The 72,089-nt window shown below is 37.1% G+C and overlaps 4 protein-coding genes and 1 long non-coding RNA gene across 5 annotated transcripts in view; all 5 read right to left on the reverse strand.

Moving 5' to 3' along the window:
* Positions 1-10,970, reverse strand: part of igfn1.4 (immunoglobulin like and fibronectin type III domain containing 1, tandem duplicate 4) — a 14,736-nt gene extending 3,766 nt beyond the window's left edge. The window contains 14 exon segments of the mRNA XM_053315917.1: positions 1-236; positions 389-682; positions 766-907; positions 1,151-1,264; positions 5,707-5,993; positions 6,196-6,468; positions 6,588-6,756; positions 7,038-7,151; positions 7,300-7,487; positions 7,574-7,657; positions 7,923-8,022; positions 8,564-8,703; positions 9,045-9,167; positions 10,925-10,970. The exon segment at positions 1-236 is cut by the window's left edge and continues 67 nt beyond it. Of these exon segments, the coding sequence (XP_053171892.1) occupies positions 1-236; positions 389-682; positions 766-907; positions 1,151-1,264; positions 5,707-5,993; positions 6,196-6,468; positions 6,588-6,756; positions 7,038-7,151; positions 7,300-7,487; positions 7,574-7,657; positions 7,923-8,022; positions 8,564-8,703; positions 9,045-9,167; positions 10,925-10,970 (2,310 nt within the window).
* Positions 10,971-21,341: 10,371 nt separating this feature from the next.
* On the reverse strand, positions 21,342-29,289 carry igfn1.3 (immunoglobulin like and fibronectin type III domain containing 1, tandem duplicate 3). The gene is made up of 23 exons (XM_053315570.1): positions 29,238-29,289; positions 28,945-29,067; positions 28,729-28,865; positions 28,488-28,587; positions 28,355-28,396; positions 28,226-28,271; positions 27,915-28,095; positions 27,632-27,745; positions 27,356-27,518; positions 26,916-27,188; positions 26,455-26,808; positions 26,030-26,154; positions 25,798-25,939; positions 25,381-25,674; positions 24,983-25,279; positions 24,723-24,902; positions 24,463-24,591; positions 24,075-24,383; positions 23,776-23,861; positions 23,476-23,668; positions 22,905-23,201; positions 21,515-21,841; positions 21,342-21,415 (listed from the first exon to the last, which is right to left on the reverse strand). Exons 1-23 carry the CDS (start codon positions 29,287-29,289, stop codon positions 21,411-21,413), a joined length of 3,969 nt encoding a protein of 1,322 aa, XP_053171545.1. The 3' UTR covers positions 21,342-21,410.
* Positions 29,290-32,810: 3,521 nt separating this feature from the next.
* Positions 32,811-45,493, reverse strand: LOC128355554 (immunoglobulin-like and fibronectin type III domain-containing protein 1). The gene is made up of 16 exons (XM_053315846.1): positions 45,369-45,493; positions 45,096-45,209; positions 44,833-45,001; positions 44,297-44,569; positions 39,850-39,974; positions 39,537-39,678; positions 39,059-39,352; positions 38,659-38,955; positions 38,029-38,208; positions 37,768-37,899; positions 37,362-37,670; positions 35,829-35,914; positions 35,551-35,743; positions 35,152-35,448; positions 33,909-34,235; positions 32,811-33,786 (listed from the first exon to the last, which is right to left on the reverse strand). The coding sequence occupies exons 1-16, from the start codon at positions 45,420-45,422 to the stop codon at positions 33,782-33,784; spliced, it is 2,997 nt and encodes a 998-aa protein (XP_053171821.1). The 5' UTR covers positions 45,423-45,493; the 3' UTR covers positions 32,811-33,781.
* Positions 45,494-46,475: 982 nt separating this feature from the next.
* Positions 46,476-48,187, reverse strand: LOC128355325 (immunoglobulin-like and fibronectin type III domain-containing protein 1). Its single transcript, XM_053315571.1, has 5 exons — positions 48,142-48,187; positions 47,276-47,395; positions 46,952-47,094; positions 46,749-46,848; positions 46,476-46,495 (listed from the first exon to the last, which is right to left on the reverse strand). The coding sequence occupies exons 1-5, from the start codon at positions 48,185-48,187 to the stop codon at positions 46,476-46,478; spliced, it is 429 nt and encodes a 142-aa protein (XP_053171546.1).
* Positions 48,188-52,090: 3,903 nt separating this feature from the next.
* LOC128355555 (uncharacterized) lies at positions 52,091-58,362 on the reverse strand. The gene is made up of 3 exons (XR_008321136.1): positions 57,878-58,362; positions 53,077-53,162; positions 52,091-52,127 (listed from the first exon to the last, which is right to left on the reverse strand). It is a non-coding gene; the product is annotated as an uncharacterized LOC128355555 (long non-coding RNA).
* Between the last annotated feature and the right edge of the window lie 13,727 nt (positions 58,363-72,089).

Consider the following 72,089-nt stretch of genomic DNA (forward strand, 5'->3'; position numbering starts at 1 on the left):
AAAGATGCGGTAGTGGTATTTCTTTCCATGAGTCACATTCCTGTCTCTAAAGGTGGTCTTGTCGGCTGAGACATCCCCAAGTTTCGTCCACAGACTGTGCCCTGACTGCAGCCGTTCTATTATGTAGTTGGTTACAGGAGAGCCACCGTCATCTTTAGGAGGGTTCCATTTAATCTCAATTACACTTGAGGTGGTTTCAGTGGTCTCCACCGGACCCTCTGGTGGACTTGGACGATCTGTAAGAAAAACATAGTTACATTTTAAATGAAGTGACACAACTGTGACAAAGGTCTAAGTTTTGTTTATGTTTGAATGCGGATGTAGATGGTATTTGTGTCTCTCATTGTATTTCTCATTTTTCTCATTAGATTTCTCTGTGTTTTCGTACCAAGCACAATAAGCTGAGATGTGGCTTCCACAGACCCAAATGGGTTTTTAAGTTGGATTTTTACTTCTCCCATGTCTGACCGCAGGCAGTCTCTGAGAAGCAGCCGACTGTGATTAGGCTCCCTCACAATCTTAATTCCTCCTCCATCTTTCAATTCAATGCCACTCTTAAACCAGCTGACCGTCAAAGACTCCTGAGGCGTAAAGGGCATCTTGAAAGCAGCGTTCTGGCCCACTCTTACAATCACAGGTTTGGAGAACTTGTGAAGGTCATCTGGGTCAAAGTCAGGTACGTCTAGAAAACACAAGATGTAATTCGATTTAATACAATGGAACTGTTTTCATTTATATTTTACAATAGAAGGGTGTAAATTATACCTCCAACTGTGACTTTTGCTTCCGTACTAAGATTCCCAGATTCAAAACGATGAACTCCAGAGTCGTCATCTTTGCAGCTGTGAATAACCAGCTTGTGAGTGTTTCCATCTTTACTTATGGTGATCCCTCCACCGGACTTTAACTAGCATATCAAAAAATGAAAATGTCATCACATTTCAAGTTACAGCCAAAAAATAAAAAATAAAAAGATAAAACTATCCAAAATGGCAATTCTGTAGCTAGAAGACGATGTTGTATGTTGTCAACATAGTACTTAAAAGTTTCTCTTATTCTTGGCCACAGTTAATCAACATGAAAGTGTCACAAATTTTCAAAATGCTAAATATGCAGCGATTAGTTAATTTAGTTATTTTATAAGCTTTACCGGCTCTCCATCTTTGAACCAAGCGCCTTCGCAGTCTGTGTTCATCGTCACAGTTAATTCAGCCGGCTTTCCACGAAGAGCATTAATATCTGAGAGTCCACAGGTAATTCCAGGCTCTGGGTAACATAAAAACAATGTTAGTTTCCACTTAACAAATTCATGTGGAGCAGATTTCAAAAAAAAAAAAAAAATATATATATATATATATATATATATATATATTACAGTCCATACTTCTTTTTAATAATTAAAATATTGTGGTACAGTAGTTAATCAGTATCAATTATTTGTACTTTACAAAAAAGGAAAATATTGTAATGCATATGAATTATACCACTATGTAAAAACAATAGTTATGAATCGAGAGTATAACCTTACCTTAATCTACTACTACCACCTGTAAGAGTGCATTTTAATAACAAATACTGTACACTGCATGTCTCAAATATTAGACCAATGTGATCTAATATTTGCAAGGAGGTTAAATGACATTAAGTACAGCATAAAAACAAGCAGCAAACGTAAGGCTTCGAAATGTATGTTAATAGAAACTAGATGAGCTTCCAAGATTTTCTATGAAAACATGAAAACCTTTGTACAGTGAGGGTCTATGGCTCAGTATATTAAGCATTTTGTTAAGAATGCATCACATTCTGGCCGTTAAGGACCTCCTGTGTTATTTCATACCTTCACATTAATTGGTTTTCAAAGAAAATCTGTGGTAAATCTACAGGATTAAGATGTTACAGAGAATAACATCATTTGATGAGATATTAAAAAGCAATAAGCTTTTTAATATAGTTATTTGATCAGGCTACTATTCTACTTTTTCAGTATTAGATATCTGGTATACCACCTCCTGCAGCAAGTTGTACATCTTGGCTTGCACCGCCTTTGGCTCCCTGAGCAGAATGGCCTGACAGCAATAACAACAGCAAGTCATTTAAACTTGATTTAGGAAATTATTCCCTCATTTTTATGCTCCACTATTATTTCTCTTACCACTTCCGTCTCCAGCTTCTGCTGTTGACATTTTGTCTGAAATACCAATCAACGATCACAAACAGTGTGAAAACATTTCAGACTGTTGCCGTATTGGCTTATTTTTATGGATAAATAAAATGACATGTTAAACATCATTATTTACAGTATAAAAACAAGCAGCAAACGTAAGGCTTCGAAATGTATGTTAATAGAAACTAGATGAGCTTCCAAGATTTTCTATGAACACATGAAAACCTTTGTACAGTGAGGGTCTATGGCTCAGTATATTAAGCATGTTGTTAAGAATGCATCACATTCTGGCCATTAAGGACCTCCTGTGTTATTTCATACCTTCACATTAATTGGTTTTCAAAGAAAATCTGTGGTAAATCTACAGGATTAAGATGTTACAGAGAATAACATCATTTGATGAGATATTAAAAAGCAATAAGCTTTTTAATATAGTTATTTGATCAGGCTACTATTCTACTTTTTCAGTATTAGATATCTGGTATACCACCTCCTGCAGCAAGTTGTACATCTTGGTTTGCACCGCCTTTGGCTCCCTGAGCAGAATGGCCTGACAGCAATAACAACAGCAAGTAATTTAAACTTGATTTAGGAAATTATTCCCTCATTTTTATGCTCCACTATTATTTCTCTTACCACTTCCATCACAAACAGTGTGAAAACATTTCAGACTGTTGCCGTATTGGCTTATTTTTATGGATGAATAAAATGACATGTTAAACATCATTATTTATCATACCACCATTTTTTAAGGTTCATATATATTCATTGCAGCATTTCAGAAAGCCAAGGGGTCTGTGAAGTGGATGAAGTTCCCATTTCCCCCACTGTAGATTTGCATTTTAAAAGTTTTCTTTTTTAATTTGGTATTACAGATTACTGTAACTACTATCATATGAGTCTCTGCAGTGCCAAAGTGCCAGCTGGAGCACAAAGTTGATGTTTTTGTTTACGTTTCTAGTACCCCAAATGCAGGGCCATTTTGGGATGAATGTTCATGAAAGTCAGCAGGATCATTGCTCTTATCATTCTAGCCTTAATACATACTATTTTTCACCCATGTTCGAACTAGAAGCATTTTGATTTCAATATTTGGATATAGCAATTGGGCTTGGTCATGGCATATCAGCTCAATAGGTCCCCCTAATTATTCATAGCATTTTTGAAGTGCTAGAGATGATCAAAAACTCACAAAACTTTCAACAGGCATTTTATTTTAATATCTGATATGGTATTGGGCTGATATGGTCTTGGGCTTGGGTGTGGCAAAATGGCTTGAGGGTACACCCTTCTAAATTGCAAAGCAACTGAATTTTTATGGAATGCCTGTGGCATGTCATGCTGGTCAATTTAGCTCAAAACATGAAAAAACTCGACTTTACATGGTCCAATCTGCTCCAGATTTCTCATGCTTAAGTCCAGGCCTGAACACACCTGCATGTCAATATTGATTCATAATCATAGTTCCACTCACTGGCAACAGGAAGTCAGCCTTATCTGACAAACATCATCCGATTTACATGAAATTTACATGGTGTGGTCTACACAATGTACTGTACAGTACAGTGAGCTGTACTGTAACACAATCTGTGATTTGGTAACATCTGACATCTTGCCAACAGTTTTTCATGAGACCACAACAGTGGCTGGAATCAATAAGTCATCTAAGTCTATAAATAAAGCTTTATATATGAAACACATGTAACTACTGTTATACTTGTTCACAATTAGCATTTGCACGTATTGACGTGCAGGTGTTGACTAGACCTGGACATTGGACACTCTGAAAAGGTTTTAGCTAAGTAATAATTAAACAGAAATAACGTTTAGAAATAGCTCCACGTATAATTTTAAATGATGTGTGAGGTTTTGTGTTGTTATACTGAGTTTCCAATAGTTTTCTACTTTTTTCACAATAGCAGTGGTGATGGAGGGTGGGATACAAAGCTTGAGGCACCTCCATATTTTCATATTTATATATTCTTAAATTGTCAGTGAGAGAGAAGTTTTTAGTTGGTTGAAACTTTTTTTGAAAAGGCATAGAGAATATTATTCAAAAACGTCTCAAATGTGTCTGGAGGGGAGTGCAAAAATCAACTAACAGAGACCTAACTTGCTTTAGGTAATCTGTGTTGAGATCAAAGCTGTTATTCAATTGTCCAATTAGCCTGATCATGCAACTGCACTGAAGTGATGATAGCATTTACAGCAGGTTTAGGCGATTCATAGACAAATAGACTAACAGGTACAGAAGTACTGGTACTGTATGGTGCTCTAAACAGATTTTTTCTATCAATTATCGGATACATTTCAATAAATAAATAAGGTGTGTATAAGCTTAAGGGAGTAAGTTGAGGAAACATGAAAATCTGAATTCATAAAGTTCTAATTAATAATATTCAACTTATTTTAAGCATTTTTTAATTATGAGACACCAAAACGTAAACATTTAATTAATGAGGAAACTTCAGAATGCAATACATTCATGAGCAATAGCACAGGGAGCTCACTATCTAACAGAAAATAATTAAAATCTATATTGGCTAAATACTAAGAAGCAAAACCTCACCTGAAAGTCAGGAGTTGATGACACAACATAAAAAATAGAATATTTAATGCAGAAGTTCAAAATAAAGGCTATTGAGATAAACAGTGATGACTGAAGGAGGAAAAAAGCTGTTACATTCAGCTTTGTATTCATGTAAGGTGACCACAACCATTCTTGTTTCTTACCAGTACTTTCCACCCCCACCCATTCACCTTACCTGGTCCTGTTTTTGCTCCTGTATCCTTTCCCGCACCTATCATTCAATAAAGCCGATTAGTGGACCATATCAACAACTTATTATAGCATTTATTACGTGCACATTGATGAACATTTTACAAGTATCAGTGGGAAACAAATGAAAAGGTAATGGACTGGATAACAGAATGCAGTTGAATTCAGAGACACTAAGTGCATTGAAACAGTAATGTACTGGTCGTGTTATGGCAAAATCATCTTTTTACTGTAAGTGATACTCTATGGTATAGTTTTTTTTTTAAATTATAAGATGCTATGACCTCTGTCTAAAATACATGAGTTTGGGTTTTGTAATAAATAAATAAAAATCCTGTGTGTGCTTTATCCTGTAAGAATCTGATGTGTCCTTTATCTTATTATAAAAGTCCAGTGTTATTTGGCATCACACTGATTTGAGATGAAGGACTCCTTATCTTTTTTGCACACTTTTTAGATTTTGAACTTGTTCTCCATGCGGTTGAGAATTACAGTGGCAGCAGGGTTCATTGTTAGAAGCTTGTTTGTGCACAGATATAATATTTCTATAAATTACTGAAATAATTGAGTTGATAATTTAAAGTGATTCAACACAGTTGTTGTTTAGTCTATGCAAATGGCCATGGGGGAAAATACTCGAGTCACACACAGTCCCCTGGCAGGAAGTTGTTTTACTTCAGTGCGTTAAAAAGTCACCAGATAACCACATTTGATATCTTGTCTTGCCTTGCCAATATGCCGCCCTTGTTTTGAAATTTAACACAGTTTAATAAGCTTTGTGGTTGGCATTGTTACCTGAGTCAGCTGTTGGTGCTTTGGATTGACCATCAGTTGAAGCTCCTGTTTTGTCTCCTGAATCGGTTGCAGCTGCTGCCTCTGCTGCAGCTGCTTGAGCTTCTTTCGCAGCTTGAATTTGTTCTTTCCTTTCCTCTCTGTCCTTCTCCAGTTTAACTTGTTGCTCTTGGGCAATCTTCGAAAGATCCACCCCAGATCCACCTGCCCTTGTTGTTTTCCTTGCAGATTTCTTTCCCTTTGGTACACTTTTATCAGCTAAATAGAAAGAGGAAGAGATTTGTCGCGGGTTAACACTTGAAAATGCCATTTTATGACATAGAAAGCAATAACTTGTACAAGGAAACCTGTAGCTTTTTATTTCTCATTGTTACCCAATTACCAACTGTTACCTTTATCCGTTACTTTATGATACACTACATTATCAGTTACAGTCTTTTTGAGGAGTGCAATATCTTACCTTCAACAACAAGCCATGCATTGCATGATTTTATTCCTGCACAGGCAGAATAAATTCCTTTGTCTACTATCAAGCAGTCTTTGACCACCAGCCTGTGAATGAGCTTGTCCTCTGACACTTCAATGTCAAATTTATCCCCTTGTTCCAGTGGCAGATTCTTGCCAAACCACAAAATCTTGGAGAAGGGGTTTGATAGGACACACTCAAAAACAGCATCTTCTCTCTCTATTGCCTTTACTTCTTGAATTTTCACCAAGAACTCCACAGGGGGAACTGAAAAATAACAAGTGAATAATTTTAGATTAAATAGTTTGTTACATCTGCATGAACGATAACATTATTGAAAACAGTTAGTGTTAGTAATTAGTTGTATGTTCAAATGTAAAACTTACTTTTAAAGTCAGTGGAAAACATATTCACATCCCCTACATCCACCTGGTACAGTCCAGCATCTTCTGGCAAAAGATCCCTCATGGTGAAAATATACTTTCTCCCTACTTGTTTAAGGCAGTGCTTCATCTCGTCTCCCAACTGCTTTGTGTACGGAATCATTTCACCGTCCTGTGCAGGGAAATATATAATGTAACTTCCTTCAATTGTTCAAATTGTTCTTGCAAAATACAGCTGCAAGATAACAGCAGGGGAAATGTCACTTATTTGAGTAAAAATGGAAAGCATCATTATAGAACTTCATCAAAACATACTCACTCTATAGCATATGCTCCACTATACTGTACTATACACTAAGGGATATAAGGGGAGTCTTTTTGATTTCATTGGACCTTTCATCTTGAAGGATTGCTAGTAGAATTCCAGACATGTAGTCTTGTTTTCACACTAACCTTGTACAGAAAGATTGAGCTGCTGGGGTCAAGAAGATCCATGTCAAGCTCAAAGGATGCAGTACCATCTGCATTGACCTGGATATGTTTCAGGTTTGACAGGTTTTTGACGAACTGTGTCAAAAAAAAATAAAAGTGTCAATATGTGATACCAATCATTTGAACTTATGTTTCTGGAGTGAACTTAAATTGATCCAAGCATGTACAGTTTATACAGAAGAAAGGAACTAAACCATATATGCAAATAACACAAAAGACAAACCGCAGCTTGTTCTTGCTCTCTTTCTATCTTCATTGCATTTAGTGTCTTGAGCATCCAGCGGAAGTTAGTCACTCCAAATTCTGCACAGATACGCTCATAGTCTTTCTTGTCAGCGCTAAGTAAGATCTCCCAAAATCTAGGATCAATCTCTCCATCTTTTTTCTCTTTCTCTTCAGTTTTGGGACGTACTTTACTAGATATAAAATAGATTGTGATTAGTTGAACAATTTTGTAGCTTTTTATAATAAAAAAAGACTATCAACTTATGTAACACAAACCAACCTTTTCCTTTTTAGTACTGTCTTAAAATCAGTGACTTCTGCTTCCTGTTGTTGTTGTGCATTTTTTTTGTAACCAACTGAAAACAGAAGAAGGCATTCAAATAAATAAAACAGTGTAATTAAGCAACATACACAAGGGACTAGTAAAGGATGAGTATTGGAATGAGTGTAATATACTTGTGGGTATGGGATAGTAAAGTATACCAAGTTGAAGTACATTTGGGAATACGCTGGTGTCTTCATGCTATATAAAATTAAATAACTCTGCCTTGGTTTAGTAAAAAGAAATATAATATTACATGCATTCATTTGTTAGAGGCATAGTAAGCAAACCATCCTTACCTGCAATAACATTTAGAACAACAGTTACCATGGCTTGTCCAAATTCATTTGTGGCAAAACACTTATAGGTATCTGCTTGGTCTGGCTTAACATTTGCCATCTGGAATATAAAAAAAACACATTAATTACAAGGAATGGACCTAATGTGTGATGTAGTCAGCTTTGTCAACACTTTAATGTCTACTTTAAATAAGAATAGAAATAGAAACGCATCCCTTTGTGATGTATTGCACATGACCAAACAATAGATTAGAAATACTCTAATTAGAGGCTTTTCCTACTGCTCGATACAGCAGATGGCCTCCTGTGTGACTTTTTTGATTTTACATTATCATCCTCAAACAGCAGTGAGTTGAGGGGATATGGGAGAAGATGTGTTTTGTCATGAAACTGACTATGTTGAGTGTGCCCCTCTCAGGATGAGTATAATCCCCTTTTGCCATCCACACCGAAGAAAAAGTAATCAGCAAAGCAAATACTGATATGGTGGCAGGCAGTATGACCTTGATGTTATCAAATATCTTCTTTCATTTTTTCTCTTTCTTTTGAACTATTTCTTCCTATGTGCTATTTTTATCAGTTCCCTACATCAGCATGTTGCTGTATAGTATCACTAAGATTTGATAGCCCATATCACTTGCCTCAAATGTATGCTCATTGGAGTTGGGATCGTATTTGGACTTGTATCTTGTTGTATCAGACACATCTCCGTTATTTCTGCTCCATTTTACATCCGGCTTTGGGTCTCCTGTGACAATGGCTTTAAAAAAAGCAAATTTGCCTGTAAAAAGAAAAAAAAGAAAAAAGATACAATGTTATTGTTTTGTAAGCACGGTAAATAAATGCAGGAATATTTATTCAAATATTGCTGTGTCATTTAAGTATATTTATTGCATTAAGATCTATTACTTTCATTACAAATTACAAAAACAAATCTAAGTCAGAATGTGTTTAATTGTATCTGACTGATGCAGGAGTCTGTGTGTTGAATGACAGGGCTCTGCTTCCTTTGGTCTTGCACATAATTCATGGATCCATTAATACATTATGCAGAATCATGGAAATACCACCTTGGAATATTTTGTGATGTCAGTGTTTTAATTCTTATGCAATCTGTTTTACCCTCTTGGATGGTCAAAGCAATTGGCTTGCGAGTGAAATCTGGATGGCTCTTTCCCTCTGGCAGTGTTTCAATAAACTGAGTAATCATCACCCCGGGGACCTTAGATCTTTTCTTGATCCCCACTGTCAAGAGTTGAAAATGAAATGTCAGCTACAATATATTTGACACAAAACAATAAAACACAAACATATTTAACCTTCACACTGTTGTTTTGTAAATAAATTGTCATCCAAATAAACCACACTGAAACACATTCTAATACATGAATGTATTAGAATGTTTAATGTTACACTCACTCTATAGAGATATACAGTGGGGTCCAGAAGTCTGGGACCACTTTCCCATCGGACCCCATTGTATGCAATATGTATGTGTGGTTCTGGTGTGGAGACGACACATACAATTGTGTCACACCATCAGGGCATTTACATTTCAATAACGTTTACCTCTTTAACCTTTTTTCTGGAAATCCATGCCTACATTCCATCCTGAGAACAGATATGTAGAAGTGCACCTACATATCTACGTACAATAGATATGTACGCTCATACAGAATATTAATACCAGTGCATACCAGTACGTCATGCTTTTGTGAGCGAGTTGGGTGAAAAAGAAAAGAGCGAGACAGCTGACGATGGGCTTCTCTTTGGTTTTCTAAGCCTACCTTCTTTATCAATGTAATTCTCTGCATCGGGATCTGATGAAAGCAAATGTTAAAGAGCATATACAGCACATGTCAGCATGATATTAGCACCGAATTATGGATTAGACTTAAATAATTGTACTGAGGGACATTAAATATACTAAAACACTTATAGGTTATGAGATTTGGGAGATCCGGCTAAATTACATCGGCACAGGTTAATCAATTTCATATTTTTAAGCATTTTTTTTTTTGTCAATGTCAACAATTGCAACAATATATCACATGTGAGCTGACACTTATAAATGCACAAAAATACATAGTTATATGAAAATATGCAATTCTGTTACCCATGTTAAGGTACACAGGTGTTGTATACCTATAATGTTTATTTGACTCAAACATCAGAATCATCCATTTAATCACACACTTCGGGTAGGTGCCACATTTGTCCTTGCAATGGAATTTTATTTATTTAATGTTTACTTGTATAGGAACAAGTACGTACCATGAACTCACATACTACAACATTTATAGCCTAGCAATGCAATTTCCAGTGGTGTAATTATTTTGCAATGTACAGTATGTCTACCTACTTTATGGCCTCTTTAATAGACTATGTGTGCATGCTGTTGTTTAGTCTAAATATAGTTATTAATGGACAAATTTGCCTTGTACTCTTTGAATAATGTGAGTCTGGTTTTAATTTAATTTCCATGTATAGCCAATTAAAGCCACAGTGTGAAAGCAAAAGCAGAAGTCTGCATGAGTGCATTGTAGCCTTTATAATAGCCATAATTAACCTTTTGAACTGAATCAAAAACATTACACAATTACTGCATTAAATTACATACATTTACTGTTTTCTGTACATTTCTTCACAAATACTCTATATACTATATCAGCTTTCTAGCCTGATGTGATGGATGGTCTGACTTGTGAGTGTATTTGTCAAAGTCTGTCAAGGAGATCAAGTACATATTGAAGACACAAAGAAGACACAATGTATATACATGTAGACACTTGTTTCCTACTGTATTCATCATGGCAAATGTATCACCAGACTTGGTACTACAAATAGTTACATTATTGCATAATAATCATTGGTTTTATGTGGTTACTTGTCACCTCAATGTGGTATAAGATCTGTCAAAGTTTTACAGAAAAATAACAGAAACAAACTATTGAGAAGTAGACATTGTGCAGTTTCGTAAGACCAGATCATATTTTTCTTACCTTGGCCAGTAGCCGTCCCATCCGTCACCTTCGTTCTTTTAAACATCTTGAGTCTTTTTTATTCCTGGTCGGATTCAGCAAGACAACCCAAACTGTAATAGATGATAGAGGGGATTAAAGTATTTGGTGCTGTACTAATCTATCCAAATAGCAGGTGTAGGGAACAACATTTCTCTTATTATTTTCCACAATACAGTTAGGGAGTCATTGTAAATCTGCAGCATTGTTGGAGAAATATCTTTTTTCAATTTTTCAGTTTTGGCATAAGACTGGCTTGATTGCCTCAATTGATGTTGAAAAGGGTTTATTTTTTATGCTAAGAAAAGGTCTGCCAAAACATTACCCTTTGACATTTTTTAACAATAGACTTAAGAAATACAGTAACAGACACAAAACATGATAATCTGTGGCTTCATGCCATGCAGCTGCTTGCTGTATGCTGACAGTTATCACATTCCCCAAAAATATAATCCTCTTAAAATTAGAACTGGAGTGTAGCATTTCATATTAACAACATGACATGATTTAAACTTAAATTACTGGAAGTTTTTAGTTCTCACTTTAAGCTGCAGCATGCTGGCTTGATTTTAAAATGATCACATGCTTAACAAATTAACATTTTTTTTTATGATCTGTTGGTTCCAATCACAGCAGGGTTCCCTGCTAGTACATAGCTATCTTTCATTACACCACATGATTGCTAAACTTAGAATGACAAATGTCACCTCATAAAAATAAACTGATGGAACATGTAATTGTAACAGATTCTGTCTGGCCAGGGCTTAAGTGGATTTGCAGAAATGTTAGTTTGTTTGGGAAGCAAACTACTTGTGCATGTTTATGCCTGGCATAGAGTATATTAACATCACATGACTTAGCTACATCATTTTAAGACTTGCCAAAAACTATTTGCTTCTCTGCAGTGTGTTGCACTATGATTAAGATGCAGTCATGCTGTGTTAAGATGCAGTCACACAAAAGTGGAGTTGTGGAGTCTATACTGGTTGCTTGACAACCTCAAGATTCACCAAAGGCAAAGTTACTGGATCTGGCTGCTATTTGACAAGAATGGAAACAAGGTGCAATATTTTAATTAGTAAGCTTTGGAGATAAGTGGTGTATTTTCTTTTACTTTAGAAACAGCCAGCCTAATTTCCCCTGCTTCCAGTCTTCATGCTGAGCTAACTCTTGGCAAAGAAGTGGTAATTAATTGATGCTTTAGTCATGTTACCCCTAAATTGAACCTGGTCACTCTTTTGCAACCTTATGGAATTTGATCTTTGATTGGGTTTGATAACCAATTGGCAAACTATTTAGCTTATGTTAAGAAAAATCACCATGAGAAGAATCTTTCTCTAATAGAGTAAATCTATTCCCTGTGCGATGAAGACAATTGTGTTAAGATTGTCAAGACCTTTAATGAATGAAGTAAACTTCCCAAGACCAGGTCATAGAGAGGAAGTAGAGAGAAAAAGTCTGTGGGAGATTTTAACTGCAGTAAATTACAGCAAACATCATATTCCCTAAGCCATTCTCTGTTGTATGACTCAAGAATCTGCATCCTAATTATAGTAAATGTTCAAATATTAGTTTTGTAGTAAAGGTTACTGTGACAACAGGAATGGGGTTTGCCTGGAGCTAGAATATATTTTCTGGTACAGATGCAAGAATTCCCTGTTACTCTCTGTACTATTTGTTGTCCTAGGTCTTTTGTTGATTTTGGTGGATGGATATTGATTGTAGGTTGCATCCTCTAACTGTTCTCATAGCCCCATCACCAATACACACACATTGTTTGTAATTGTTATTTGATTTAATTTGATTAAAACAATCCAGAGGGGACATTCTGAAATAAGTATGAGCATGAACCATGGCTGAGAGTAAATGTGGGTGATTCACTGGGAAAATCTGTTTGCTTAAATAAAGGTTATGATATTGTAACCCTATTTCTAGGTCACAAGCAGAGCCCTCTACTCGACTCTATGGGTAATATTCTCCTCCAATCACACACATGCAATTTCCCCCTGAAATTTGGGCAACCTCTGAAATCCCAGTGGGTCAAATGGATGGCCTGTCGCCATGAGCCTAGATATCTACATGACAGTCAGAGCTGTCACAACCACTCTTTGCTGCAGTCTGAAGATTACCTGCTGCAGAGCTGACCGTCTAGGGTCTGATAGAACAGCCCACAGGCTGACTGAATTGAGCATGACTCCCAGATACTTTGCCTGCTGGCATGGCTTAGGGGCACTCTTCTTTCTGTTGGTGGGGATGCGTGTATTAGGTGCAGAATCTAGCCATGTGGAAAATGGCTCATTCTCTGGACCTTCTGTGGGCCTTCCCAGGTCATGCAGTGACTGCAGTGCCACGTCCACGCACCAGGGAGTAACCAAATGGTTGCCTGTTGTACTCGTAAGCTATGCCTTGGAGGGCAAAATACAGGAACTTCCTGTGTTTCAGTAAGACCTTGATATGAAAAAACTTTCTTTCAGGTCGAAGGTGATGAGCCAGTCACCTGGTTAAATCAGTTCCAGCAATCTCCAGATGGTTAGCATGTGGAACATCTTCCGGTTGATTTATTGGTTCAGAAGGCAAAATGGGTTTGAAAACTCCTGTCTTCATGGTAACCAGGCAGACAGAGCTGACACTAAGCAGATATGAAGCATCCTCTTTGTGGTAAATCTATGGGTGCGAGGGATTATTCCTGTGTAAAGGATATAACAACACTCACCACCTCATCATTACCAGGAGAGATGAGCCGCGATGGCTGGTCCGATAAATTACGGAACGAGCGAGTACAGTGAGAGACAGATCTGCTTGTGAGTGTTGCTATATAAGACAGGATGTATTTCCTTCTCATCCCACCACAATCTGCTTCCTGTCTGCTTGCCCAGGGGGGCGCTGTTGAACATAGCCCTTGCTTTCTGCTCTTCAGTTTCCCTGTGCATATGCCAGCTTCTGCAGGAGCCTTTTGGTGCATGGAGAATCAAGTTATTATTCCAGCTGATGGTGCCACCCAGAAAAATCTGCCTGTTTTGGTGTGGAGGAGTGTCCAGTATTGTATTAGCTCCAGCGTCATTCAACATACTCAGATTCTCAGCTGCTGCAGCCAGTTGCGCACCTGGCCGCACTATTTTTTCAAAATATTCCAGCACATACCTATCCTGCACCAGAAGTGGCTGTGACTTCCTGCTCGCTGCCCAACTAGCCGAATAAGGAATCGGGAGGGCTGCAAGGGCCTCGTCTGGGTGGGTACACTGAGCTTGTCTCTAGGTGGCCCTCCACTCTCAGGAAAGAATCAAGTCCCACCACTGGTGACTGAATTGTCAACGGCTCCTTCCAGGATGCTTCAACATACTGTATCACACCAAATCTCCACGACGGGAGGTGTATAAAAGGTTTGGTGAGCAAGATGAGCCTGGCTGTAAAAGCCTTCATAAAGCATTAAAGGTGAACATCTTGGTAGTATATTGGGTGGAGAAAGCCTTACATGCTCTGCTACCTTGGCCTTAACATTCAGGGAATTTGTAGTGAACTGAAGTTGGCGTCGGATTTCTGAAGGTCAGCAATGTTTCAGACACAGACGAGAGGTTGTCATCATTGTCCACTAGTGAAGCCACTTGGAGAGTCTCAGCCAAGGCATTCAGTTGTAGCATCTTCATTTGGCCCACTAGTAAAGCTGTGATCTCTTCATTGCCGCAGAGATCAATATGAGCTCTGGTTTGCTACTGTTGCAGCAGAGTAAGATATCAGCAGCCGAGGCTTCAAAGTGTAACAGTCCTGCTAAATGTTACTAAATTATATGGCTCATTTTTCCCAACTGCTATGTTTTGCATGACTCTGTATTGTGCATGAGCTGCACACACGCGCATCATTTTGGCTGCAGCAGAAGGTCCTGATTTAATTGCAGACCAGGATATAAATACAATACAGCCAATAGCCAAACCCAGCAGTAACTTAAGGTAGGGGAAAGGGCAGATAGACACATCCAACGACTGAAAGGCGGTTTGAATGACCAATTAAATGATTGATTTTAATTACTGTAGAGGTCCAGTCAGTGGTAGGGCTGACAAGCTGGTACCTCATTCCTGGCATGAGGTACCAACATGCACTATTGCAGAACTAAATCTTGGTTACCAGCTAAACACTGCATCTTTATAAGATGGTTTCAAAGACACATTTTATATAGTCATTCCACAAGAAATTTACAAAATAATTTAAAAAATTGTCAATTATTATGACAATGAAAATTAACCATGGGCAAATTAACCTAATTGATTATATAATTTTATATTAGCACTGATAAATTATGCAAAACACACTTGATATGAGCCCAGTGTGGTTAGATAGATTAAACACATTGAACTTGTATCTGGGATATTCTGTGACACATAACCTCATCTCATGTATAGTATTTTGTATAAACCCAACACCACCCAGTATAGGCGCGTGATATTCTAAGATGTTCCTGGTCAACGGCTGATGGAAGATGAGTAAACTGGATTGTCATATGATAGGTCACATGCCACATAAAACTGTGAACATCCCATCTCCAACATCTTAATATGCTCATAAATTACTTTTGACAGGTTGAGTGAGTTGTACTACCGTGCAGCCTGCTCAGTATAGCAAGTTTAATCACTAAGTAACACCTTATTCTGGTGCTTTGAGGCAGAAAAAAGATATGTAGTTGATCTTCATTACACCCCAGCTCTTTACAAATGATAGTTTTAATTAGCACCACACTGCACAAGCTTGGTTTGTCATTACAGCAACTAAATCACTGGCATTATCATGATCATCATTTTGCTTTTCAAAGTGGTACTGTGTAGTAACTGAAATAATTATGCTGAACATGCTTTAATTACAATTGTGGTGAGTGAGCTCTTCCTATGACTACAAATTGCATTTGATTAAACTAGTTTTGTTTCTTGTTTTTTTCTGTTGTTTTTTTTTTTAATCACGTGATTTGCTCTGAAAAGCTGCTTGTCAGAATTTTATATTTTGAGCTAAACAGACTTTTAAAGCTGCACTGTTTTTTAGTTTTAGGGTTGCTTGAACTTGTTCTGCGTACTTGACGCTTGACAGCGCTAAGCGAACTACCTCCTTGCTGTGAGAGTTGGTTTTTATGGGTTTCATGTGGCCTGAACTGCACGCTGCCTATGTGACCGGCACTGAAATACAGCACGGGACAGTATACTCATAGACTGAGAGCATCATAAAAATGATTAAAAGCAAGCCACTACTAAGGGCATGTTCACAAAGTGTGTTGCTATCTCGGGAGTCGCTATGGATGCTGAGCATGTGCAGTTGCTAGTTTACTAAATGGTTTTCTTAATATGGGTTATTACCAAGCCTTTTTTTCCTCAGTTACAGAGAGATATTATTTCAGTTTCCAATGTATAGTTTTCATCAGTATTAAAAAATTAACAAACAAGTAAATAGATAAAGCAGTTATTGGGCATTGTTGCAGTAGATGTCAACACAAAACTTGTGTGACAGGAAAGCATTTACATTAAAAAAGAAAGCTTTTCTGTTATTAATAATGATTCACTAGCCATGAAGTCATCAAAGTACTTTTCATTGTTGTTTAAATAGCTTATGTTTGGCAATTAGCTATACTGTATGGTATGTGGGATAAAACAGAATTATTAATGTTAATAACATATTTTGATTTACTAACTTTCAAAAGGGTTAGGTGACAACACATTTTAGTTGTTAACTAATAATGTTGTCACTAGTCACAACTGTTGCAATCTGAATCGTACATTAGAATATATTTGTATTTTCTATAGAAGATAACCCAGATAGTCTTTTGGATTAAATTGTAAAAACTTTAAATTCAACACTAACACAAAATATTGACAAAATTGCACACTTGAGTAAACAATAGGGCAGCACAATTGGGAAACTATTGACGTAACATAAAACTAAAATGCAGCACAAATCTGAGCACCTTCTAAAAACCACAATTGTGTTTATAGGAAAACATCTTCCACAGTTTGCCACCTAAATGAGTGTCATCTTTGGACTATAGTTAAGAGTGAATCAGCCAAAGGATTAGCATTAAAGACTAGCTGAAGCTTAATACCTAACACCTCCATTTAAGACTGGTGCTTTATGTAAGATGAATGATGAACTTACCTCCGTACTCCTCTGATCCTCTTGAGTGGTTCTGCTTCTCAGTCTGATATTTGAGTGTTGCCTCCCTGGTCCACAAGCTATTAAATCCTTACAGGAATGCCAATGACTCCGCGACAAGCACCCACGTTGTCAGACGTGTTGCCTGCCAAGAAAGGGGATTGCTTTTTTGTTTTTGGCATAAATCACAACCTCTAGCAAGGGGGAGGAGGCAAAGCCAAGGTTGGCTACAAGCCTCACAGTGGGATGACTGTGACTGTGGCTTCTTGTTGTATGAGCTTCCTCAGGAGATATGGTCAAAATGAGATGCATTTTTTTCCTGAAAATGGAATTAAGCCAAAGACCCTATATTGTCCTGTTTGAAATGTTACTATTATGTTTAATTTGTACTATAAAAGTCCCACATTGTGATAGGTTCTGTATCCTGATCCCTTCATGTTATCATTTGAAATTTGAAAATGAACTCATTTCGCAGGGCAAACCTTAAATGTGTACATCAGGTATAATTTTGAGTCAAACCAACACAGACTCTGTGTTTGATTAGTTTAAAAGTTAGAAGGTGAGTATTGTTTTACTTAAATTGTGGCGCTGAAAGTAAGAACTAGTTTGTGTCAAAACTCGTGTTGACAGCTAAGTATTCCCGGGTTGACACTCTTGTGATTTTACAAGAACAACAAAACATTAAATTAATGTTAATGTTAATGTGCACTTAATGTGACTCCTATTGACACCAACTAAAAATACAATGTGTTTATTGGGTGTCTCTGAGTAGTCTGAAATAACAACTGCAAATGTAAGAGTATGAGGCCAAGATTCTTGAAAAATTGTGAAGTGTGCCACTGCCATAGACTTGTCTGTGGAAATTAGATATTTAAATATTATCATCTTGGAGTTAATGTTACTTAAGGCTATAGCACTTTTTAAGTAGGACTTGTAATTGGGAAAACACATCTACATCCAGCCTAATGTAGTTTTTTACAGGCCTCACAACAAAACATTGATCACTAATCATCATCATGTTTGACAGGCAAATCCACAACAAAAAAAACAAACAAATGAAATATATACATTCAAACAATTATTTTACATACCCATTTGTTCTGCCTATCTCTGTCTTATGTCTTATGGTGAGCCCTAACTAATAACAAAGCTCTAGTACACAACTTTTTCTTACTTCAGGTGATGGCCAAGAATAATCTGTTAAGTAATAATGACTGCATTGTTCTTATGGAGTTTTAACCTATTCAAAGCTAAGTTTCAGGTGTATTTGATGGTGCTAAGTGTTATTAAGCTTAAAAGACTAGGGTTTATCTGAAACACATTTAAATGTTAATATGCCTCAGCATAGAGCTTACTAATATATGTTATGATTCAAACCCACTATTGACGTGACAAAACCACAAACAACACCTGCACATCCCAACATACTCTAGTTCTCCAGGTGAGAGGTTTTCACATCCACTGGAATTTCATTTGGGCTTTATTAACAAAATGCCAGTGCAGCCTCAATTTTATTAGCCTGACAGATATGATCAAATATGAGCGTACATACTTCACTGTGAGATTATTGTTGTTGAAATAGATGGCTGGAATCAGTTTTGTGTAAAGAGAAGGAGGACTGACTGATATTGTGAGTAGCTGTCAGTGCATATCATCACATCAGACTAAAACAGTAGCTTTCTTGATCCTCCTTTAACTTTTCTCTGCAGAGTACATTGCTACAGGTCACTTTGTTTAAAAGTTGAATTAACGGGTAAAATATGTTTATTTTTTTTACCAGAAAGTAATAGTCACAATGATATCACTGTTTCTCTAAATCGACCTGTATGTAACACTCACAGGTAATTATTTTATAGTTGCTTTATAGACACATCAGGCCCATAAGAGGAATACACTGTTCAACACACTGACCAGTATTTGCTGACATGTTAGAAGTCACTCGGATGTCTCACGGAGTCTGGCTGCTGGCACCACAACCCAGTTATTGTAGCCTTAGTAATAACTGAGCTATGCTGAGTTTGAGCACGATTGTGTGTGTGTGTGGATATTTCAAGCCATGTAATAAAAGCAGATGTGTGGCGCGGGAAGTATGACTGTTCACAGGCATGGGAAACTGATATGAGAGGCTTGATGTTCTTGAAGGCATTTATTACAAAGGGTCACTGAAGTCAAGTGCTTTGAATTCTTCTCCACCCAAAACAATGACAAAACACACCGAACATTAAATAACCCAATACAATATGGGCAAAGATAACCCCATCTTTGTCTGGGTAGACTTGTTTTTGTTCATTTTCACATGTATTTTTATTGGAAAGTGCACTACATTGACATTTCATTTGTTTCAAATTGAACTACACTATAAAACAATATCATTAAGTGGTGAAAAATATTCTTGTTGTCAGAGGAAGATGGTGTCTTTCTATTTGCCCAATCAAAAAATGGGCTATTTTTAATATTTCTAATGATTTTTCTTGTCACCTCAATGGAATTTGTAAACATTTTTTTTGACTTGTTTGGAATGCTTACAGAGTTTCAGATGTCATAGCCTAGTACAGTAAACTTCCTGTGAAGAGTGTCAACAAAACAACAGGATGCCATGTGGCTACTGATAATATTTGTGTGCCCGAGAACTTTACACAGGAACATAGACAGTTGTTTTGCAAGGTTGCACTTCATGTCATGCACATGAAATTTTATCATTTATGACTTTCCATAATAGACTCTCAATATCTCCTGAAAGCCTGCAACCACATGCCCGCAGTAAAAGAGAAATTTGAAGCCATGTGACAGTTGGCAAAGCGGAAGCAGTACACGCGAATTCCTCAGAGTATGCCAGGACTAAACTGAATCTGACTGCAGCAAAGATACTTCATAGTGCATCATGGGTTTATAGTATATAGATATAAATAAAATATAATAAATATATTAGAATAGAATGATGTATGGTTTAATTTTACGTGAATGTAACAGATATAGGCAGAGGCAAGGTCAGTGTCTGAGTCTGTGTATAGATTTTTAGAACACAGAAACAGTCTGTTCATCCACCACTGTGGTCCAGATGGAACTATCTCAACAATTATTGGATGAATTGCCACATTTTTGGATATTCATCCTGTATTCCCCAGAGGATTAAACCTACTGAATTTTCCTCTAGCTGCATCATGACATTGACATTTCTGGTTTTGATACTTCATGATAGCTGTAGGATGTATTGCCATGAAGTCTCCACAGAAGTCCTTGATGCCCAGATGATGTAATGACTTTGATGACCCCTCACTTGTCATTAGTAGTTCAAAGTTTTCACTTATTCAGAAAAACTAAAGACTAAAGGCACTAAAGATTGTTCAGATGATGGACCCTCATGACTTTGTTGATCCCCTGACTTTTTCCTCTAGTGCCACCATGAGGTTGGTATTTGTAGTTCTGGCTCAAGATGTCTAGGCAACTGTTGGATTCATTGCAATGAAATCAGAGACATTTTATGTCCCCTCTGACACATGTTATACTCATTTATGTTCCCCTTAGGATATTGTGATTTTCTTTTCCTTTTCCTTAATTTGTCAAATACTTTGGTTCATAATGACACTCTCATTAGCCTAAGCTGTACCTTTTGTTTAAATGCTAAACTGTGACAGTGAACCTATAAAACAGTACCTTCCAAACATTGGCATAAGCACTGTCATAGTGAGCATGCAGATGTTAGCATTTAGCTCAAAACACTGCAGTCACAGCCTCATAGAGCTGCCATTGTGTCTGTTACAGTATAAACCAGGCTCATGAATAAGTATAGGTTAAAGATCAGCAAAGACCGTTCACTGTTGAACAGATAGGATTTATTTACATGTTGGCATAATGATTTATTAAACATACACTGAAACATACTAAATTATAGCCATATTATCATCAATTTTCAATAAGGTATTACTAGAGAAGCCAGCAAATTGTTTGTCGTATTCAGAAAACAGCAGAGGAAATGAACTATAATCACAGCTTAGAGAAATAAAGGTAAAAAATGAACAGGTGTGGATGCAAGCCTCTGCATATCAATAATGTTGGATCTCAAATGTCCCTAATCAGCACCCAATAGATAAACTGTGATATTCACTCAAATACAACCAAATCTGTTTTACATTTGTAATTAGTGCTTTATAACAATTTTACATTTTCTGTCTATTTTTTCTTTCTATCTGTCTTTATTGTTTTATTTTCAGTTTATTCTAATATATGACTACAATAATTAATTAACAAATGACACCACTGTGCAAATTGATAAACCATAAACCATTTATATGTCATTCAATAAATGGGACAGGTGTCTTCAGAAGTTCAGGACCACTGCGTCATCCTAGTCTGAAGGAGAAAGAGATAGTAAAGACAGCTGTTAAAGCATACATATAGCCATAGAAACATATTTTAAGATCTTACAGTTAACTGTGAATGAGTTTTTACCTTGGACAGAAAGTTTAGTTGAACACTCCACTCTGCCCAGAGAGTTTTCTGCAATGACTGTGTAATCTCCACTGTCCTTCGGCCCAACTTTGAGAATCACCATGGAGCAGACCCCACATGTGTTAGTGATGTAGTAGTTAGTGTTGGTGTTAAGGCTGACGTTATCTTTGTACCAAGTAACATGGGGTTTGGGGTTTCCTGTCACAGCACAACTCATGTAGCACTCATAGCTTTCCGGACTGTTGTGCATTTTTAGCGGAACAGAGAAAGATGGAAGTGCCTCAAAACTGCAGCCTTTCGTGGTCGGAAGACTCAAAGAAAATGTTTCTGGAAGGACACAAGCAAAAGGAGAGAAATGTTAGAAAGGTGTAATACATAATGATACATAATAATTTTTCAATGTTACATTCTCTTTCGCTGTCTGTTAACATATTCATATACTCATAGGTCAGTCTCTTAATGCTGACTGATTTGTACTCAGCTACACTTAACTCTGATTGATGCCTTTTACAATACATAACGTCTGATGCCAACTATTATTCACTATTATTTTAATTGTTAATTAATTTCTCAATTATTTTTATTGTATTTGATCACTCCATTAGATTTACTCTATATAGACTAAAAAAAGCCCAAAGTATTGCCTTCACATGCCAAAATCAAAAGATATTCAATTTAAAATGATATAAAACAAAGATAAGCAGCAAACTTTCAGTAAACAGACTGAAATCATCACGTTTGGTCTTTTTTTCTTAATAAGTGACTGAAACAATGAATCAATTATCAAATTATTTCAGGTTAAAGGTTCCCTTCAGACATGATTTAAGATCTGTAAAAGCAGTCTGCTTGGAATAATAGTTTATGTCTGATATTCTTTCCTTTTCTTTTTTTCTGCAAAAGATATCAATGACCTTGGTAAAGTTCTTCAGACAGAATGCAAAGCAAATCTTCGCTTGGTGATACTGGTATGAGTTTGACTGCTGGATCATTTATGTTTACTGACTCCAAACAGCCAAAATACCTTACTGTCCAGCTGTTCTGCTGTAAGTTAGTTGGCAACAACAGCCTCTGGCCATGTCTATGGGAGTGTGTTTGTGTTCAGTTTAGCCTCTCTCTTTTCCTTAAAGTTTCTCTTTTTTTCCTCCTCTCCTCTCTGTACATTCATGAAGGACATTTATAAAGCACTGCAATATTGCTTAAGTTGAAACATTTTCAACAATGGATGTGTATTCACATTGTCTCAGAATCTGTGAAAACAGCCTTTTCCTTTCAAACTCTGTACATACATGATTCTGCAATGAAGTTTCAATATTTTTGAGGATCTGTCGACTTTCCACAAGTTGTTTCAACTCAAAATGACAGACTCTCAAAATACTGTTTTTAAACCTGCCTTTCATCCTCTTCACTTCCCAGGTTGGTGACTCAGAGGGTAGGGAAAGCCCCATGTCATTCTTGGCATAGACCCGGAACTTATACTGCCTTCCTGGCATGATATTGATGGCAGTGAACTTGTTATTGAAGAGATGGTCAGCCACAGTGTGCCAATTGCGCTTAACCGAGTCACGCTTCGTGACCGTGTAGTGAAGTCTGTCATCTTTCTTCTCATCTGGTGATGGTTCCCAAGAGACCGTCACTGTTCCTGACACGTTCTCATCCAGCTCCACAGGGCCTGGAGGCTTGGGGTCATCTAGAAAGAGGTAAAATAAGATTATTAGTGTCTTCTTCTTCTTATACGTTTATGCTGACTATATTGAGAATGCCTGCATACTGAATCTGGCTTCTTTTTTTTTTCCTCCAAATTTGGAATTCATAAGCCAAAAGTATACACAGAACATAGTATACACTAAATTCCTTTGTAAACAAAAAAGAACATAAAATATTTAAAACCCATCAATTCTTAATTCTGAAGATATGACTTTTTGTCTTTTCTAAAAACTTGATTAACTTTTCTTTTACTGTACCTGTGACTCGTATCTCAACACTGGAGGTCTCCTGACCCACAAGATTCTTCACAATGATGGTGTAAATCCCAGTGTCTTGACGCTCTGATGCAGGGATCATTAACTGCGATGATGTGTCTGAATTACTCACTGACACATGTTTGGGTACAGGCACGCCATCCTTGAGCCATGTAATAAGTGGTATTGGAGAGGCCTGTAAACAACAGGAGATGGGCTAATATGACGTTGGTTTATCCTTTTGTAGAGTGTCTATTCTGCCATTTTAGATGGGATAAAATGACTATGACTATTATACTGAACCTGAAAGTTGAAGTTGACCCGCGCAGAGTTTCCAGCTCTCATTACTATGAAGTTCTTTATTTTTCTGTCAGTGAAATGAGGTCTCACTATAACAATGCGGGAAGAGTTTCAGACAGTTTAATTCAACAATCTGCACATATTATCACAGCACTACAGATTCGTACTTTTCTTTTTGGACAGTATTATCCCTCCCATTATCTCCCTATAGTCTGCCAGATTTTCAAAATGAATGAGAATAAGTGATCAATTGAAATTAAAATGTATGTATTAAAATTTCTGACTGTAATTAGTTGACTCACCTGGTGGAGGCATTGCAATGATGTAGTTGTCCAACTCTTGAGGCTCACCGTCTCCACCCTCATTAGTGGCTATGACTCTTACCCAGTACATGGCCATAGACTTCATACCCATAATAGTATAGGAGGACATAATGATAGCATTGGAGTTACAACGACTCCACTCTGGATTTTCTGCTGGTCTGAGCTCCACAAAATATCCTTTGGCCTCATCTTGGACGCCTTCCTCCTCCACGGGCTTGCTCCACCCCAGTGACAAGGAGGTGTATGTTGAGTCAGTCACCTTCAGGTCGATAACTTTTCCAGGGGGCTCTGAAAATGGATGTACATCAGAACATTGCATTTTTTCAGCATTAACATACATAATATTTTATCTTGGCCTGCTACTCACTCTTTGGATCTCTTGCAAAAACAAATTCAGATGGTGTACTTGGCTCTCCGGCACCAGAAATGTTGATAGCCGATACACGGAACTCATACTCGATGCCTTCAACAACATCCTTGACTGCATACTGTTTCCCTGTAGCATGTCAACAAATATGTTTTAAGACATTAAAACATAACTTTTGTATCTTAAAAAATCATCACATTTCACTTAAGAAAGTGTAAATAGTATCCATATAATTGTGGATATCATCAAAATGGCTCTACCTTTAATGGGCTCCTCTGGGGGGTTGACCTGGCTCCACAGATTACTGCCGTTCTTGCGTTTCTCCATATTGTATCCCAAAATGTTGGTTCCCCCAGTATTAGCAGGTGCAGTCCAAGCAAGATTGATACAGTCCTTGAAAGCACTAACAATTTTTAGTGCAGTAGGTGCTCCAGGGTATGCTAAAAGAAAGATAAAATATTTAAAGAAATCATTTTTTAACTGGCTCAATACCTTATTATGTTCTACAAAGACAACTCACCTTTTGTCCCTGCCTGAATATCATCGGTTTCCATCATTTCACTGATGCCTTGTTCAGTTTCAGCCCTGATATGATAGCAGTACTTTCTGCCATGATCCACATCAGTGTCCCTGTATTTAGCCTCTGGGCCAATTTTGCCCAATTTCTTCCAGCTGTTTCGGCCAATTTGCTGACGCTCCATGATGTAGTCGGTGATAGGGGAGCCTCCATTGTCTTTGGGAGGCCTCCATTTGAACTCAATGCAAGATGAAGAACTTTCAATAATATCCACAGGGCCTAGTGGTGGCGTTGGTTTATCTGTAGTCAGACAAAAGAATAAAGAACAACCATGCTCATATCCATGTGTTACATAATATATTATTTCAAATTCAGAACACCCTGCCCTTAAAAAACCTTACCTAATACAATGAGATGGGAGATGGCCTCAATTGTTCCACATTCATTTTTAATCTTAATCTTTATTTCTCCTGTGATTTTGCGTTGGCACTTTGTTAGCACCAGGCGGCTGTGTGAGGAAGACTTCTCGATCCTGGTGTGGCTGTCTTCCAACAACTCTTCGCCATCATTGTACCACTGTATCTTCATGGGTTCACGTCCAACAAAAGGTATCTCGAAGGCTGCATCTTTCCCCTTTTTGATTATAATAGGTTTTTCAAACTCAGCGATGTCATCTGGGTTGATTCTTGGAGGATCTAGTTAAAGAACACACATCTTGTCAAATTAGCACTGAGCAGTGACTGAGCACACAGATATTGTGATACACAAGTGATTGAAAGTTGAATTGAAATTTCTCAAATTTATTCTGATTTAAATACCTTCAACCTTCAGTATAGCTTCTGTTTTACGCCCATCAGCTTCATATCGGTACTTTGCTGCATCATCTTCTGTGCAGTTTTTGATAATTAGTTTGCGAGAAGTCCCATCTTTAACAATACAGATATCATCTGTAGCTGTTATCTGAAATGCACACAAACAAACAGGTGACGTAAATGTCTGACAGGTAAAAGTAAAAGCTATAAATCTATCAACTCCTCCTATGTTCCTCACCTCCTGCCCATCTTTGTACCAGGTTCCTTCGCAGTCCTCACTGCTCAGTTTGCAGACCAGTTCAGCATCAGTACCAATGATAGCAGTTACATCAGACAGCCCACTGGTGAAGTACACTCCTGGGTCTAAAGAAAATACATTCTTATTGTTAACTAGAAACAGAACTATATAAATAGTGTAGCATATAGCATAGCATATGTTCTGATGTGTCTCACCAACGACAGTATCAGGGACAAGTGGGCCTGCTCTCACTCGCTTTCTTTTCTCTTGAGCAGGCTCATCTTCAGTATCGTCTTCATTAGCTTGTGCATCTTGCTTATCTTCTGATGATTTAGGCTCAGCTGAATCTGGCACATTTCCCTCCTGTTCACCATCTTCCTCATCCTCTTCTGTATCTTCTTCTTCCTCTCCATCCTCTGTCGCACTTGCTTTTCCCTTTGTCTGTCCCTTTTTCTCTCCCTTTTTCTCTCCCTTTGTCTCTCCCTTTGCCTTTGCCTTAGCCTTTGCTTTTGCTTTAGCTTCTGCTTTAGCTTTAGCTCTAGCCTCTGCTTCTGCTTTAGCTCTAGCTTCTGCCTTTGCTTTAGCTTCTGCTTCTGCTGCTGCTTTCTCAGCTTCATCAGCCTCAGCCCGTGCCCTTGCTTTTGCAATCAGCTGATCTTTTTCGATTTGAACCTTTGCCTGTTGCTCCTGAGCAATCCTCAAAAGCTCTTCTCCACCACCACCAGCTCGGGTTGTCTTACGAGCTTTCTTCTTTCCTTTCGTGGCTGGATCTTTGTCAACTAATAAAAAATACACAGTACCAGGTTATTTTTAATACGTTATTGGACATTTTTAGCATTTGCCTGACTTGTGTTGTAAAGACTGACAAGATGTATTTAAACAGTACCTTCCACTAGAAGCCAGGCATTGCAGGATGATTGTCCAGCCACAGCTGCATAAATTCCTTTGTCCAATGGCAAACAGTCCTTCACCACCAGTGTGTGAATCAACTTGTCCTCTGACACTTCAATGTCATATTTTTCCCCTTGCTCCAGTGCTGTATTCCTTCCCATCCACTTAATCTTGTTCAAGGGCTGTGATACGACACACTGAAACACAGCGTCTTCTCTTTCCTCTGCTTTCACATCTTGAATCTTGACCAAGAACTCCACAGGTGGAACTACGTGAAATAGAACATTTTAGCACATCATTACCGTGTTATTACAAGATCTGGCATTTTCTGTCACAGGGCAACCCATGTGGCAACCATAACTCATGACTGTTAAATGGCAATGTTTACATGTTATAGTAAAATATGTAGATCATTCATTTGCTTCATCGTCTTACGTTTTAAGTCTGTTGAGAAGATCTTAATTCCATCAACTTCTACTTGGTATAATCCTGCATCCTCTGGATCAATACCATTGATGCTGAATACAAATTTCTTCCCCACTTGTTTCAATCCGTGTTTTACCTCTGTGTCGATATCAAATGGAATCATAACTCCATCCTGTTCAAACATAAGTAGTTGTAAATGTTAAATATGTAGCATATACAACATTTGTGTGCACATACAGTAGATATGTAATATGACTTTCAGTGATTTTGTATAATTTTGCTCACCTTGTATAGGAAGATTTTGCTCGTAGGGTCTCTGAGTGACATTTCAAGTTCAAATTCTGCACCACCGTGTTCTTTCAGTTCAATGGGCTTTAGGTTGCATAGTCTCTCAACAACCTGTAGCAATCACAAACAGGTAAAAAATACTTTTAACACTGTGAAAATGTTGTTTTCTTGTATGGAGTTTGTATTCCTTGTAAGCATCATATTCCGTTATATTCCTGTATTTTAGATGTTTAATGGTGTAGTTTATTCATATTGAAACATAAATGAAGTTGAAAAAGACCTTTTCTTGCTCTTGCTCCCTTTCTATCTTTTTTTCATTTAGTTTCTTTAGCATCCCGCGAAAATCAGTGACGCCATACTGGGCACAGATGCTCTCATAATCTTTTTTGTCGGCACTCAACAACAGTTCCCAAAACTTGTCATCAATTTCTGGTTTTGTTTCTTCTTTAGGATCGTCAGCCCTCCAAAGAGAAACAAAATCATAAAGTATGAAACACATTCAGGTCATACTGTACATTGATAGGCAAAAGCAAAACAAAACAAACAAAAAAGTAAAACGTTCAAAAAAACACAAATTAGCTTCCTACTTACGCGGTTTTTAAGGCCTTTTTGAAGTCCTCAGGTATTTCTCGGACAGCTACAACACAACCGGTGACATGGTTACAATTTTCATTCAATGGCTGATTCTGCATTTTTATACGTGAAATTTAAGCTGTGTACCTGTTCTTGATTCTTGCATGGCTCTGCTCTTTTTATAGCCAACTAAAATGGAGGCAATTAAAGTCAATTGGGACAAATGTACTTTTTTAAAGAATGTTATATATTATATAATGGCAAAAAGTAAGTAACACACCTTCAATAACATTTAAGACAGCTGTTACAACAGCTTTTCCATATTCATTTCTGGCATAACACTTGTAGGTGTCAGCTTGATCCACCGATACATCTGGTATCTATGAGAATACATGATTCAATTCAATTCAGTGTAATCGATATTTTTGCACAACTTTTCTATTAAGTATTCTAACTGATTCTTGTTTAGAGATTAATTATTTGAATAAGCTTTCCTTGTATGACAGTATCATTGACCTCACCTGTAGCTGGTATTCACCGCTGGTATGATCATGGATAACTTTGTACCTTTCTTCATTAATTTCTCCATCATTTCTGGCCCAGGTTACAGTTGGTGTTGGTTTGCCAGTAATTATTGCTCTGAAAACTCCATGTTTTCCTACAGAAAGGACAAAAATAAACAGTTACGGTATTTACCTTCTATTAACATTATAATGTGATTAGCGGTGGTATTTTACCTTCTTGAATAGTCAAAGCAATAGGTTTCCGAATGAAATCTGGGTTGGTCATGCCTTCAGGTAGTTCTTCCACATACTGGGTGATCATAACTCCAGGCACCTTTGACTTCATTTTAATTTTCACTGTTGTTAAATGAGAGGAAGTGTATTATTCAATGAAAAACTTGTGAAGAATTGTATTAATTGAAAGAGCTAGATACTATGTTTCAGAAAATGCTATAGAGTATTCAATCTGTGTTTTTTGGCAGTAATTAAAAATAAAAGGTGAGTCATCAAATTTTACAGTTACTTACCCTGCCCTGGAGCAGTTGGCTCCTCATCCTTAGCTTTACGTATCTTAAACATCTTGATTTAGTCAACAGCTGCTCCAAAAACACAAACAATAAACAAAAATAAGACACACTAAAGACCCCACAGTTACATTTTCAATTAATAAGTTTGGTTTGGATCCAATATATTTAAGCCAAATGTATGCAAGTTGCTAATCATTGTATATTATCAATAATTAATTTATCCTTTTTTTTTTTTTTTTTTTTTTTACAAAGAAATGCTAAAATTATATAGTTCCAGGTTCTTAAATGTGAATATTTGCTGGTTTCATTAGTTATAAGTTATGATAAACTGAATATTTTGGGTCGGGAATAACTATGTTGTACCCTTGGCTTTGGGAAATATTGACTGACATTTTAAAGACCAAGACACTAATCAGTTAATAAATAAAATATTCAACAGATGAATTGATCCTCTCATAACGTAATGCACAACATATCCTGGAATTTACAGTATTATTGAGATGTTAGCATGGCCTGACCACTGTTGGTAACTATGAGAATCACCACCTGTCCAGCACAAAATTAATCTCTTTCAGATTATCTGCATGATGTATTGATTATCATAGCTAATTTATTTACTTTTTGGATAATTTAATTTATTATCATTATCAATTAAAGCCCATCCTTGGAGGAACTAAAGATGTAATGGGACATAGTTTATTCATCCCTCATATTACAAAAAAGGGGAAATTGTGGCTTTTGTTGTGTTTTGGGAAGTCAGGATTGAAAATTGAGGGAAATATCTATATTTCAGGAAACTGCTGCAAGGATCCCTGAACAAGTAACCCTATCTGTACCATAAATGAAGAATTCCTGTGATCATAAAATACTTAACATGCTCCGCATAGATTCCTGTAAGTGACCGGCCTAATTTCGCCGTCAGTAGGTCACATACCTCATAAAACTATCCATCATGAGTCCGGATATGACGTCAAGTGGTTGGCTGCAAGACCCATTACTATCTTTGCACTCAGGTTTTATTTTCTTTTAAGCTCTGAATTATTGAAAGAAATTGATGAATATATAATAAAATAATAAGTTACCATCTGCAAATGTTGTGCAGTTAAATTCTATTTTCTTTTTTCTGTAGTTGAGTTATTACATTGTTGTTATGAAACTAGAACAAGAAATATTTTGATGATTAAGAATCACTTAATAAGTTTATTAAATATATTCAAGTTATATCCTCCAGCCTGCATTACCAAATTTGCTTTAAGAACAATATACCTGACCATCCTGCTTTTAAATAATAATGTTAAACACATTTCACTGAGTATGGAAGGAAGTATATCTTCACCTGGATATTAGTTATTCTGTAATTTATTCATTAATCTCAAATGCTGAAAAGGCTCACATTAGTACATTGATATCACTTAAAAACTTAAAGAATCTAAAATCGATGTAATATTATACATACAAATATCACTGATATGTGATCAAAATATCTCAGTGTAACTTAAGTACTCAAGTATAAAGTAATATTAGAGCCTCTATCCACTTTGCTTTCCCTGATCTTCATCATAATATTAGGCTAATGAAAGGACACTTTTGTTTGTGGATTAATAATTAATAGCCACTTAAACTATGAACACTGAATATATTTAAGTGATTTATATAGAAGTCTTTCAGTCACCAGCATATTTGATAGTTTTGTACACTTGGTACACTGCTGGACAGCTATATTTATCTGAGACAAAAAATAGCTCTGCCAAGGGTGTTATGATAGGACTGATTTATTAATCACTTGTCAGGTCTGTATCCTAAATATATGAGCTTCATTTAGTACATCATATTATTTAATTTGACATATTCTTTGTGCAATAAAATGCTAAATAAAATATCACTCTCAAGCTCAACAGCATATTTTAGATCTTTGCAGTGAGAAAGTGTAGGAGTCATGTCAATATAGTTACACAAGTAAGATTTAGTTTTTTGTCCAACCATAGAAACTATAGCCTGCTTTTTTCAACATTTTCCTACTTTTATGATTTCACATCAGGCTCCAACAACCCTGCTTTATTTAAAATATGTAATTTGATCAACTATTAGAGTACAACATTACTGGTATTTCATCATATTGAATTTGAGACTAACTAGAATCATAAAAATTGCTGTCAGCATGCAGTGTTAATTAGAATTCTTTCTTCGGATAACTAAGTAGATCACATTACCATATAAACCTTAAGTTAGTGTACGCTGACATGCAAACAAATGTACTTTAACTGGATTAAAGAGATGATGGTAAAATATCAAAGAATATTTGTCAGTATCTTTTAAATGTACTTACAGTACTTTTTTAAAGTAAACTGCTGTTCTTCGCTGTGAGCTGCCAGCCAGCTCCAACTGATTCTTGAGTGTGGGCTGACTGTTTTGAGAGGCAATAAAGCCTTTCAAAGTCACTCAGGGCAACTTAACCCAGTGCTTTTTCACTGTGGCTCTTGGGGATAGGTTTACTGACATGCACTTTGGCCCTAAAATTCTATAGGTTCTTGAAAAGGGGACACCAGAGGAAATGCAGCTGTGAAGTTTTCTAATCCCTCCCTCAAAACTCAAATTTCAGCTGTAGTACAGTAGCAGGGTGCTTTTGGCTGCTCTTATTAAAAAGGGGAGTCTCATGGGAAGTGGCATAGTAATAACATGGCTGAACTGCCTTGGAATTAGCTTTAACTTTACGAGTAGGTGGTCTGATCATCATCTCAACACTTAACAGTCAAGAGGTAAGCATCAATTCAATTTTGACTTTTTTAAGCTCCTTGCAATAGTTTGGTCTGCATGTTTAGAAATATCAGGGTTAATGAATCATGATCTCAGATTGCTGCAAGCCTATCCCAAAAAAATGACAAATGTACAAATGCTCTTATTTACGCTGACACTGTTCTGGACAAATCGGACAGAAAAAGAAACAAAAAAAAGCTAAACCTCATTCTGATATTAATGAGCCACAATTATTGTTGCTATCACTTTAAACTGAAAGAGAGGGAAAGAAGTTAAACAGTAGTATTTATTTTGGCATTCATTTAGCATAAGAAGCACTTCGGTTTAAACATGAGAAGTGTCACCCTGCACTTCTCACTCACGTTGAAGCCCAGGGTGCAACTGTTGACCCGCTCATCTTCAGTGACTCTAAACTTGGACTAATGTCTGACCCCACAAAAAATATGCTCAGAGAGGTAATACAAGAAGACTGGACATAAATTATTCACATAAACCTTCATGGATGTGAACAAGTGGTATGAATTTTGATACTTGCTTGCTATGTTGAGGCTTGACCAATGCGTTACAATTTATGTCACAGCCTGTATTCATGGATTTATATGCAAGTATTTTTTGTTGAATGCACTTTCTGTTAAATATGCACTCTAGCTGTTTTTCAAAGTGACATGCACATCAAATCAAAAATCACATCATAATGGGTGTAGGAAATATTTATTTACACCAAACCCACACACAATTTCATAAGAATGACATACTAGAACAAACTATCATGTCAGAATTTTATGTCAGTATGTCTTATTTTGTGTGTCTTTTTTGCATTCCATAATTGAAGGAAAATCATGATTTCAACAAGTCTCTAAACACATTAACAGAAACCTGACACCTAAAAATAAATTGAAAGATACCAGAACAGACACACAAGTAACGTATTAAAGGAAAAAATAGTACAAGTCTGAATGTTTCACCCCAATACTGAGGGGGTTATGCTGTGGGGGGCATTTTGCTGGCATGGTTTGGGTCCACTTGTCACTGCAAATCAATACAAAGTTGTTCTGGGTGATCAGAGTGAATGAGATACTGTACTATGATTAAACAGCTCTATCCTGATAGGAGTGGTCTCTTCCAGGATGAAAATGCCCCCATCCATATGGCACAAGAGATTTTCGACCATCATCAAAACACTAAATGAGGGAATATTGTGCAAAATAGATGTCATCAGTGGTGGCCCAACACTGTACTAAAACACTTGATGTTGTTTTTTCCTTTAATCTGTCACCTATCTGTACTGTCATAAGCTTTAAATAAAACACATTTTCTTTAAATTGTACTTTAAAAACCAATAAAACACAACTACACAGTTCTCAGTTCTGTATTTAAATATTTGCGCTGTTGTTATAGTTACATAAGGTGAATATTTGCTGTTTCTGATCTAGATGTAAAACATGCAAAATTCCACAGTATAATTATTTCAAGCTTCTTTGTTAAAATTAGGATTGCACATAGAATCAAACAAAACATGTTGTGGCTTCTATTTCACTAACATATGTTTGCCTAAGACCTTATTCTGACTACTACCTTGAATAAATACCGTTATTTGTAGGAATTTGTTGAACTCAAACAGAAAACAACTTAAAAGGAAAGTGTCACAAGCAATATTTTTAATACTACATTGTGCATTTATCTGGGCTGTCTCAACTCTAAAGATACAGTATGCATTATCTGTAAACTGAAATTGAAACTTAATTTATGTCAGGGTTTTAGAACAAGTCGGCCATCTTCATGGGGTTTATTTAATCTGGAAAAAGAAAAAGAAGGGCAGTGATTAGTTTCAGTTGCCAAGATTAACACTGTATAACATGTATAGCAATGGAAAACATAGTGACAGTGCCTTCAAATAACAATCTGGTAAAGATTTACCTCTGACACTGAGTTTAGTGGAGCACTCTGCCCTCCCCATAGGGCTTTCTGCAACAACTGTGTACTCCCCCATGTCTTTAGGTCCAACCCTTAATATAAGCATAGAGCAGACTCCACAGGTGTTGGAGATGAGATAGTTGGTGTTGGTATTCAGACTGATATTGTTGCGGAGCCATGTCACATGAGGTGTTGGATCTCCTTTTATAGCACAGCTCATGTAGCATTCATACCCTTGAGGAGCAGCATGCATTTTCAATGGGACAATGAACTTGGGAGGACACTGCAGATCACAGGTCTTTCTTTCAGGCATGGTCAAAGTGAATTTTTCTGGAAAAAAAGTGGATATACATTGCAACAAATTAGTTAGTATTAATACTGAAGTATTAATACTGAATTGTATTTTTCTAACAGGAGAGAATGTGCGGTGATGATGGTGCTGTAGGTATGATTGGAATTTAAAGGTGCAGTACTTTTAGTTCCTGTGCATGTACTAAAATTGTTTGCCGATGATCAGGCAGAGCAATGCAGAAATAATACTTATTTTCTGTTCCTGATGTAAAATGTGCCGACCAAATTGTAAGGATAAGCCATAAAAAAGACATCTGAACAATACTTAATTTTGTGTGGTGGTTGGATCAAATTCAATGGAAAGTTTTAGTTTTTCACAAAACCCAGAATTCACTGGCTGTGTGTTGCCAGACTATTGTTGTTTGTCTCCTTTGTCTCTCTTTGTTGCAAGAAACATTTAGAAAAATAAATGTGTTTTTAAGCATGAAAGGATTGTAACTGCTTCTATGTGCCATTTTTTACAAAAAGAAAAAAAGGACTTAACTTTCAAAAAAGTCCTGTGGGCTGCCATAGACAGGCATTGCACAAAAGATAAAGGCAAAAAAGCATACGGAACTGATATTGTGGGTGTGTTGGCACAGTACATGTTACAGCAATGGCATGGTGCATCTATAGCCCCGTAGCATCGGTCTTTTCAACTATAGTAAAGTGGTTAAAGTAAAAGCACTGGTATAATATTTGAACATTCTCATGAAATATGCATGAGGGAATAAAGGACACAGTCAAATTAACTTGTTTGTAGCCTTAGTGCTTTTGTGGAGGGAATATTTGGTTAATGTGTGTGTATGTACTATGTTACCATAAGCTTGCCTCAAATACAGATACTAGTTTGTTGTAGATGAACCTGGAAAACACAAGTTTCAACTTCAAATTTCAAATGAAAATATTAGCATACCTTTTTTGCTTGTAATCAGCCACTTTGGTGATTCAGAGGGATTGGAGGAGCCCATGTCATTCTTTGCATAGACACGGAACTGATATTCTCTGTCCGGCATGATGTTGCAGGCTGTGAATTTATTGTTGAAGATGCGATCTGCAATTGTGTGCCATGATCTCTTGTTTGAATCGCGCTTAGTCACCATGTAGTGCAGCCTGTCATCACGTTTCTCATCTGGAGATGGGGTCCAAGAAATGGTCACTGTGCCAGGCACATTTTCATCAACCTCCACTGGACCTGGTGGCTTCGGCTCATCTAGAGTAAATATACAGAAAACGTTTTTCCTTTTTTTTTTTTTACTGAAAATGGCCTAGGAGTCAATTAATTTTTACAATGAAGCAGTTTTGCCAGACTCACCTGTGACTCTAATTTCAATGCTGAATGTTTCTTGACCAACAACGTTCTTAACAATGATAGTATAGATTCCAGAGTCTGAGCGCTCAGAAGAAGCAATCAGAAGCTGAGATGTGGCCTCTGCATTGCTGACTGTCACCTTTTTAGACACTGGCACTCCATCTTTCAACCAGGTGACGTCTGGCCATGGAGAGGCCTATAGAGAATATATAATTATAATCTCCAGACAGATTTTTCAGAGGGCTATTTATTCAACGTGTTGTTAATAAGTGTAGTTTTACCTCAAAATTAATGTTGAATCGTGCAGAATTTCCTGCCCTCACCACCATGAAACTCTTGATTTTGTTATCTGTGAATCGTGGTCTCACTAGATGAAGAGCATGTGTGAAAGTTAGTGTTCGTCATTTATTTAAATGTTAACAATTGCTCCAGCAATTTCTAGTGCAGTATACATTACCATATTACAAATACTGCACTAACCATAACCCTAAACCTTCATTCATCATTTGGTTCCTGATTCAAATGTCCCAAATAGGAAGCCCCACTACCTATGTAATAATAAAATAATAATAATACAGTATCTAAATAAGAATCAGCACACAATTGATTGGTTAATATGAATATTTTTGTCTGTTGAAAAACCTGATGTCTATATGCAATTGCATTTTCAATTTGGGCCATGTGACCTTTAATTTCAATTAAACGAGATGATTAAAACTGAATGAAAAATCTAGCACATTTTTCACTCTTATATGAGATTTAGATGCAGGATGCAGTTCTACTGATTGTGTAAACTTGGCATTGAGTTGGTGAAAAGTCTAAAACTTAAATAATCTCTTCAGGTTGAATGAAGTCAGTATTTTTCCATGTAGTCATGGTTTCCTTTCAACCTTTGAGAAGTTGAGTCAGTTGAGTCATATACCAGTTCGAGAGAGGTCTAGCTGCAGACCTCCAGCGTGGGGCCGCTTCCGGTGCAGGCTCCACTCTCAGGCCACCTCTAGTGTCAGGCCCAGAAATAACAAACTTGAAAATCTGATTGGCCTCTATCTTCTAAAGATCTTCTGGTGTAAAGTATATCATAGAAGACTTGGGTGGAATCATTTAATTCAATAGATACAATAAGGCATTTACCTTAAATAAATATTATACATGAGATGTTAAGGCTCTGAAAAAATGAACATTGTCTTAACATGTTGATTGATGTTTTCATGTAACTACTGTTCTTCAGAAGGACAGGTTGACAGTGTAAGCAGATGCATCAGCATCTTTTGTCATGGAATATGTTTCCATGATAGATAGATAGATAGATAGATAGATGCCTAAACGTGCATTGAAGGAACTAATGGTTTGGCGTTACGATGTTGATTAATTAATTGTGAATCAGCGACAGAGCCACTTTCTACGCCAGTGTTTATGCAATTTTATTGTGAAATTTCTTGCGTGCACTTGGAGTTTATACCCCATTTTGAAAGTTGATATAGACCTAATAGTTAATGTTGCTGACTGGCGTAATCACGTCAGATGCTACAAATAAAGGATAGACAACATCAAAAGTGTTCTACATTTAAGAAACTAATGATTTTCATGTTACGATGTTGATTGATTAAATATAAATCCACAACACCAAGTTTCTTGTGCGCACTTCCTGTCCCAACCGGCCTGACACTGGAGGTGGCCCTGAGAGTGGAGCCTGTACCGGATGTGGCCCCACACTGGAGGTCTGCAGCTAGACTCTCTTGACCAGTTCAGTATTTTGTAATACACAGTATTATACAGTTGTTTGACAGAAGCAACTTTGAAGTGAATTTTCCTACCAGGAGGAGGCATAGCGAGGATGTAATTGTCCAGCTCCTGCGGCTCTCCATCTCCTCCATCATTGACAGCAATGACTCTCACCCAGTACATGGCCATGGACTTCATGCCTTTTACAGTATAGAAATTCAAGGTTACTAGACTTGTATTGCAGCGTTCCCACTCTGTGCTTTCCGCAGGCCTGATCTCCACAAAATATCCCTTGGCTTCATCCTCAACCCCCTCAATGTCCTTGGGTTTGGTCCAAGCCAGGGACAGGGTTGTGTAGGTGGAATCTGTCACTTTAAGGTCTATGACTTTACCAGGAGGCTCTGTAAGACATGATTCAAATTCAGTGTTGCAATTTTTGGGTTGTATGAAATATTAGTATGATAAAATAATGATAAATATTTCTAAATGGCCACCTACTTTTAGGGTCTCTGGCAAACACAAACTCAGATGGTGCACTGTATTCACCCGCTCCAGAGTTATTGATGGCTGACACACGAAATTCGTACTCAATGCCCTCAATCACATCTTTAACACCAAATCCTTTGTGTCCTGTACAGGGAAAGAACATGCTGAATATTACACATCATACATATGCGATACAGGAGTGACAGCAACAAATCATCATGACAACCTGTCATAAAATGATCAAACAGAAATAATGTATGCAAAAAGAATAACCTTTGATCATCTCAGTATGTGGATTGACTTGGCCCCACAGATTGCTGCCCTTCTTGCGTTTTTCAAGGTTGTATCCCAGAATATTGGTTCCTCCAGTGTTTGAAGGAGGACTCCAGGAGAGGTTGATGCAGTCCTTGAAGGCACTGACAATCTTTGGTGCTGATGGAGGTCCAGGGTATGCTGTACACACGAAAGATTGGGATCTGTGATCAGTGCTTTGTCTAAAAGGGATTACAAATGTTTTTTTTGTAAACTGTGAGGTAATTGATGGTGATGTTGGATTAATGAATCCTTGGTTACATAGTGACTACTATAATATTTTGACAAAAGCGCTCAGAGCTTTTTTCTCTGTACTTTACTATGTACTGCTCCTTTTTTTGTTCTAAGGATTACACATAATTTGACTCAAAAAATAGTTATTTAAGAGAGGACAAAAGCCAGCATTAGTTTTTGTGGTATTGAGTCCTGTCTCATAACCATTCTTGTTTCGTGGAACAGTTAATACTTTGACAAAGGAGAAATACAAAAAATAAATTAATTTCACTGTGAAATTTACCTTTTTAAAATGCTGGTGTGACCACACTTTTGTTAAACAATGGTATATTTAAGATAATATTGGCTTGAATTTACCTTTTGTTCCAGCTTGAATGTCTTCTGTTTCCATCAGCTCGCTGATGCCCATTTCAGTCTCTGCTCTTATACGGTAGCAGTACCTCCTGCCATGGTCTACATCTGTGTCCTTGTATTTGGCATCAGGACCAATTGGCCCCAACTTCTTCCAGGTATTGCGGCCAACTTGATTTCTTTCAAGGATGTAGTTGTCGATCTTGCAGCCACCGCAATCTTTTGGGGTTCTCCACTTGAAATCAATTTGAGAAGCGGAAGCTTCGACAATCTCCAGAGGTCCCATTGGAGGAGTGGGTTTATCTGTCCAACAACGGAGTGGCATATGGAATATTAGTACCTAAAGTGTGAAACATTTTCGGTACGTCAAAATAAGTGTTTGTAACTTTTAGTTTCCAATACGCACCCAGTACAATAAGCTGGCTGAAGGCCTCAATAGTGCCAAACTCATTTTTGAGTTTTATCTTGACTTCACCACTGTCCTTGCGCTGCAGCTTCATTAGATGCAGACGGGTGTAACCCTCGGAGTTCTCTATCTTGATATTTGATTCTTCTGATAGCTCTTCACCGTCAAGGTACCACTGAACTTTTATAGGATCCTTTCCAACAAAAGGTAATTTGAAGGAAGCTTTGTGTCCTTTCTTCACGGTTACTGGAGTTTTAAATATTTCCAGTTCTTCAGGATCAAATCTGGGTGGATCTAAAAGGATTGTTAAAACATGCATACAGATACTTGAAGCAGCTTCATGCTATCTGTATTTATTTTAGATACATGTTTGAGTAAGTTCTTTTAAAAATATATCTTCGTTATGGCCATGGCCTATTGCCTTTCTCTAATAAATGATACAAGGAAGGGATTTTTGGACAGATTTTTTTGTTTTTACCTTCAACAATAATCAAGGACTCTGTCTTCCGTCCATCTGCTTCAAATTTATATTTTCCAGAATGGTCCTCTGTGACTTTGTTAATTCTCAGCCTGTGGAAAGTTCCGTCTTTTGTAATGGTTATATCGTCAGATGCTTGAATCTGAAATATACATTACAAACATTTAAACCAACACATCAGTATAACTAAACAAATATAAATAAAGTGTCACCTGAAACATATTAATACATGACCAATTTCCATTGGGCTATATTAGTGCAATAAAATCCAAGAATATGCTACATAATTATCACATTTAAACGTAGGGATTACCTCACTTCCATCTTTGTACCATTTTCCCTCACAGTCTTCTCTGCTCACTTTACATTCCAGCTCTGCTGCTTCTCCAATAATGGCTTTGCAGTCAGATAGCCCAGCATGAAAGTGAACTCCTGGGTCTGAGGATTCATCAACCAGTAAGTTAGTGAATGCAAAGATTCTGTGGTGTACATCTGCATACAAAGCTGCTTTAAGGTTTTGTACTTAATCATCTACAATTACAATGGATTAATTTGTCTGTGTATAGGTGAATGCATGGTCCATACACTTGTATGTGATTCAAGTGTGTATACACTTACCTTGCAGTCAAACAATACGAAATAGCATTTCATTTGTGCTTTTCTGTTGACATCATGTATTTTATTTCAGTTGATCATAAGATACATGTTAATAAGCAGTTTTGATATCAGAAAATATAACATTTGAAGAGAGTATGTAATTCAGATTTGTAAGAAGAGCAATTTCGAATTTGAAATTTGAATCTTGATGATGTTTTCTTGGTTAATGTGCAGCTTGATTGTCTGGTTTGGGAAAGGTCTTCTCCAACTTCAGAGTTTGCAGAGTTGAAATCTTGATGCAGCTCATAAGAAAGTAATCATCAAGGCATTTGTTTGCCTCTCTTCATTAGTCATGAAAGAACTATTGAACCCTTAAAAAATACCCTTGAAATACTGACTGTTCCTTCGTCAGTGGAAGAAATGAACTTTGAAGAATGTCTTTTTGAAGTGAAAATCCTCAATGTGAAGGAATTGTTTTATAGCATGGTCATCCTCCAGTGTCTTCAAGGTTGTCTTCAATCTTCAAATTATGCAAGAGTGTGACTGCACACAAGTGTTGCAGTTGTCATCTCAAGAAATCAATTGGCTCTGCAATTGCTCATTTGAATAATTAACCTCAATGCACCGACTCATCCTGATTTAACATTTAAAAAGCCAGCAAGATTGTTAATACAGATGCACACAGAGCACATACGCATTTAAACATTACTTACACACACATACAGTGCATACACTCACAATACATTTGAGGCAGAAATGGACATGTACATATTGAACAATGAATTGCCTAATAGCATCTGTCCTGCAAGGCATAGAAATAAAATGATTTAACTGATGCTGATCTATTGTTTACAAAACATGAGGCTTATCTATATTTACATTAATTTTACTACTATAGCAACTGGAGGAGTAATTATGCTGTTTGCTATAGGCAAAAACCATTAGTGCATCAAATTTAATTAGCATTTTCTATAGGCACTCAAGGTTAAATCCACTCGTGTTGAACTCTGCGATCATTCTAAAAGGCCATTTAACCAATTAGAGATCAAATGTAGCATTCTTACCAGAGGTCACACACTTCTGATGTTAACCCTCAAACCACTGGAAAAGTCATCTGATCATCAAATGACTTTGGTCAGTGACAGTGCTTCACATGCAGCAGTTAATGCAGCGCCCGTAATCTTACCACTAACTGTTTCCACGATCAATGGGCCTTGTCGTGCCCGGCCTGAGCGCTTGCCAGCTGCTGCTGCTGGCTCATCGCCGTCTGCACCCTCACCATTTTCAGCAGATTCATCACTGCCTGCTGGCCCGGTGCCATTTTCACCTCTGGTGCCCCTTTCACCTCTGGTGCCCTTTTCACCTCTGGTTCCCTTTTCACCTCTGGTTCCCTTTTCACCTCTGGTGCCACCTTCACCCCTGGTGCCACTTTCACCTCTGGTGCCACTGGCTTTTCTGTTTTTTTCTTTTCAGTTTTAGGGGATATCATCGTAATTACCATCAATCCAATGTTTCTCATTTGCTGTTGGATATGCCTTACAAATAACATTAATGAAAACAGTAACAATAACAATTAAAATGTCAACATGGAGCATAAAAACAAACAGCAGTAACAACAGAGAAAACAAACACTAACTTCAATGAAGAAGAGGAGAGGGGTTGGAAAAGGTGATTTTCAACTGGCTATTCAAGAATGTTCATATTGGCGTCATTGTGAAGTCACTTGATTGACTCAAGGAATGATTGTGGCAAAAAGGAAAAACAGAAAGGTGGATTGTTTTTCTTTTTGCAGTTAAGACTATTTGTCTAATAAGTATCACTTTTACCACAAAGACAAAGTAGACAAACAAAGTGATGCTGCTTCATTCTAATTAATGTGGCGTTCAGCAAAACTCAGTCATGACCTGGCACTTCCCGCTGTTCATAACTTAAAGACTTCTGCCGTTATTCACCTTTTCCACTTTTTACCCTCCACGTAACAATCTTGTACATGAATAACAGCATATAAAACAACATAAGGACAAACATTTCTACAAACATAAAAGCACATGTAGCACGCACAAAACACAAATATAGATCATATCTATATTTTTTTTTCCAAGTACAGGATTACATATGGGAGAAGACAGATTTGAGCATAGCATATTTATTATGCTATGCTGCTTATTGTTTCTCAGGAGAGGTGCAAAAACAAACGTAAGATGATTATGTTTTACTTATTAGTCTTGGCTAAATTAAGATTAATTTAGCAGATAATTATTTGATATTAACTTATTTTTAAATAAGTTAATAGCCACCCAGGGTTTTAAATTGCTTTTGTACTAAAAACCATGTCAGCAATTAAATTTCCTGGGACTCATGAACACTGTACATTAAAAACTCTACTTTTTAATGTAGGCTCTTCCACTGCAAGGGTTTTCAAGAATTAATAAACATAATACTTAACCCATGCTAAAGCCTTACACATCCTGGATAAAGCAAGTTCCGTCACTGATGCTTGACAGGACCTTCCTGACGATAAGATTTATCCGGGTAAGGCAGAGCACGTTAGAGTCTTGTAAAGTGTCGGTGTTATAAACGTTAAGTGTTAATGCAACTGTATCTAAGTTAGGAAGTGTTTAGAATTTCCAAAAGTCATTTTCATTTCCAAATGACTTTATAGATCAGTAGATCTTCTACAACATGCAACCTTTGATATCTCTTACCAACAGCAGCTTCTTCACTCGCCACAATTTTCTTTTTGGCACGTTTTCCTTTTTTCCCAGATTTTTCACCTTCTTGATTTTCAGTTTCCTCATCACTATAATCTCCTATTAGTAATAATAAATAGCATCTTTATGAAAATGTGTTACGCATACCCAAATCCAATACATTACTATCATAATAAGAATGTTGACCTAATAAAGACTTTCCTCTGACTAACATTAATATGAAATACTTACTGAAAACTTTCAGCTGTCTACTCTTTGGAAAAATTCTGTTCTAAATTCTTTATGAAAGCATTTTTTCTTTTTCTTTGATTGAAGATTTTTTTAAAGATTCACTTTTAAGATAATTCTGAAAGATTGTTGAAAAGACAAACAGCAAAACCATAATAAGAATCAAGAGAATTGTTAAATGTAAACATAAGAAGTGAATGTGATGAAAAGAGCAGACTAATATCAAAACAGACAAAGATATAAAGAGAATACAAAACCCTTTTACTGCTACATTTGATGATATGTAATAAAGATAATACAATTTCCAAATTTGGAAGCATTTTTTGCTGTTAAGTCTATCAGCATACACAACAGTGAGAACTGATTTCTTACCTATCACTGTATCTGGAACAAGTGGACCATCCCTCACACGTTTTTTGCGTTTCCCTCCTTCTCCATCTTCCTCATATTCATCATCGTCTTCACCTGTTCCAGCTCCGGCTCCAGCTGCACCTCCTTCACCACCTGCACCTGCACCGGCACCGGCACCACCAGCACCAGCAGTTCCATCAACTCCAACACCACCACCAACTCCAGCTCCACCAGCACCAGCAGCATCACCAACACCAGCGGCACCGCCAGCACCACCAGCACCACCAGCACCAGCGGCACCAGCACCAGCGGCACCACCAGCACCAGCGGCACCACCAGCACCGGCACCACCAGCACCACCTGCACCGGCAGCACCAGCACCACCTGCACCGGCAGCACCAGCACCGGCAGCACCACCAGCACCAGCACCAGCAGCAGCAGCAGCAGCAGCAGCATCTGCAGCAGCTTTCCTGGCAGCTTTCTCCTTGGCAGCTGCAGCCCTAGCAGCAGCTTTGGCTTCAGCGGCTGCCTTTTTAGCTGCTTCTGCGTCAGCCCAGGCCTGTGCGTCTGCAACGTCCTTATCTGACTGAGCCTGCTTGGCAAGTGCCATTTTCTCTTCCATTTCTTTCAAATACCTTTCCTGCTGTTCCTTAGCTATTCTCATAAGATCTTCATCATCACCACCTCCAGCCACAGTGGTTTTGCGAGCCGCCTTCTTTCCTTTGTTAGCAGGATTTTTGTCAACTACGAAAAAACATATATCACATGTATTGATACATTTTAGCTGAAAGTTACATTCAGAATTTAAAATTTGAATCAATGTCAAGGGAAGGCATCCATTAGATAATCTGCTTGAGATCATTATTTTCTCACCTTCAACCACAAGCCAGGCATTGCAAGATTTGATTCCTGCCACCGCCGCATAGATACCAGCATCCAAAGGCATACAGTCACGTACGATCAACTTGTGGATAAGTTTATCTTCAGAACAAGAGATTACATGTTTTTCACCATTTGTCAATGGAGCATTTTTGCCAAGCCATTTGATCTCATCCATGGGTGAAGTCAGGACACACTGAAAGAGGGCGTCCTCTCGCTCTGTTGCCTTAACCTCTCGTATTTTGACAGCAAAGTCAACTTCAGGCACTGCAGGATTACAAAGACACAAAATAGACTTTTAATATTTCAATATGTTCCCTTTGTTTTCTGAACTGCTTATTTTGCACTTAATTACAAATAAAGTTAACAAAAACAAGATAAAAAAAGTTAGTTTTGTACACTTTTCATCAGGCTCGGTAGATTTTTACTTTTAGTGTGGTCTGATTGTATTATTGTGTGTCAGTTAATCATTGAAAAGTAACTTTATGTATTTGATTATAATCTAATTGATCACATACTTGAAGACTTACCTTTAAATTCTGAGGAGAATACATTGACGCCCTCAACATCCACTGAGTACAGTCCAGCATCATCTTTGCCTAGTTTTTTAATTGTAAATACAAATTTCTTGCCAACTTGTTTCAAACAGTGTTTTATCCCGTCAGACTCTTCTTTCGAGAATTGAATCATGACGCCATCCTGCAGTGTTTAGGGAAACGTTGTCATTGTGATAATCGATCATTTTTTTTAAAAATCAGCAAGACAAAACTGAACATGAGACTCAGCACCTCACCTTGTACACAAAGATTTTGCTGGTTGGATCCTTGAGGTCCATGTCCAGCTCAATTGTTGCACAGTCATTGTCCTTCACATCAATATGTTTCAGCGTGTTGATGTGTGACACAAACTACATTTAAAAAAAAAAAAAAAAAATAGTTCAAATGAATGAGTCTGCACATATATAAAGACTTCAAACACAAACACAAAACAAAACAGATCTGCATAAAGAGATGTTTTGCCAGAGAGTCTCCTTACATAATGAAAGCTTAATTTAAAGGCCATTTACCGCCGCAAGCTCCTCCTCTCTCTCTCTCTTCATTTCGTTAAGTTTCTTCAGCATGCCACGGAAGTCTTTGATACCGTACTCAGCACAGATGCGCTCATAGTCTTTCTTGTCAGCACTAAGGAGAATCTCCCAGACCTTTTCATCGTCCAGCATTGGCTTTTGCTCACGTGATCCATCAGCATTACTGTAGAGTAAAAAATCATTTTCCACTGAAACAATTAATCTCATACTGTCATTGAAAAATCTCTCTTTGAATCACTGTTTATTTTAACAGCACATAGCCAAGTTTCGTTTTTTTTACTCACCGTTTTTTAAGTTTTTTTCTGATTTCTGATACATCTGAGGAAGCACAACCAGAAATATGAGTTTGTCACTGAATATTAATGTCACGTTTGTCTTGTACAAAGGTGTTTAAAAGGAGCAGCTTCCATTTACCTTAATTGAAAGTGTGTTATCATATAATACATTTATCAAAGCTGTGTTTAATAGGTAAAAGAACAGACATGAGACAATCATATGTAGTTTACACCCTATAAATCATTTCATGCTCAAATAACATTTTTCCCTCACACACATTATCTGAACTATCAAACAAAGCTCAGGCCAGAACAAGCTGTAATGACTGACATTTGGATCGTTCTAATATCTGCTGCACCTTTCATATTCTTTGAAAAAAAGGATCAAACCAACAACCATCCATGTTGGTGAACCAAAGCATGCTATGTTTAACTTATGCAGACTACATTTTGAACGCTGCTGTTCAGTTTTTCATTAATGTGTCAAGCATCGGTGCACATTGATAGTGTGCTAATGTGACAGATGAATCATGACAGGCAGATTTTTTATAAAATAATTCAAATTAAATAATAAGATGTCATGTTATTATGAAAATGTATGGGCTAGGTTGTAACGCAGAGAAATGGAGCCGCTGTATCATTCCTATTATTATTATTATTATTATTAGCTTAAATATGATCTATTCAACCTTGTACACAGCAGTTCGTTCAATTCGCTAAAAGTGTCTTATAAAAAATGGATAATTGTGCTTTTAATTGCATTGCTAATTTGTTTATTAATGGGTGCTTTTTGTTTCTCACAGGAGCAGAGCTAGTTTCTGATTATGTTGACTGCAGGTAAAATAAATATACAGGTTACCACACCAAAAACACTGAGGGTCAAAATATATTTGGAGTCTCACCTTCCACTTCTGTCTTTTTTTCAAGTTCCTTCTTTTTAGAGAATCCAACTATAAAAAAAATATAGTAAACTTAATTAACATAATCAATAAAAATATGCCAAATTCACACAATGTATATATATAATGCACCTTATGTACCACACTTGAGAGAAATAATGATTCAAAGAGTGCTACGGTCTTACCTGCAATAACGTTTAAGACAACAGTGCAAACGGCCCTTCCAAATTCATTTGCTGCAAAACACTTGTAGGTGTCACCATCCTCCGGAGTCACCTTTGGAAACTAATGAGATGTAATGGCATTTTTATTATAACTGAAAGCAGTTAGATTCTTAGGATTTTATATTTATACATGTATACATTTTACCTGCTGCTGCAAAGCTTACCTCAAGGGTATTCTCTTTACCTGCAGGGTCATACTTTTGTTCGCACACACCAGGTTTAAAATTCATTTCTCCATTTGCTCTGCTCCATGTGACAGTAGGTGTTGGTTCGCCCACAATTCTGGCTTTAAAAACTGCTAATTTACCTGAAAAAACAGAAAAACAGATTATATTTTGCTATATTTTTGGTAACTCTTCAGACACAGACCACATTTTCTCACTAATGAAATGTTCTCTTTTTAGAAGGTAGAAGACAATTAAAATGTATTATAACAAATTGTGATAATCAATATCCTGAAGTCTTTCTCTGGTTTTCTTCTTCCTTACCCTCTTGTATAGTCAGAGCAATTGGTTTGCGGGTGAAATCTGGAGTTGTCTTTCCCTCTGGTAGTTCCTCCACATATTGCGTAATCATAACACCAGGCACTTTCGACTTTATCTTGATGCCTATTGGAATAAAAAATATGAACAATTAGACAAGCGTAATGTACAGTGGGAACCAGTTAAAAATACGTTCATTCATTCATAGTATACAGTAGAGTATATTATTGATATTGTGAGGAGACACCTCTGTAATCCAGTAAACAGAAGTGTTGTATATTTGAAGAAAACATACATTTTTAAGAAAAGTTTACCAAGACTCTTAAGTGGGTGATAGATAGATAGTACAAATCTAAAACCCAGACAAGTCACCTGGTAAACATTTGTCAGTGTAAACTTCACACATAGTCACATACTGTACAAATGTGTCAAGTGTTTATCTGAAGGAGGTGCTGAGATGAAAATGCCACAATATTGACTAAATAAAATGACCACGTAATGGTGGATGCAATCAACTCATTGGCATATATATTTATATATGTATATATGAATGTGTGTGTTTTATATTAGCTTAATCCTAAAAAAATAATTAAAAAAATACTATATAATAAAAAATTAAATACTATACTTAAAGATAATCATCATCATCAATCATTCTCCAGAAAGGATCACAGTAGCAACTGCAACATTTCTGAACCTAATTATGACTCTCTTGCAACTCAACCTTACCGTAAAATAGTATCACATTAGGATTATTTGACCCGCCCAAATGTTCTCCATTGCTATTTTGTAATAACAGAATGCTAGTACATTATTTATTCTCCGCCTTCTCTTCATTTCCGGTTTGTTGGCTGGCGTCTGACACTACACACCCACAACAGGGAGAACATTGAGACCTCCATCTGGATTAATAGCCATCAATAGGCCAAGAGTAGGGTCAAAAACCTTAAACCTTTTCATAGAGAGAAATGTTATGAATGCAATGAGCATAGGAACAAATACTGGCTATATTATACATTAACACAATTGTAGTGGTAACTTTGTTAAAGAGGATCTAACCAAATGTTCTCTAATAACATACTTCGAAACTCACGGACCTGCTGATATTAGTAGTGAGTGTTTAATCCTAATTGTATAATCATGCATCCAAAAGTGATTGTATAATGCTTTATGTAAGTCAAAAACCCTGAAAGCTAACAGTGTTATGATAAAATTCTTGCCATAAACATGAATGTTTATGTCGTGTTGAAAACGTGAGTTAATATTTAAATGGTATATTTCTTCAGGTCTAAACTGGCCTAACTGTATCCAGCTTGTCATATACTGTACATAGATATGACAAGGCAATTTGCTAGTAATAAACTATACTGCAAAAAGTCTGTAGCATTGCATGGTCATGAAATTATATATGATTTATATAAACTCCTATATTCATGTGCTGATAGTTCTGTACATGATGTTGTTTCTTAGCACAGTTCAGTCTAAACATTTTAGTGTTTAAAACATGGGAAAATGGACAAAAATGTCACGACAAAAATGTCACGACAAAAATGTCACGTTTAGAGGAAAAAATAGCAAGGAATCAATAATGATCTTCTCTCAACAGTTTATAGAGAGCCGCAGGGTCCAAGTAATATAGGTCCAACTTACTGTCGCTTATGTTTGGAGTTATTTATGTGTTTGTCTCTCTAGCAAAGTGTAAAAGTCCGACTAACCCACAGTAATCTCGAGGGGGGCATCACTGAATGCTGATCACAGGGGTTCAGCTGGTCCAGGGATCCCTGGTCTTTAATTATTTTCACTTGGTGTGAAAGACCTGCAATAGGCAAAATAAACTATAGATTATATAGTTTGAGTAAGGGGAAATGAGCAGGTTTCCCCAGCAGTATTTTGCAGTCCAAAGCACAGTGAAGGTAGGTTGCTTGTGGCAGGTGTTACTGATTTGTATATACTGTATGTAGCAGAGCACTGGATATCATTACATCAGTCTTGCAGCTGTTAGCAAGCTGAACGTTCATGTCGTTTAATTATGAGGGTGACGTGAACATCAATATGTTGGAAATATTGATCAGCCTATTATTATAAACCAGCAAATAAATGAATATTTAAGCCAGGCATTGATTTTATGGATCAGTCATAACACATAAAATCATGAAGTGTAGTTGGCATGACTTTGGTTCCAAAAGATTCAGAATGATCCTGCCATTCCTGAGCAGGATTAACATGGTTTATGTAAGATAAACACTGCTGAAATGTACATCTTTTATATATATGGCATAGAAGATCTACATTTGTGATCATCACAAGACTCTTTACTTTATCTTAGTTTTCAAGAGATCTTGAGGGCTGTCAGATGGATGAGAATATACATTAGTTGCTATCCTTAAAAAAAACAAAAAACTTTTATTATTCGGTCCCCATCTGAAATGTGTGCCTGAAAATAACTCTAATAACTATCATATATTTCATACAGTTTCACTGCTTGTTCTGTTGGAGTATCATCTAAAGTAAAGCTGTTGTGGAAGACTAATATAATGCCCCTGCTTTATTTTACTTTTCCTTTCCAAAAATTACCTTTCTTTGAATTTGCATTATATTGAAATGATTCATCCCTTATGACTGAATTTTACTTTTGTGATTGAATTCAATCAGAAATGAAAGCAGCAGATAGAAAGTTTTATGGTATTCTCCAATCCTTACCCTTGTTTGCACCCTTACTTTTCCCAGTGTTGATCATACAGCTACACATAGTTCAAACAAACTTATAGAATATTTAATAATTAAGCACTTTATACATCCTGCACTTGCATGTGGCACTCTCCTCTCTAACTTGCTCTGTTCTCATCTTTTAAAAATGTATTTTTGGCTTTTAAATGTGTTTTTTTTTAACTTCACGCATTTTATGCCCTATAAAGCACTTTGAAATGCCTTTGTGTATGAAAGGTGCTTCATAAACACGCCTAGCTTCCCAAATAAATGAATGATAAAGAATATATTCAGAGCGCTTTTCACAGCCTGCTGACTCTCCAACATGTACCCGCTGTTGTTGTTCTATGATGTCGTGTTTATCTTCATTGTTGCAGCTTTAGTCGACACTGTTGGCTGTTTGGACTTTGCAGTTCTTTGTTGCTCAGCCGTACAATATGTAGCTGAAAAGTATGTGCAATAACTAATACAGAACCATTTGTTTTTATTTACTTATGTCCCAGCGTGATCTGGTCTAAATTGCACTTTACTACATCAGTCATAGAGCATAAATCATGAGATTTATCACATGGTAAACCCACAAGGTTGTTTTTGGCTGAACTGCAACAGCAAGACCAGCTCTATTAACACAAATGTGATGAAGCCAGCCAAATGCTGCCATTTCATACGTGGTCCAGTCATATACTAGGTTTTGACCTAGTCTTGTTTGGAACTGGTTGGCTTCCACTGCCAATTTCCCCTTTTGAACTTCATGGCCAAGTGAAAAGGGAAAGAGAAGTGGTATCTATGATTATATTGAACATATCTGATACCTCAAAGCATTGTGGTGTACTTGTGGTACCAAAATTCCTTCAGAGTACTTGCCAAAGGAGTACTAGTAATCAAAAGGTACTGTAGCGGGAGTTGGGTCAGACCTAACACAACAACTCCCAGAGGTCACGGGTGTCATTTGGGATTCCTTCAGGCTTTTGTCGACACCTAAAAGTTCTGTGTTAATGTGACAGCACATGGTTTTCTTAGACCTTCTTTGAACTGCTGGGATCATAAAAATTAAAATGTTCTATCTGTGACAGTGCTGGTCGTCACAGTGAACTCAAGGGGAGTATGTGGGTCAGGCATGAAGAGGCCATAAATCTCAAGGGAATATAGAAAGAGTAACTCAATCTCAGTTTGCCTTGGTGTTCTTCATGTAAAACTCCAGCCTCACATAGGTGACCATTGGTAATACTTACTGATAATAAGCACATGTTGTGCTCTGTTTGTTGGTTTACACCAACATTGACATGTTAGTTATGTTTAGCTTAGTTTAGATGAGATTTAGAGCGGGCAGCTGGGAGGCTGGACAGTTCATTTAGATTTTAGGATTGATCATGCCCATGGATATGTCCCTGTAGAGCTCTCTAAGTTCACTTATTTAGACTGAACTGTGCCAACATACCATACAGGACTAATCACCATGTGTATGTGAGTTAAAAAAGTGGCATTTTTCCTTTAAATTGCAAGATACAGTAGACAATCAACCGCAGTGTCCTCAAGCAACAGCCTTTAGCTAGTAGTCCATCGGAGGTTGGTTGAAAGGTCACAATGAAATGCAGGTGTTGTGACGCTGAAAGTTGAATCATCCACTTTGGATGACACCTTTCAATGAGTGATGAAGACCACATCATACATGCAAGTCATCCAACATGGAGTCATGCACTTACATAAGGGTGAATCGTTTGTGAAATTTGATATCTTTCTCGCTCGCATACCTTTGTCGTCTGGGTGAACTCCCTCAGAACCGTCGACTAAACACGCAACGTGACAGCAGGAGAGGGAACAGGACAGGTAAATACAAATCCTGACAAAAGCACCATGGCAGGTTGGAACTTTGACAGGATTAAGGACACAGAATACACAAACACCACACTAAACAGTACTGTATAACCCAAGAATGGGAAGCACAAACACAGATACCACTTGAGGAACAACATATTCAGAGACCGTAGACACATCACACAACGAATAATGGTTAGTCATGAACAAAAATACTATACAATATGTTAGCAGTATCGTGCAGCATGTAAATGCTTGTGCTGCTTATTAGACTTAACTTCAAGTTCACTCTGGTAGTTGCTGGAGGTTGACATCTCAGGATGATTCCTGTTCAGTGCTTGAGAGAAATTATGTGCAATTACTTTGGGAAACAGCAATTTGTAGGAAATTAAATTTCACATAAGGCTTCATTCTGTCTTCTATCAAACAAGGACCCCATTTCATTTTCAATTTTCTCTTTAAATGTAGCAACTGCTGGCTGCTAGCGACTTTCATTGATCTTCCATGATGGTACTGTTGATCATTCTCATTATGATTATCGGCATGTCAGTATAGCTCTTCAGATGTACTCACGCAAATTCTTTTTTCTTGATGTTTTTTGTCATGAGAGATTTTTTTCTTCTACAGTGTTTACATCTTATCTTCTGGCAACTGTGACCATTTATTTGACTGACGTCTTCTTAATCATATCCTTGGGGGGTAGCAGTTGATGAATGATATGGTCAATTCCACATTTTAAAAGCTGTTGGTTCTTCTTTTCAGTTAGCCGAAAAAAAACATCTTCCATTGAAAAACATCTTCCATGCCCTTGCCAGCAAAAAAAAATCCTTGTTGCTGTCGAGTTTTCTTGACATCATGGAGGATATACTGTGCAGGGATTTGAAAAACCATGAATATTATTTGACTGCTTCCACTTGACAAAAGCAATAGCTGTGGTGCTTATCTTCATTTTCTTGACAGAAATGGTCAGCTCTCAGCATAATACATCATTATTCAGATGCCTTGAGTATTCCGCATTTTCAAAAAAGATGCATATTGTAGACCAGCCTTAGGGGATCTTTGACGTTCCAAGCTTTCCCAGGTGTTTTCTTGTCTTGAGGTTTGGCGTTTCTTGAATACAATGTAACATTACATTTAATTTAGTACATAGATTAGTTGTACAAGTGAAATGGATCCTGCTCATCATCATTGCTCGGATAAGAGGGAATATAGGTGCAGACAGCTGCAGTACAAACACCTTGACTGACCTAACCGGAAAGGACGGGTGTCCATCACTCTGCACTTACCCGTCTGCCCAGAGGCAGATTGATCGGTCACCTTTGACCTCTTCCACATCTTGATATCCTCTTGAGCTCAGCTGATTCAGAAGGCTCTGTAGAAAAAGGAGATAACAGAGGAAATCTTTAGCACAGTGTACATGCATGGCTTAAAGGGAAAGCCTGAAATTGACTGACGTTCTCTTCAGAGCCTGAAGTGTCAGACATTTTTGGAACTTTGGGATTGGTTTATGCTTTTAGTTGCTCATTCTGTTTTTGAAAATGTAAGCAGATGCCACTCAACTATTGCCACATATTTATTTAAAACTTGTGGGGGAAATTCAGCCGCTTCAAACTGCTCTGATGTTATTTCTTATTTGATATTTCCTTCCACACTGTATTTCTCCACTAGTGCAGTTTCTCTGACCAGTCAGTAAGAGGCAGCAACTGGTGTCATTTAGAGTAACTGTAACCAGCCTTACCATTGGGACATGAATGCCTGTCTTAGAAGGCATGTGTTAATTAACTTAGGAACTTGTTAAAGCTTTAAATAAACAGGGTTAGGAGTTAGGCTTAGTTTTAAAATATTGTACAGACTGCTAATGTTAAAGCCCTGTCCCTACTCTGTCCCTGATGATATTAGTTAAAAGACAGGTTCACAGTTTTTCATGTTAGTCCTAAAACAACTGTTATGTGCCCAAATATATATTGGCACATATTCTTCTTACTGTAATCATTCTTTCTGTTTATATTGGCCATTAAAAGATTCCTTCATAATACACTTTCATTACAAGTAATGGGGAATAAATTCCACAGTCCTCCTTCCATGCAAAACAGAAATTTAAAAGTTAAATTTGAGCTGATATGCAGTCTCAGGCATCCAATTAAATATATATCTTTCAACATTACAGTCTTTTTTACTACCAAAGTTCCTTTTCCTTTTACTGGCATCCACTGGGGCTGAACGGGAAAACACTTGGGTCTATTGAGACACAAAGAGGGACTTTTTTACTAAAAAGTATAACTGTGGAATATATTCACTTTTTCTGACTAACTGTATTATTTTTAGCTAAACTTTTAAATACATTTTTTGTTCTGTGGATTGGACTGTGAATTTTGTCCCATCACTTCCACTGAAGAAACATTTGGAGGGGATTTTATGATTACCACATGTAAGTAGATGTAAGATAATATGTTATATTAACATTCCATTGCTAAAATTAAATAAAATATATACTATATTACCTATATACCACTATATTACATATATCATGTGACTGTGAAGCATTTATAGCCACAAGCTTTATGTGGTTTGAATTTTCATTGACGATGCCACAAGTGTGTTAAAAAAACATCATGTGACACTCATGGGGATCACAACTGTCTCATGTGACACTTTTTAAGTGGTATATAAATCATAACTCTTATATGTTTTGAAAGGTCACATGCATTAGTTTATGCCAATACTATTTTTTGTTCTTGTAAAATTTGACCTCAGGTTAGGTCAGGTCTTAACCTTCTCATTGGATGGGGGCTTAAAGTAGGTGTGGTTATTTATGGGCAATTAATATTATTGTCATTATTACTTTGTAGGTGAACATGGATTTTCAGAAAATATAGTTGACATGAAGAGGTGAGTCCTACTTGAGTTCTGTGTTTGGTTCTTTGGTGTTTATTTGAATGACCTAACATGATGTTTTTTCACTTATTTTGCAAATGTCTTCTTTTATTTTTCCACCAACTGCCTTAAAATATTTTCTTATTATTCATCATTATTATATTTTTGTGAATGAGTTAGGATTTTCTGATTACTATTACACTCTTGGGTGGTTTCATATCCTGTCATATCTTTACAAACTTAATAATGCAAAGAACAGCCATAACCATAATAGTTGCTTTTGTGGATGCTATAGTCACTATTGATTGCATTAGAGCTGCAGTGGCAGGTTTAGTCACACAGAAAATGAATTAACTATTTTGAGAATTGATCAATAGTTTTGAGTCATTTTTTAAGATAAACTAAAATTACTTCTTAATATGAATATTTTCTGGTTTCTTTAGTCTTGTAAATATGTTTGGGTTGTGAACTGTGACAAATAAGAGGTTTCAAAACGTGAGTGATCAACAATTTTCACAATTTCTTGACATTTTATAGACCAAATGACTACTGAGCAAATATTAAAATAATCGTTAGTTTTAAGGTTTTAAGGTGTTTCTCCATGATGTTAAATATTTGTGATTAAATGAGTAACCATGAAAGTTTGAAGTTCAGAAAAAAACATTGTGATTGTTTATTTATTAAGTCTCAAATACTCAATAGTGTTAATCTGTTATCATGTAAGATCTCATAGAAAGATGACTGAGAGAATAGGTTTTCAGGTCTTTTAGACAATGTACAATTGTCTAAAAGTTGAAATATCTATGAGTCTGACATTTTTTGACTTGCGCCACAGTCTTACTTAATACCATCGCTTTAATATTTACGTGAAAATTGAAATATTTACAGTACGTCCTGATGTCCCAATGCAAATAGAACTTGCCCTCTTGAAAAATAAGCGTTTTATTTTTAGTTGTACACATGCTCCAACAAATGTTCAGAGAGGTTCTGGGCTTCATCAGTGATCTTGGTTCTTGATGGGTCTCGAAAATGAATAACACAACACATATGGTAAAAGCAAAACAGCCTGCAACAGGAGACATCTTGGCAGTAGGCCCTTTGCATTAAAGGAAACCCACTCCTCTTCCCTCCCACTGAATAGTTTCACCATTTTAGCTCATTACATTTATAGTTTAATGTTTGGCTGAGGCTCTCATCTCTTTTAATCAATTCTGCCTTAGGTGGGAGGAGACATTGTAGCCAAAACAGCTGTCAATACACCCTGAAATCCTGTGCCAGTCACTATTCTTGAGATCTCAAAGATTTAGGCTGTAAGCTGTATTACAGTCAACAGTGTTTGTGCTTGAGAAATAAGAGCTATGCTTAAAAACATCATTACATATAACTGGTATGTAGGCTGTCTGGCTGTTACTGCAGGAAACATAATAAGTCACCAATCACATTTCTGAAATGCTGGAAAGAAAATATATCCAGCATTTCACTGTCAGTCAAGTTGAGTTTGTACTGATACAGTACCTGCTGTCACATGATTTCCCTGTGCGCTTTACTGATGATTTCATGTTTATATATATACACCTCACACTGGAATGTTCTGTACACAGAGTCCTGAAGGAAAAAATAGCATTGATGTAAATATGATGTTTTCTTTATGTAATGACAATATATAAATTGAATAGATTTTTTTATGGCAGTTATTTGCCCCCATTGTGTTTTCAAAGTTTGTTGCATTATTAATTGTGCTTCAATCATCACTGACTGCACCAGAATTATCATTACAGCCAGTGATATGGTAAGTCCTTAACCATCCGTGCATGAGTAAACTCTGATGTTTGCATGGGTACAACACTGCCCTCTTTGACATTACCTAAAAAAAAAGTTGACATCTTCTCATATTGACATCATGAAATAACAGTCTTCGGAAGATGCCTGTCAAGTTCTTTAAAGTTTGTGGCAACCACACTTGAAGATGTTGCATGGCAGACAAAGCATTTACGCCCTAATGTCTCAGTAGTATGTCACACGTCTCAGTGATTCTGCCACCCACCGCAGATGACTGCACCACTGACCAAATACTCTTGAAATGGAATCTGGTAGCTTCTCAAATGTCGCTCACTGCATTTCTCCGCACGTCACTGGCTGAGTGAAGGCAGAAAGTGGCCTCAGCTGTGTAACTCACACAAAACTGGACCTGATGACAAGGTCTTTTGGTGTCAAATGAGCACTAATGGTGCAATTTGAACTTCCCCAGTGGATTTCCTAATTTGTTTGATTGCTGCAGGAGAGCTGACACGTTGATGCTTACATGCTGTACAACACAAATGCTTGACCTATAGCATGTCATGTGCTGCAAACTGTCTTTATAATCTTTTACTGTTGTGTTATCTCACAAATTGTTTCCTTACAGATCTGTGAAGTGTAACCGCACGCTGACCATAATAGCTCATAACAGATCAAGACATGGTTGCATGTGCATAATTTGAGACAGAATTATGAGAGGAGGGGAAACTACAGTGCGAACAGTATCAGCCGCATTCTTCTGCAAGTCTTTTTAATGTGAAAAAAATATCCTATTTTCTGCTAAAATACAACCCACTTCCTCCATACAGCTCTCTGAATCTCAGTCTACGTATTGATTTTCTAAAGTTAGTCATCAGCCAACAACCTCACGGCTTTGACCTCACTGCTATGATTCAACCTCCCAGATTTAAAACCATGAAATTCAAACTGAGAAGCCTGCATGCCTTCCTAAAGTGATTTCATGCACCACCACCAAACCTGTGTGTAACTAAATCCTGCATAATGTTTAACCAATATCTACATTATTAATATGGCAACATATTCTGTAACTTGAGTAACTGACATTAGATAGCACATAACACACTTACATTAACTGTCTGCCACTTTATTACTCTTTAAGCAATAAAGTATTATATTACACATGTTTGTACAATTAACTGCATCTCCTCACAAAATGCTGACGTTCTTTCTGATGCAAATAATGACACTACACATTTTAATTATCCTGATTATGTTCACAGGGGCTGATTTACATAAAATACTACACTGACTGTACTCTGCTCAGTGCATTTTCTTATCCAGCCTTTGTTCACAGGGGCTGATTTACACAAAATGCTGATTTACTACATCGACTGTAATCCCTTTCTTCTCTCTGCTCAGAACATTTTCTCATCCATTGTTTTGAGGACCACCTACCTGCTCACAGTCCTCAGTGCTTTCAGCTCTGTTCCCTTTGAGGCAGCAGTCTGGTCACACTGTGCCTTCTCCCAATTTTTTCAATGTAATAGATCCTTCCAGCAGCGTTCAAGTCTGTGCTTGATGCTCCTCTACTGCCTAGACCCAGCGACTGCCAAAAGCTGTTTAAGCTTTTTAGTATTTGTGGTCACTCCAAAGACATTGGAGGTTGAGTGGGCGGTGAAACAGAGGGGGGACCATGAGGGTGGGTCAAAGAGCAGGTTAAATACCTCTCAAAGAATCATTTGTCTCCATAAAACCCACAAATGATGATCAAATGTGATTGCTCAGTAACATGAATTCTAAATATATCTTTCAGTTCACGTGTTTTGGAGTAGATCGGGTATGCTACATGTGCAAGTGTGCTTTTAAATGTTAATGTGATCCTGTAACATTTAATGACCTGGTTTATAGATTGTTTTTTGGTTGTTGTTTTTTTATTAAAATAAAGGAAGCAAAACTCTGAGTAGAACCAAACTTTTGTTTGTTTACATTATTAAAGGATGTTCATTATGAATACATGACGTGCAGCATGTACAGTAAGACAGTAGACATGTGATTAACAAAGTCAGGACACAGTTTTATTACAGACCACATAATTGAAATTAAATCTGAAAAAAAGGAAAGTGCATTAACATCAAACACACAAAAAAAGTCTGGTGGATAGTTTTATTAAAATCAATGTTATTCTGTGTGGTGAGATTATGCTTCAGTGCATTTGTACATCCAAAAACAGATTTTCAACATTATGCTCAGTAAAAGTAATACATTCATAGACATCTGGGACATGTTCATTACCACCCTGCCAACTTTAATTAACCAAATTAGAAATGTATAAAAGGTCAGTATTGATTTGACAAACTAAAGTGGAAATAAAAATGATGGAATTTGTTTTATGAATCATTCAATATCCAGAGCACAGTGTCCTTTTTAAGGCAGCTCTCAGAAAACACTAGAATTGATTTAGAGTTATTATAGTAGGCTGGCTCAGAAAATATCACCCTTGTATTGGCCACAGCTACATCTAAATGAAGGATCAAGGCTTCAGCATAGGATCTTGAGTTCTTTTGTGTCTCATCGATCATTACAAACTCTGGTATTCCAGTAGCATGTCATGTTCGGAGTTGTATTATTTTAAGAGACACAGTAATCTTTGCCAGCCACTGTCCATAGAGGCTTAAATAAAGAAGGGATGTGAAGGCGAGACATATTGTCCCCTCCCAGCAGAGTGTCATGCCAAACATGGGGCAGCTGCTGAGAGTTTATGTTCCTACGGACATTTGAAACCTGATCAACAGTATCAACAAGTGTTTATAACAAAACATCCTTACCATAAATACACATAATGTAGATGAGCCTATCAAAAGGAAAACTGCATTGAACTGATAGATCCAAATGAAACATGACAATGTTCATGAAAAGAACATGACAATAAACTTAAAGTTACTAGACTACACCTGCATTTGGCCTCTAAATGTTACATGTGGTTTTTGTTCTCATTGTCAGCAAAATAACATAGATTTATGCACTATAAAATTTACAGACTGGCATGGCAGACCTCTCTCTAGTGTTTTTGTACCACATGCCAATCATCCCAACTGCTCAAACTGTCTTGCCCTGACTATAAAACTATTGAACTTTGGCGTTTGCAAACAACAACAACCATAAATGTGTCACTCTCAAAGAAATATGCCTCCACATATCATTTTCTAGCAGGTGGTTTTAGGTCTGGGACTGTTTAACACACACACACTGCCAATGCCTAAGTGTGAATGTATCCTTTCAGCTTTAATTTTGAGGATAACGTAGTCAAAATAGCTGATTCAGATGTTTAAATGTCAAAAATATGGGGTTAGGGGTCATATGGGATTTCAGTGTTGAATACAGTAGCTTACACGTTTCTAGATGTCATACATGCATAAAGCGCATAATGCTTTAGCATACATACATTTTTGTCAGCTACTTATCTGGCTTATTGTTCCACTCACATGGTAAGATGACACCACAGGCATGAACTGATTTAATGAGCGGAGATTTAGCCATGTCATCTGGTCAGGTCAAGGTCTGGGAAGGGTTGACGGAGAACATAAAAACTGCCCTGCACTATATTTGGATGATAAAATAAGCCACAAATAATACAGGGTAGTATTAATATCAGTTAGTGTTAGTGCGTTAGACTTATCTGTTTTAAGCGTGTGTTATTATATATTATATTATTTTAATGCAAATTAAAAACAATTACTTTTGTAAAACTTCAGCCACAGTACTTTCTTTCTGTCTGCACTTTGTTCATTTCAAACAACTTTATTAAAATAAACATATGTGCACATACATACCACACTAAGGACACACTATATGCATTTTAAACCATTGTATGACTTTGAGCCATACAGTATGTTACATGTCACTTATCTAGATACCAGAGATGTTTAGTTGCACATCACCTTCAAAAATATTCACAAAACAACAAAACAGATAGTGTGAGCTGTGGGACGTGGGAGACGTGTAATGTCCAATTTTCTTTTGCATTGAACATACTTTTTCAAATTTTATTGCAAAAGCTTGACAAAAATCCTGAAATATTCTGTTTTACAAATGATCAAAAATTGCATTTGTTGTTCAACTTTCTCTCAAACAAGAGGGTATTTGATTAGTATTCATTTTATTTATTACGTGTTAAGAAGATGAGAAAGAAATGATAAGATAAGATAAAAAATGAATTAGTTTATTCATTTTATATTCTTTTTGTAGACATGAAGATCTAAAAATCAAGTTCTTCTAGTTATAAATCTGTAAAAAACATTGTGTTCGGTTAGACGTCTATTTAAAGTTTAGAATCTGTAAAGATCTCAAACTTTATGATGGAAGTATTGTCATTGTTGTTATTGCTGCAATTTTTGGGTTGATATAATATATATATATTTTATATATTGATATATATACATATAATATTTTGCACAGATTTAATGCAAAATTTAACAATTTTTGACCAAAAGTGGTCAAAAATTCCTCCAAAATATCATGTTGAGACACCAGGACCTCGAGGAACACCATACACAAATTCATGCTGAGATAAGGTCACTGAGGTCAAGTTTCAAAAATAGTCTCACTACAATAAAATGGCAATTGCAGGGACGAACATAATCACATATGAATACACTTGGGCTCAGTGAATACACATGAATCTCGAAGCTTTCTAGTCATACCCAATTTATGCAGTTCCAAGACTGTTTAGAGCCCCCAGTATGTAAAAATATTCAAATACACAATTTTAGGTGGTGGTGCATGAATAGGCGAAAATAACACATTTGTACTGCATGCAAAAAAACTTCATGGTTTTTGCCCAAACCTGAATAGGATTAGAATAAAGTGGGAATGTTTGTAAAGGGGAGAATTTCAGGTGCCCATAAAACACATTTTCATTCACATATCTTGAGGTGAGCGGTCAAGGAACCCTTTTGAAAACAGCCAAGCCAGTTTTTCCCATATCAAAATTTAGTCTATTTTTGGAACGTGATTTATTCCTCTTCCCGACAAGCTAGCATGACATAGTTGATACCATGGATGCCTTACGCCTTCTGGTTTCATATGATGCCAGTATCTTCACTGTCACTTTAAAACTGAGCCTGGTACACCATTTGAAAGACAGTAATATCAGCCAAGGTCTCTGGTGTCCTCAGGGTGTTTGGATCAACTTAGTAGGAAAGTGTGTCAGGGCATAGTTGTATCATTTATTAATTCAAACATTCAGGTACAGTATACAGTATACACATACACAGATACATACATGAAGTAAGTAAATAATAAAACACTAACAGTTTAGATAAACTGTTAGTGTTTTATTATTTACTTATTTTCAATGAACTAACTTCACAAGTTTAAACGTCTCATTTATTATTTTATATTAATGCAAGAACAACACCGTGTCATTAAATCTGAAGTGGCTGAAATGTATGCATTTTGTGAAACTGAAAGAAACATCTTTAATGTGTTTAATATAACGAAGATTGAAAAAAGACTGATGCATAAACTGATAGATGTGTGATCATACACAGGTAGACTTAGTCGAGAACATTTTTCAATTTTAAAATCTTACATAAATTGATATAACTCTTCAAATCTGGAAGTTTATCTTACCTTGTGGTTTCAACCAGTTTTCCCAGCCCTTGACAGTCAGTGTCAGCAAATCTATGTAAATCTTTTGCCAAGTCGATTTCATCCCCAAATGATGGATGTTGTCATCATACTCTGGCCACAGAATCAGAGGTCATGTTCCACTTTTGATTCTACGTTGCATAAAAATACTTACATTTGCATAATGAGAGATTACATGCTTGTCCAAGTTCTCCCTCATATGCTGTTGCTTGCCTCTTCATATTGCTGTTTGCTTTCAGGTGTAGCACATGTGCAGTGATGTCTTAGTATTCTCCAGATTTCTTGACCTGCATGTCAACTGGCTCCCTACAACTGTCTGCATCTGTTTCTAATGGTCTGTCTCATAATTCACACTCCACCTCCTCTGGTTCCCCGCTGCCTCCCTTCCACTTCATTTACCAGCCATATCTACCTATTCTTTGATATTCCAGATCTTCCTTTGAGTCTGCTCCCTCAAGCAATGTCTTATCTCATTCTTTCATTTTGATCCGTCTCGGTCAATATAGTATTTTACCGCCACATTACTGCCAGAAACAGATAGTTAGTTGTGTTTGATATTTGTCTGTGTACCACTCATTGGCTTGCTAGTTTGCATAATATTGACATGAAAATTGCTTTAAAAGTTGCCAGATGTAATTTCACCATTTTTAGAAATTATTATGTTAAAAAAAAAAAGTCTTTTGAGCCAGACTTCAAAGGTTACATTTTCCGAGCCTAACTCTCCTCCTCAGGTGTCTGCGCTATTTTTATCTTGATCATTTTAATAGTGTCAGAATCAGAAAGATGTTTTTTATCAACTGTGGATAATGTTTTGGAGCTTTAGGGAGTGTACCAAGTGATCGGGGGGGAAGTAATGCCCCCCAAACCCCCTGAGAGGTATGTAGCTGATGAGGTCACACCATGTGTCTGATTTACTGCTCTGCTAGCTGTGCTATGCTGATACACCCTGGTCAGAACTCAGCCCACAGCAGCATATATAAATCAGGAGACACTTTTGATACCTTTGATTGTAAAAGTAAAACTAGTTGTACAAATGAAAGGCTGCTTCAGGTTTGTTCATACTGAGTAGTGAGTTCATAACTTTGCATAAACCTGTCAGGGAGTATCTTCACCAAATATTAACTTCTCCATTTTTGGCCCAGGCACAAAAGGGAAATTATACTTTCAAGTCTAATGGCAAAAGTCACATAGGAATAAAACTGACTCATCTTTGGCTGCTATTCTGTGGAGATTTGCCCTCTATCTGACCTCTGATCCAGAAGGCTTGAGTAAATAAAAGCTTTTCAGACTTTCAAGCTTCTTCAAAGCTCAAATATTCACCCACTGAGATAGAAGATGCAGCTAAACTTCTTACTTTACCTCTGGAGTAATTGAATGCTTGCTTTTCACACTTGTCTGACTCTAAAGTGGCATCTATCATGTTCCCGTCATGGACTCAACAGCATGGAAAACTCAATTTTGCCTGAATTATATTTTCAAAAGGAATACTTTACTGAAAATGTTATAGGAGACATTGACCAGAGTCACCCTCACAGCAAAATGCTTATCGCACTCAGAAAACCTGTCGCATTATGTGAATCAAGAAGAGACAAGTGCATAGTACATGTGGCATTTTCTCTATGTGACTGACAGTAAGACAACATACCATAACTCAAAGAGCAGTCAGCCTTAAATTGTATCATCACTGCAATCAATGGTGCAGGGAAGAACATGCTGTTCATGCAGTGAGAAACATGCTCGATGCAGTTAACAGATGGTTGAACAGACGCGTGTAGTACTGCGATATGATAGATGATACCGTCTTCATATATGTTAATTGACGATTTAGCAGGAATGTGAAATGGTCACATCTTGGCATGTTCCCATTGAGTGGGAACTGGTGTCAACTTGTCAACAGAGCACATTGAGCTAAAACTGTTACCACGTGCCTCAAAGATGAAGTTAAACATAGTCAAAATTAGGTAATAATTAGGTGCGTGTAAGCAAGATTGTGGTAAGTAGATATTCTTTAAAATAGCAAGCGCTATATAGATTGAGACTCTGTAGAGATAGAATGAGAGAGAGAGAGAGAGAGAGAGAGAGAGAGAGAGAGAGAGAGAGAGAGAGAGAAGAGAGAGAGAGAGAGAGAAATAACTAATTAATCATTAATTCAATTTTATTTTTTTCAATTTCAGACACCTAGGTCCATATGAGTATAAATATAATAATATACAACACTCATGTAGGCTCACTGAAGACCATTATAATTACATTTTATGAATAAATTGATTGACATGAATTTGTACATACAATTATTCAACACAACATGAAAGGTGGAAACATTTGTAGTCACAAACATCTTCCATCTCGATAGCTTGAGCACAATTCTGAAAGTATCATTAAATGCCACCTGTAGCTTTTCACCACTAGTGGACGATGAAGAGTGGAGTTCAGTAGGTTTTAAAAAGGGCTGTTTTAACGTCAGATTTACACATATGGTATTTGTGTTCTAGCACATTGGCTTGTATGGTTTGCAACACTGGTGCTGCACATCGTCGTTATGTCATAGATAATTTCTGGTGATGTGACGTGAGTGCGTGATCTGCCATAAATAATGAAGAAGGCATAACAAGAGCAGACTCTGAGCAGTTATAATCTTGCACTATAAGGAGACAGGATGACAGGATGTCATCAGTCTACATCAGATGATTGATAAGACCGTCCCCTAACGTACATCCGGTCTTCATCCGGACTCTTTCAATGTTTCAGTATTTACAATTTAGTTATTTGTACTCTCGATTTAAAATATTGTGCTCTTGGTGTAATAATGTATGCTTCTGACTAAATAGACTCATTCTCATTCCTCTCATTTCTCACCCTGTGTACACCCTCACTATGGGTCACTTGGATATAATTTAATAAAGTTTCATTTTGTGCTTAGACTGATATATGTGGATATCAGGTGTTGGCTTGCAAGCACAACATTGTGCTAGCTCTGAGATCTCTTTTAACATATCCTGCAGGACTTTTAATTGCCGTAAAAAATGTTATGCACCTGAGGATGTCATCCAGCTCATAAAAACTTCAGAGTTCAGGATGGCTGAGTAAATCAAACAAGTTTTATTCACCAGGCATGACCACATCAACAAGTAACAGACATGTCATGAAATGTCTTCGCTTTCTTCAGACAACCAGCTGACTGAATGTGTTTGGTGCCCTCTCCTGCCCCCTTCCTGTGGCCTTTACCTGGCTACACATACATGTGATATCAAGTGTTTTTCACCTGAGTCACTCATTAACAACTGGTTGTTGATGGAAATGAATGAAAGTGTGGATATGGGTCAGCATTTCCCGCTGGGTCAGGGGTAGTTGAATTTGACCTCTGCTGACATGTTAGGGTTGTGTCCTACGTTTGGTAAATACTCCCACTGTCCCCAGAGCCTCGTCCGCCATAAACAGGACCAAAGCTGTTGAGCTGTTAGAATAACGTTACATTTCAACTATTTTAGTGCTCCATGAATTTCGGTCTAAATCCTAATTTCTCATAATACTTGCTGGCACAAGCGGATGATACGTTGACCTGCTTTGACAAGAAGGAAATTTCAGGTCGCAAGGTTTTAGAATCCTGGTTGCCTGAGATTTTTTGTGGTTGTCCGGTTGGCTTGAGTCACGATCTGAGGTTCTTTTAGCTGCGACAGAGTCAGGGGTCGAGGTTAGCGTGGCCTGCCTGGAATTCTCTGTTCATCATGTGCTTCGGTTGCTGAGGGAGTGGGCAGGATAACTGAGATGTCTCTATTTCCAGCCAAGGAACGATCTGCCTCATTTCTTCACACCATAATGAAAAAAGAGAAAGTACCACCTAAAACTCTCTGTCATCATCATCTAGGCTTTTTTTTCTCAGATTCCATTTCCCTCTCCTTATTTCTCACACCTTGCCTCGTCGCACATTTACTGTCTCATCCACTGACATTCAACTCTTGTCCCCCCTCTCCCTCGCCTGTCTCTCCCCTTGACCATGGTGATAAACCCATAGCTGTTGCTGTCATGCAACACTCATGGCAGTCATAAAGGCGCCACCTGTTGCCGGCGCATGCCAGGACGCTTTACTTGGAATACTGCAAACTTGGCACCACTCTGTCACTTACCCCCACCCCCAATCTCAGTATCCTTTTACTGGTGGCGCATGCCAATTAATCCTGCTCATTCACTGCTAACAGGTCGATACAATTCAGAAAAACAACAATGTGGTGGATAAACACAGTGTGTCTCCTACTTCATCATGTTGTTTAATTAGAGTTACAGAATATTGTAAATTACATTCAAAGCTAAAAAAAGACAACAACAACAATGCTAACATGGCCTAATGCATCACACTTTAAAAATAGGCTGCCAGATACATATTCTTATTTAATTTTAGCAAACAATACAGAAAGTATGTAGTTTTTTTAAATTAGATACCATCATCACAGCAAAGAGATTCTAGATGATTCTTGACTCTTGTGCTTTTTGTATAGTTGTAGTTGTAGTTCTGTATTCTACCTGTTAATATCACTCTATCCATCCAAAATGTACTTTTAGAGATTTGTGTTTTAAGTGCTATGCTATAATAATGACACATATGTCCATTTTTGTATATAAATTGTGAAAATAAGAGCTTTAACAATTTGTCAACTTAAACTGAGAAGTGGAATTGTACCTCTAGATTTTATGCTTGTTTATTTGAAACATGCATGTGCATGCACACACACTTACACACATACCTACACACTCACGCTCACGCTCACGCTCACACACACACTCACACACACACACACACACACACACACATCAGCTCATGGTCACTTTTGGGGACATTACAGAGACTTACATTCATTTCCTGGAGGCTTACCTAAGCCTAACACTGCTTTGTCTCAGATTGGACACGTGTCCCTATTTAACTGGTCTATAGTCTGAAATTTGTCCCCAAAAGACAACATGCAGCAGGTGCATCCCTGTTGCCTCTGACCTGCCCGTTTATTCCGCTCAGTCTTCATAATGTATCTAAACAGCTTTGTCTTAGAGGCCGTACTGATGATGTTGTTGCAATTTAGTGGTGTAATGTTTTTAAGGCTGAGCGGTTAAATTGGACTTAACATAGAAACTCTAAATTAGTTTATGCTAAATTAGTTTGCACAAGCTAAAGGGGGGAGGGGGGGGCTATATTTTTTAAAATGCATTAAGAGTTGAATTTGTATTTAACAGCTGTTGTCAAGCAATTATAATTTCCTTAGCAGAAAATATGTTTACAGATCAAGGAGGATCTGAAATGGCTCTCACAGTTTGCCCCCTTGTTCTGTTTCTGTCACATCGGGTAGGTTTACAAAGTGCACTTGCCATGAAATACTAAAGGGTAATTATGTATGAAATCTTAAACTTCAGTCTTCAACCCAGCCTTGATTGTAAGCTCTGTTGCCCAGCCTCAGTGATAATTGCAGGACATTTGGTTGTAATTATATATTTGGGATCCACTGGCACATAAAAGCTACACATACATACTTTTCCTCTGAAAATGCTAACAGCCTACTGTTTATAAATGCCCAAAAGATCTTTGGTAATTTATCAAACAGCTGTGATATCATTTGCCTCCAACGGCTCATGGCAGCTACTAAAAGACATTCAGAAGAATCAAGTTACTCCCTGGTCATAACAGGCCAAATTAACACCTATAGGGGCTTCCTTTTAATATTTTGGTGCTGTGAAAAGAGATTATCATCCCTAATACAGCACTTTCTCTCAGCTGGCATGTTTGTTATGATATGATACCTTTACACAAACTTTTGATACTTTATCATAGTGCCATTAGACATTCATCCATCTTTGACTATTTGCGAGAAATTTCAATTTTTACAATTATTTCCCCAAAAAAAGTATCAGCAAACAAGAGGAATGCTTGCAAATCATTTCCCACCCCTTCCACATAGCATGAACCATCGCAGACCTGCTGTTATCAAATAAAACTGAACATATGCCAGCTCCTATTCATTAACATTCATTCACACATTCATGTGTGAAGGACTTTCCTTCCCCTAAAAGCTAAACAACATTGAATCTTATCAACACATCTAATGTTATATGTTAATTGAACCACATCTTACATTGCTGGAAGGGTAAACTCAGCCTGGGAGGATCAAACCTGGCATGCTGCTGGCCACTGAGGGTTGCAGAAATGACAGGATCTGTGAAACCACTTTTTCAGCTCTTGCTGGAACTAATTAGCCAACATGCTATGATTAACTTGAAATTCTTCATATGCCCCGCTGACCTACAATTTTTAAACAATCAGTTGTGGAGTGATTAATCTTTTGGCATCTTGATGATTTTTTTATCATCAGCTGAAATAGCCAAAGTGTCACCAGTTTCCTTCTGTCCCACCCTGCCTGGCAGATGATGGATGATGTGCTGGTCCAAAGCGTCTGACCCATTTCAACCTGACTCCTCTACAACAGTAAACAGAGGTGCCTTTTGACATTTGAGCCACCGGCAGATTCTCACATAAACAGCCTCCATTTTCCTGCTCCCCCAGTATTTCTATAAGATGCTGTGATACTGTGTCCAGAATGCCTCGGAGTTAAAATGAAAACATTTTTCTTTAAATAAAGGCACATTCTGCTGTTTTTCAGTTGCTGGATGAGATTACAAAGTAGATATACAATCTATATCCAGGTCATGAAAGCTTTTACATTAGCTTCTCAACATGTTTCCAGTTTGGCTGAAAAGACAAATACAACAGTGCCATGAAAGTACGGAAATTCATTAACAGAAAATCAATGGGATAAGAAGTTCTGGTCTCACATTGATTTTTCTTGGAAGTGCTGTGTGAAACAGGACACCAAAGATCACATATCACTTCTTTATTTATACAAAACTGACCTTTAAATTCCCTAAAACATAAAAAGGCCTGACCTGCTTTTAAGTGTTCAGATAGCATTCATGGTTTCCCATTATGTTATTTTTTTAACAGTAAACAAAAATGTCCATATAAATGTGTAGAAAGCAAAATTACATACATTTCTTAAGGGTCCAAATTCATGATCCAAGCAAAAGGGTTGACATCCTAAATAGTTTCAAAACACTAGGTCAGAGCTTGACGTAACTCCATGTGCCTCACAGGTCAACGAGCACTGATGCTACATGGCAACTAATGCTGTAATTAATATTTTCTACTGCTGTTAAGAGTTTGTTTACACAAGTAATATTTGTAAACACAGCATTACTGTGATAATTGAAGAACTACAAATTTGTTATTTTTCATCTCTACATCCGATAACCCCTTAATTATACAGTTTATGTGAATATATCTGCATTTTACTTTGACAATTCTGGCTTAAATTCAGAATTTGACTTCTGAAGCAATATTATGGGTATTATAATACATCTTTCTCTTCAATTTTTCTCAGTCTCCGTGGCTACTGAACATGTCACACTGTTCTCTTCTCTCTTTTCCTTGTAGACTTAATTAGGTGGGCAGACGGACAGAAAGACAGTTAAATGGGAACCTTGAAAAAACAAAAAAGATATATTTTCTAAGGAAACAATACTCCTATTAAGTATGCATGATAGGCTGGAGCAATTAAAGCAGTGGTACTGTCACTGGATGTCCTTGTAGTTTGTACCAACATTGCCGATTTAACTAGAAAAGTGTTTTTGAACTTCAGTTACTCGCAAACATTGGAAATAATATGGCTGTGGATGTGGGTCAGCACATCCTGGTAGGCTGAATCCTGGTTGGTTTACATCTGGGAAACATCGGTCTCTGTGTGGTCTCATCCATCACATATGTACATCAATAAACTGCGATCACAGCTGCTGAAGTGAAAGAGAGATGTGGTGTTTCATAAGTTATTGTCCTCCATGGATATTTCATGAAAGCAGAAAAAAAAATTGACTTCAAGTTGAGAAAGTTTATTATTGCTTTTATCAAGAACAAAGTCAGCCACTTGAGCGTGCAGAATTGCAATCTATCAGCACCAGACGTGAGCCAGGGGCATGTTCTGGTGTCTGTGCCCTGTGTGTGTGGCCACCAGGGTTTAAAATAGTTACTGGGAAACTGATCGTCAGTGCTGAGCTGCCGTGAAAACCACATAGATCAGATTTCTCCTCCATGTTAAAACGAGGACAGGGCATAAAGGGTCTTGTCAGCATTATGAAACAACATTGTGTATTACCTGCTGAAACAGAGTCATTTAAAGATGATGAATTTTCAGTTACTTCCAATAAAGATGTCACTATACAGACTTGACTTGAATCCTTGAGATGTACTGCACAGTATTGCTGTATACTGTGTGGTATATTGCCACTAGATGGCATTGTTACACTTTTGTGCTGCACCCGCCCTTTGAGGACAGCCCTCCCTGCAAGCAGGAGATGAGCTCAATATTTTAAAAAGTCTTAAATTGTGGAGTCATCTGAAGCACACTGGTCAAAATTTATAGACCCTGAATTATAATTTGTTTTTGAGGCTGGATCCTGATTGTGTTGATGCATTTGGTGTGACCGTAAAGTATTGATTGCATTATGAAATTCACTTAAATGATGAGTGGTGTCTTGGAATATGTATATTCATAAACAGAAAGACCTTCATTTCTTAATGGCCATCCATTTCTTAGCAGGCATACAGCAGTGTGATGGAGGCAGAGGTAAAATTGGATTGCATTGCCAAGGGGAAACCATTTTTTTCCTCTACCATTCCAAGCCTTCAACGAGAGGAAACCAACACAATTGCTTTGTTTTTTTAGATTACATTAACCATTTCTCATGTGGAAACTTTACTGCAGCTGGCATTGAATGACAATATATGTGCTGTGTTTGTTTATATGAAAATATGGAGATTAACAGCTGTGACAGAGCAATAGTTTTCTTCATGACAAAAATAAATTAATAGGAAAAGTTTTATTTTACTAGACAGGAATAAACATTTAACTTAAAGTGTAAATCAATGATGCAAGTGCTTTATACATAATAGATAATAGATATATTTGTCATTTGTACCTTTAGGGACACCCTTTCCAACTCTACTAAAGGGGTGTTTTGAGGGGTGGGGGATTTCTAAGGCAACATTTCAAAGCATGAAGCTTCAAAGCAGAGGTCATCCAGGGATATGATACAGGTTCTAGTAAAGATACTTTTTAAAACAACTCAAGTCTAGACATGCATTCACACAAATGTGTGATCAAACATCAGGATGATTCATGACCACATCACACTACAGAACACTTCACAAAGAAAATTATTTTAAGCACAAAACTCCAAAACTGTTTCTTCTTTTGAATAGAAATAGTCAAGATGTATTTATCTTTACCTAAGACAGCAGTGTACTGATGAGTGTATTATAAACCCCAAGAAAAAAATTCTTGTAACCCTCTCTGCATTATATATATATATATATATATATATATATATATATATATATATATATATATATATATATATATACTGTCAAATATACTTAACCACCATTGTAATTATTATATATCCAAATAAATGTCATTTTATAGGTCATCTATTTGCAGACTGCATGTATAAGGTGTCTGTATTTTACAACGCATGCCAATATATCGTCATTTCTCTTCAAGATTAGATTACATAACATCATGGCAGTGCAGTACAAGGCAGAAACTACATCAAACATTTTGGGCTGATCTGCCAAGTCTGTCACATGATCTAAATTCCAACTGATCGTGTGTGTTACTTTGCTGAAGACCAGACTGAAACAAAAAAGAAGTGAAGCTGGCTGCAGTCCAGCCCTGGCAGCGCATCGTTAGGGAGGATACTGGTAATGACTGTCCTCACCAGAAAAAATGACGGTACAGGTCATTGGTTAAAATGCCTAAAACAGCTGATGTTTATGTTTTCCTTGCAAGCAACCTCTTGTGGTTATGTTCATAACGACTGCTTTCTTTGAACAGCAAATGCAGAAGAAGCGTGACATTATTATATCATCACAGGTTAGTTTAGACAGATGGTCACGTTGAGTCCACTCACACGCTAGACCACTGTTGTC

The sequence above is a fragment of the Scomber japonicus genome, chromosome 3 (assembly GCF_027409825.1).
Source record: "Scomber japonicus isolate fScoJap1 chromosome 3, fScoJap1.pri, whole genome shotgun sequence".
NCBI classification, from domain to species: Eukaryota; Metazoa; Chordata; class Actinopteri; order Scombriformes; family Scombridae; genus Scomber; species Scomber japonicus.

Excerpts from the sequence above, each read along its gene's own strand:
- igfn1.3 (XM_053315570.1), bottom strand. The coding sequence starts at position 29,289 with ATGTTTAAGATACGTAAAGCTAAGGATGAGGAGCCAACTGCTCCAGGG. Across the intron at positions 27,519-27,631 it reads GCAAAATCTTCCTATACAAG|GATGGAGTTATGATTCCATT; the intron begins GTGAGCAAAATT and ends ATGTTTGAACAG. Across the intron at positions 26,809-26,915 it reads TGCCTGGCTTCTAGTGGAAG|TTGACAAAGATCCAGCCACG; the intron begins GTACTGTTTAAA and ends ATTTTTTATTAG.
- LOC128355554 (XM_053315846.1), bottom strand. The coding sequence starts at position 45,422 with ATGCTGAAGAAACTTAACGAAATGAAGAGAGAGAGAGAGGAGGAGCTT. Across the intron at positions 37,671-37,767 it reads GTTTGCCAGAGACCCTAAAA|AGCCTCCTGGTAAAGTCATA; the intron begins GTAGGTGGCCAT and ends CATGTCTTACAG. Across the intron at positions 35,744-35,828 it reads GATTCAACATTAATTTTGAG|GCCTCTCCATGGCCAGACGT; the intron begins GTAAAACTACAC and ends TATTCTCTATAG.
- LOC128355325 (XM_053315571.1), bottom strand. The coding sequence starts at position 48,187 with ATGGCTATTAATCCAGATGGAGGTCTCAATGTTCTCCCTGTTGTGG. Across the intron at positions 47,396-48,141 it reads CAATGTTCTCCCTGTTGTGG|GCATCAAGATAAAGTCGAAA; the intron begins GTGTGTAGTGTC and ends TTATTCCAATAG. Across the intron at positions 47,095-47,275 it reads TGCTCTGACTATACAAGAGG|GTAAATTAGCAGTTTTTAAA; the intron begins GTAAGGAAGAAG and ends CTGTTTTTTCAG.